Below are 72,089 nucleotides of genomic sequence, written 5' to 3' on the forward strand. Positions count from 1 at the left end.
TCCATGCTTAGACTGTCACCAACAAGCATCAAAGTTTGAACAAGGTTCTCATAGGATTTAGGCAATGAAAGTAACAATATGAGAGCTTGGTCCTCATCCTCAACCTTAACATCAATATCCTTCAAATCTGAGATAGTCCTGTCAGACCTGTTCACATATTCCTGAATAGAAGAACCCTCTTCCATTCTACATGTGAATAATTTGGATTTTAAGTAGACCCGATTTGTTAAAGTTTTCGTCATGAATTTGCTTTCTAGCTTTAACCACACACTCGCCGCCATTGTTTCTCCGTCTACTAGGAACGCCACGCCCCTCTCAAGACACAACATAATGGTTGCCCGTGCTTCGAGATCTAACTCTTCCCAATCCTCATCTGACATATCTCCTGGTTTCTTTCCCGTCAACGTCTTGTGTAATTTCTCCGAGATTAGCAGATTCTTCATCTGCATCTGCCAATAAGAAAATCGTTTTTCCCATTGAACTTCTCTATCTCATATTTCCCTGATTTGACCGTACCACTTCTCGATCAATCTCAACAAGGCTCTGATACCAATTGCTAGTACTAAAAGTCGCGGAAGCTATCGAACCTATCCTAGAAATTGATCCGATTATGAAAATTAACCGAAAAACTAAGCCAAAATCTAAATATGCGAACAGAATTTAACGAGGTTCGGCTTAAAACCTACGTCTTCGGGCGAACAAGAAATCTTTATTGAAGGATAGATGAAAACGACTCACACAACCCGCAAGTTCGTCCCAAGATGGTACCGTATAGAAATTAACCTTCTATACTAGATTTTCGACGACCGAGAAATTAAACAACGCTCAAAACTATGAACAAAATTTCTCTCTCTCTAGCTCTCTCTAAAGAAGAGTTGTTGTTGAGTTGTTGTGTTGATGTTGTTGATACAAAGAACTCAATCCCCTATTTATAGCTTTTATCCACCGACTAAAACAACTTCTAGGCGGTTTAGAAACCAATTCACAATTAGAAACCTCCTCTTGGAATTGCAAACCGCCTCTTCCAACCATTAGAAACCGCCTCTTCTTAGAAACCGCCTCTCACAAAATAGTATCAACTCTTTGCGCTTATCGTGATGGAAGCAAGCCCAATTTTTGTCTTTAATTTATTTTATTCTATACAAGAATGTTATGAGCTATTCTTCAAAGGAACAAAAAATTAGTATTACAGGATTATTTTCATATGAGAAAACAATGAAGTGGTGGTTCTTGTTTAGCTCTTTTCCACAATGTCATCCCTCTGCCTGCACGAAATAGGGTTGGCATCCATCCAAACCCTTTTTAGCCGCGGGTTTTAGCGGTCGGTCATCTACTTTAGCTTTCTTGAATTGTTTGTTATTTGTTAGAAAAGAATGAGATGTATAATTTATAAAGCAATATGATTTTGCAGATGATAATTAACAAATTCTTGGTTGCTAAAGAAGCTTTTGACGTGGGAAAGCATAACTCCGTCCTAGATCTCAAATAAAACATGGAAACAGAATTTAACTGTGATCATTTAAAAGAGAAATTGTTGGAATTGATATTAAATCATTACATGGACAAAATTGGTAAATAAACGGAATTATTTAAACGTGAACAAGTAAGAGATGAAAGTAGTAAACAAGACGAACCTTGAGGATGCAGCCATTCAATATCTAAAGAAATGTACCCTTGTTTGGAAGAACCTTCTTTGTACTATCAGATTGAGGATTCAACCATTCAATATTTACATAACGTAAGCTCTCAAGGTCTTGTAAGTCAATGTCTTGTATATGTGGAAGGAAACCTTGGAAATTTGGACATCCTTGAATTGCCAAATACCTAAGTCTAGGATGTAATATCTGGCGAGGCAGAAACTCAAGTTGTGGAAGATTCTCTAGATCAAGGTATTGAAGAGAAGTCGAGTTGGTGATATTCAATACCTTGGCATTCACTTGTTCAATGGCAAGAAACTCAAGTTGTGGAAGATTCGTTATAGTAAGGTATTGAAGAGAAGCCAAGTTGGTTGGCAATGTAATCAACTTTGGGCAATGGAAAACGGACAAGTCAGAAAGCATGGGAAAATAACAAGAAGAAGAATGTCGGGAAACTCTGGTGGATTCTGCTGCAATACTTGCCTCCTCCTCCTCAACCAATCCTTCTAAATTTTCCATATGAAATAAACCAAGCCACCGCAGCTGAGGAAGTTGACCAAGGCCTTGAAGTTGTTGAATTCCGTTGCACTTACGGAGTTCTAGCATCACCAAATTTGGTAGAGAGAATGAGATATTAGTCATCCATGATGGCAGTTTCAAACCTTTGTAGCCTTCAATTGACAGTCTCTTCAGATTAGAATGAGGTTGAAGGCCCTCCAGTACGTCTTCATCCAAATGTCCGTTTTCGTCAATATCATTAACATCCCTTATTCTCAGGCCTTCCAGAGAAGTGATGTTGTTGATATTCAATAGCTTGGCATTGACTTGTTCAATGTAGAGATCAACAAGACAGGGGAAAATAGTTGATGGGAATGTAATCAACTTTGGGCAATATTTAATATCCAACTCAACAAGCATCGGAAAATAACAAGAAGCTGTCTCCTCCTCAATCCATTCTTCTAAATTTTCCAAATGAACTAAAATAAGCTTTTTCAAGTGAGGAAGTCGACCAAGGCCTCCAAGTTGTTGAATTCCGTTGCACTTGTACAATTGTAGCTCCAACAACTTCGGTAGAGAGAATGAGATATTAGTGATCCATGATGGAAGTTTCAAACCTTTATAGCCATCAATTATCATTGTCTCCAGATTAGGATGAGGTTGAAGGCCCTCCAGTAAGTCTTCATCCAAATGTCTATTTTCATCATCATCATCATCTTCATCATCATTATCATCATCATAAATAGTTGAAGGAGTACCCTGCCAGTTTAGTGTCAAATGGGTAATATATGATTTTTCCCTTAAGTTGGCTCGTTTGGCTTCCTCAATTCCACCACCTCTTACCCTCTTCAAATAATTGATTGTTAACTCACCACCAATGAGGTTTAGACCTCCTAGGTCTCCAATACCACCAACACTAGCAGAACAATCTGATCCACTCACATCATACCTATCTAATGTAAGACTTGTCAGGTTAGTCCAATTTCCTATGTATATGGGAGGCTGACTGATTCCCAGATGTAACTCGGTCAATTCCGTCAACTCAATAATACTGTCAGGCAAATCTCTTATACTTGTCTTAGAAATATTTAGGACACGCAAACGTTTCAAAGCTCCCAACTCTTTCGGTAGCTCACCAAGATGTTTACATCTTTCAACATTCAACACTTCCAAATCATGACAATCATTAACAGAGTCAGGTAATTTCTTTATCTTAATGGACCAAGAGAGATCAAGAGTTCTCAGTTTTTTCAAATTTCCAATGTCACTGGGTAACCCTTCTAATTTAAGACAATGTCGGAGGAACAAAAATTGCAAGTTAGACAGGCTACAAATAGACTTGGGCAATTCTTCAAATTGTGGACACCAAGACAGAGCAAGATGCCGTAGATTTTTTAATGCTCCGATGTCATTAGGGAGACCTCGAAGATTATAACAATCGTCTAATACGAGTGTTTGCAAATTATATAGAGCACCGATAGTCAAAGCATGTACTAGGAGTGAGCATTTTGAGAGGTGAAGGTATCTCAAGTGTTTCAATTTGGCAAAAGAGAGAGGTGAACTCGTAATCGTTGAATGACTCAAGTATAATATGCGTAAGTACTTATTACTAAATACACAATTAGATTCCCATGGATCCTTTGCATTGAAGGTAAGAAAAGTGTGCAGTTTCTTCGGAAATGTTGTTGAAATTTCTTTCTTGTCAAAATCAACCCCTAGACGACGAACTTCTTTGTTAGAAATGGCATCCATTTCGCTCACTTTCACATTTAAGAACTCATTATCCTCGCTAACACTTTGTGCAAGGTCATATATAAGATCATGCATCTCATAACTACCTCCCAACCGTATCATTTTTTGAAATAATGAATTTTTTACCAAAATATCAAAACATTTATTTCCTTCTTCTTCCATTGGTGATGGAACAAACCCTTCTGCTATCCACAACTGGACCATAGTTTCTCTCTTAAACACCCAGCCCCTTGGAAATATAGAACAATAAGAGAAACACTGTTTTAGATGAGGCGACAAATGATCGTAACTCAATTTCAGTATTTCCTTTATTCTACTTTCTTTTTCTGATATTGTCATTATGGGCATGTTTTTTATTTTCAGCCAGTCGCTTTGTTGATTTGTGTTGTGCATAAGGCTTCCTAGTGTTTGTGCTGCAAGAGGAACGCCGCCACATTTACTTGCTATGACTTTTCCAAGATCTATCATATTTGAGCTCTCCTGTGCTCCGCCAGGAGAAAATGCTCGGTGTTTGATAATAGACCAACAACCCTCATCCGAAATATGTTGCAAAGTGTGAGGTAAAATCGCTCCCCCAACGTTTGATGCAACCTCAACGCTTCGTGTAGTTACTAAAATTTTGCTCCCTTGAGCACCGACTACCAACCGTCTTTTAAGACTTACCCATTTTCCAATATTTTTGTCCCAAAAATCGTCGAGGACTAACAAATATTTCTTACCGTTCAACTCTTTACGAAGTCGACGTACCAAGACATCAGTGGTTGGTGTGTCACAAGTAGATCCAGTAACTGTGCCAAGGATATCTTTTGAAACTTTATCCACAACAATATCACGATCAGAGATATATACCCATATTTTTAAGTCGAAGTGTTTGATTACAGTCGGGTGATTATAGACTTTTTGAGCAAGTGTTGTCTTTCCGATCCCTCCCATACCCACAATGGATATGACAGAAATTTTTTCATCATCATGTGATTTAATCAGCAAGTCAACTATGTGGGATATATCATTCTCCCTTTCGACATTAATTTCCGTTTCATCTCCATAGGAGTCAGTGTTGTTTTTGTCGTCCCACTGAAGATGATCACTAGTATTAGTACTAGTACTACCCAGCTGGTTGAATCCATACTTAGCCATATCCTTGGTAATAGCATCTAAGTTTGTGTTAATAGTTTTGATTTTATTAGCCATCTCGTAATCAAATGAGATGTTGTTGATTACTGGTACTGAAAGTAAAATATTGCTTACCATGTCTCGCTCACCACCAAGGTTCATAATGTGATCTCGACGCATTAATTCGTAGGCAAACTCGTCCAGCACGTCGTCAGCATCATAAGCGACGTCTCTGAGGCGTTTCAACCAAAGCTTGACTGAATTCTCATTCACTTGTCGATTTTGGGCATCAGATAGTGCAGCCAAAATCATCTCCAGTGTCTTCTCAAGAGCTTGCAGATCACCTTTGACATTCCAAACAGCACCAATCTGCGGCAACAGTTTCTTCAAGATTTCAGTTACACCTTTAACTATGAGATCTTCAACTATGGTCATTCTCTCTCTCTCTCTCTCTCTCTCTCTCTCTCTCTCTCTCTCTCTCTCTCTCTCTCTTTTTCTTGCTTTCTTTCTCTCTTTCCTCTTAGTAATGAATTAATCCATGACTATACTCTCTTTCTCACCTTCTTATACTCCAACTTAGCACGCCAGCTTTGACTGACCCTCCCAAGGGCCAAACTACTTTAATACTTGTCCACACCAACCATCCATATATATATATAAATAAGAAAAAATAATACTCTCTGATCAGTTAAAGAGAAATTGTTGGAATTCTTATTATTAAATCATCATATGGACATAATTGGTGGATGAAACCTCAAAATGAACAACAGAACTTTGAAACAAACGGAATTCTCTAATAAAATATGAAATTCAATTCTGACATCGATGTTTTTGGCTTTGTGTCATTAGTTGCATATCACCCTCTGCGCCTTAATATGTTAGTTTAGGTGCCTCAACATTGTTATCAAGAGAATTAAGAAAAGAAAATTGTATTGAAAGGAAATTGTATTGATTTGATTTATTTTACAAGGGAATAATAACCTCTATTTATGCTATTGTACAATGGATCTATATAAAGAAGGCAAGTTGTCACTGGTTGTAATTCTTGGATGAAAGGAAACCATATATTTGGTAAAGGAAACCATATATTTGATTCCTTAAATATGATGAGGATAAGAGACAATCTTGGTGATCCATATTCTTTCTTTATTTCAACACTCCCCCTCAAGTTGAATTGTGGGATTTCCAAAATTCAACTTGTCCAGACAATTGTGAAGGATTCTTTCATTAACTGATTTTGTTAAAATATCAGCAAGTTGGTTTTTTTATCGCACAAAGGGTAGGGTAATGATCTTTGCTTCCAGCTTCTCTTTGATGAAGTGTCGATCTACCTCTATGTGCTTCGTTCGATCATGTTGTACTGGGTTCTCTGAAATTTGGATGGCTGCTTCATTATCACTTATAATCTTGCTAGTTTCTTGTGGTGGATATCCTATCTCAGTTAAGAGATTTCGCACCCATAGTACTTCAGTTAACCCCCTTGCTATCCCTCTGAATTCAGCTTCGGCACTTGAAAGAGCCACTACCTTTTGTTTTTTGCTTCTCCAAGTCACGAGATTTCCACCAACCAGGGTAAAGTATCCTGACGTTGACCTTCGATTGCCTTTATCTCCTGCCCAATCTGCATCAGTGTATAATTGAGTTTCTAGATGCCCATTAGGTCTGAACAAGACTCCATAACCAGCTGTTCCTTTGAGATATCTTAGAATTCTTAAGACTGCATCCATATGAGCACTCTGGGGCTGATGCATAAATTGACTTACCACTCCTACAACATATGCTATATCAGGTCGAGTGTGTGAGAGGTATATTAGTTTTCCTACCATTCGTTGGTATCTTTCTTTGTCAGCTAGTTCTGCTTTTTCCTCCATATAGAGCTTTTGGTTCACAATCATAGGAGTATCTACTGGTTTGCAATCGACCATTCCAACTTCTGCTAGTAAATCAAGAACATACTTCTTTTGACATATGAAAATTCCCTGTTTCGATCTTAGAACTTCAATTCCAAGAAAGTATTTAAGTCTCCCTAGGTCTTTCATTTCAAACTCTGTAAACAAGTTTTTCTTTAATCTGGCTATTTCTTCATGATCATTACCTATAATAATCATGTCATCAACATAGATTATTAGACAGGTTACGAGGTTGTTTCTCTGTTTCAAGAACAATGTATGATCAGAGTTACTTTGCTTAAACCCATAGTTCTTCATGGCTAAGGCGAATCTGCCAAACCATGCTCTGGTAGACTGCTTCAAACCGTACAGAGATTTTTTTAGAAGGCATACTTCCCTTTCACCAAAGTTATTTGTGAACCCATGTGGAGCTTCCATATAAACTTCTTCTTTAAGCTCTCCATGAAGGAAAGCATTTTTTACATCCAACTGGTGAAGTGGCCAATCTTTATTTGCTGCTATGGAAAAAAGAACTCTGATTGTATTGATCTTTGCGACTGGAGAGAAAGTTTCCGAGTAATCAATCCCGTACGTTTGAGTGTAGCCTTTAGCTACCAACCTAGCTTTATATCTTTCGATTGTACCGTCGGGTTTGTACTTAATTGTATAGACCCAACGACATCCAACTGTTTTCTTCCCTGATGGCAAGACACATTTTTCCCACGTGTTGTTTTTTCTCAAGGCTCTCATCTCTTCTTCCATTGCATCTTTCCAGTGCTTTGATTTTAAGGCTTGTTCAGTGTTATGAGGAATTTCTTCAGCACACAGAGATGAGGAGAACACCTTGGCTTCCCTGGAAAGATTTCCTTTGGCTATGTTAGCAATAGGGTATCTACATCCCCGAGCCTCCTTTTCTGGAGAATATCTTTTAGGTGGGACTCCCCGATTTGACTTTCTAACTGTCTCTATGTTCCCTCCTTGTCACATAAACTCTTATCAATAAGTCATGTGACAAAAGAGTTAAATTGCTCAGTCCTCATGCAACCTACCTTTTGTATTTTACAGGATATCAGGACGGGAGCGATTATTGGGCGTGGCACTGAAAGACAAGGGTTGAATTTCTTCAGCATACAGAGATGAGGAGAACGCCTTGGCTTCCCTGGAAAGATTTCCTTTGGCTATGTTAGCAATAGGGTATCTACATCCCCGAGCCTCCTTTTCTGGAGAATATCTTTTAGGTGGGACTCCCCGATTTGACCTAGGAGGCAACTCATATCTTCCCCTTGTATCTTGTGTTGGAGAATTTTCCTGTTCCTGTATATTGTCATCTTCTTCTGTAGTTTCATTAGTAATATTCTCAATAGTTTCAACAGGATCAGGTGGAGTAGTGTTACTTACCTCAGGTATCAGGTTGGAAGCAATTTCTTGGGTGACACTGACATTCGGAACTTCTGTATGTGTGGAAGGAGGAGACTCATTTTGGATACTGTGGCTTCTCCCTTCTTCACATGTCACATATCTCAACCAACTCAGTGTGCCAAAAGATTCACTCTCCCCTTGGCTATTGTGTTGGGAGGCAAAATAATACTCGATTTCTAGAAAATCACAGTTCATAGTGGTAAACATATGTCTGGTTTTTGGGTTGTAGCATCGATATCCCTTTTGATCTACTCCATATCCAACAAAGACACATTTTTCAGCACATGGATCGAGTTTAGTTCTGTTTGACTTAGGTATATGGACGAAAACAGTGCATCCAAAAATTCGGGGTTCAAGAGTAAGAATGGGGGGCAGTTTTGTGGTTTCTGAAAGAACTTGTAATGGGGTTTTTGTTTTTAGAATTTGAGTGGGCAGCCGATTAATAAGATAAGTGGCCGTAGCAAGGGCTTCTGGCCAGTAAAGTTTGGGAACCTGTGATTCAATTAGAAGGGCCCTGGTTATTTCTAACAGTATACGATTTTTTCGTTCCGCGACACCATTTTGTTCGGGAGTATGGGTGCAGGTGGTTTGATGAATTACGCCTTTGGTTTGGAAAAATTGTTTCATACTGGTGTTAACAAATTCCCCTCCATTATCTGATCGGAAAATTTGAATGTTTTTTTGAAATTGGGTTTGGATCATGGTGTAAAAAATCTTGAATTTCTCAAGAACTTCAGACTTATTTTTTAATAGATACACCCAAGTCATTCGTGTACAATCATCCACAAATATCACAAAAAAACGAAGATTTTGTCCCCCAATAACTGGAGCTGGACCCCATACGTCCGAGTGGATTAATGAAAAAGGTATATCAACCCTTCTGTTACTTGGTTTAAAGGTTTTTCGATGACTTTTAGCTAAAACACAAGTCTCACAATGTGTCTTATAACTGGAAGGAAATAAATTAGGAAATAAAATATGCAAATAACCCGTGGATGGATGCCCCAATCTTCTATGCCATAACCAGGCTTCACGTTCTGCTGTCCCATGAGAAAGCATTGCAGTACCACTTTGAGTCACCTCATCCACGTAATACAACCCTTGTCTTTCAGTGCCACGCCCAATAATCGCTCCCGTCCTGATATCCTGTAAAATACAAAAGGTAGGTTGCATGAGGACTGAGCAATTTAACTCTTTTGTCACATGACTTATTGATAAGAGTTTATGTGACAAGGAGGGAACATAGGGACAGTTAGAAAGTTTAAGCGTTGGAGAAATTTCAATTGTTCCCCCATTTTTCACATTCATTGTTTCTCCATTCGCTGCTTGTATATATGATTTTGTAGGCTTGGTTGATGTGACAAAATCTGATAACTCGTAACTCATGGTGTCAGTGGCTCCGCAATCAAATATCCATGATTGTTCTTGTCTTCTTCTAATATAACTTTTAGGAGGTAAATTGCAATTAAATAGAGAGTGAGAATGGGTTTTTGAGATGTCTCTCTCAAACCCAATACCTGTAGACATTGAGAACCCCCCATGCTCTTCTTCATCATGCACCATAGCCATTCCCCCAAATCCACTACTGTTCCGATCACTGTTATAGGTGTTGGAGGCTTCATTGTTGCCCACTGCAGAAGAAGCTTTCCCTGTTTCTTGACCATTATTTTTTATTCCTTTTTTGTGACCGTCAGACCACCACTCAGGATATCCGACAAGCTTAAAACATTGCTCTTTGGTATGTTTTGTCATACCACAGTGAGTACACTTAAGGTGAGACTTGTCCTCTTTGGTTGATGGTCCGGGTTTTTTTCCCTCGGATCGACGGTGACCCTTTGTTATGAGCCCTATTCCTGTTTCGGAGGCACTCAAACCAGCTGCTATGTTACCTGCATCAATAGACGTTGCTCCTAGAATGGTCTGGTGAGCAGCCTCTTTACGGACAGCCGCATAGGCTGCTTCTGCAGTTGGGAGAGGTTCTAACCGAAGAATTTCCCTTTTAATGGGGTCATATTTTCGATTTAGGGCATTTAGAAATTGAAAAAGTTTATGTTCTGACCTGATTTTTTAGTAGGTTTGGATGTCTTCTGGACACTTCATGGGATTCGGATCGATTCGGTCAATCTCACCCCAAATACCTTGTAGTGTAATCCAGAAATCTTCAAGGGAACTTTCATTCTGTTTGATGTCATTTTCTTTAACGTGAAGGTTGAACGTCTGCAACTTGTCTCTACCGCTGCTATATGTGACCAACAGAGCATCCCACAACGATTTTGTTGTGGGAAACTCGGTTAGATTGCCCGCAAGTACTGGTTCAATATTCTGTATCAACCATGAAAAAACGACTAAGTCGTCTTGTTCCCATTGTTTGTAAGCTTCATGATTTCGATCTGGTGGGTTTGAAGTTAAATGTTTCAGCAAGTTTTTTGACCTTCCGCCTATGGCAACCCGAATCATCCGGGTCCAGAGCGCATAGTTTTGACTGGTAAGTTTCAGATTGATTTGTAAACTATCGGATAGTTTTGGACTTTTTGGTTGGGAATTTTTTAGAAGATTGGCAAGTTGTAAGGTGAGGTCATTACCCGAGTTATCTTCATTTGACATGGTGACTCGGTAATGACTGGTTGTGGTTTGGGTAGATGATAAGCAGATTAAAAACCATGCTCGGATACCATGTTATCAAGAGAGAATTAAGAAAAGAAAATTGTATTGAAAGGAAATTGTATTGATTTGATTTATTTTACAAGGGAATAATAACCTCTATTTATGCTATTGTACAATGGATCTATATAAAGAAGGCAAGTGGTCACTGGTTGTAATTCTTGGATGAAAGGAAACCATATATTTGGTAAAGGAAACCATATATTTGATTCCTTAAATATGATGAGGATAAGAGACAATCTTGGTGATCCATATTCTTTCTTTATTTCAACAAACATAACCTTCTTTGTAGTATCAGATTGAGGATGCAACCATTCAATCTTTATATTGCATGACCTCTGGAGGGCTTGTAAATCAATGTCTTGTATATGTGGAAGGAAACCTTGGAAATTACGACATTCTCTAATTATCAGATGCCTAAGTCTAGGATGTAATATCTGGCGTGGCAGAAACTCAAGTTGTGGAATATCCACTATTTGAAGGTATTCCAGAGAAGTGAAGTTTGTGATATTCAATATCTTGGAATCGACTTGTTTAATGGTGAGATATTCAAGACAGGGAAAGATAGTAGTTGGGAATGTAATCAACTTTGGGCAAAATTGAATATCCAACTCAACAAGCATGGGAAAATAACAAGAAGCTGTCTCCTCCTCAATCCATTCTTCTACACTTTCCAAATGAACTAAATAAAGCCTTCTCAAGTGAGGAAGTTGACCAAGGCCTTGAAGTTGTTTAATTCCGTTGCAGTTTCGCAGTTCTAGCTTCACCAAATTTGATACAGAAAATGAGATACTATTATTAGTCATCCATGATGGAAGTTTCAAACCTTTATAGCCATCAATTCTCATTTTCTTCAGATTAGAATGAGGTTGATGGCCCTCCGGTACGTCTTCATCTAAATGTCTGTTTTCGCCAATATCACTCATAAACTCCCCTATTTGAAGGTATTGCAGACAAGTGAAGTTGGTGATATTATTCAATAGCTTGGAATCGACTTGTTTAATGGTGAGATCCTCAAGACAGGGAAAGATAGTAGTTGGTAATGTAATTAACTTTGGGCAATATCTAACGAACAAGTTAGCAAGCATGGGAAAATAACAAGAAGAAGAAGAAGAATGTCGCGAAACTCTGGTGGATTCTTCTGCTGCAATAGCTGCCTCCTCCTCCTCAATCCATTCTTCTAAATTTTCCAAATGATCCAAAGTAAGATATTTCAACTGAGGAAGTTGACCAAGGCCTTGAAGTCGTTGAATTCCGTTGCAGTTTCCCAGTTCTAACAAGAACAAATTTGGTAGAGACAATGAGACACTATTATTAGTGATCCATGATGGAAGTTTCAAACCTTTATAGCCTTTAATTATCATTTTCTTCAGATTAGAATGAGGTTGAAGGCCCTCCAGTACGTCTTCATCCAACAAATGTCCATTTTCATCAACATCATTAACAACATCAATATCTGAATCAATAGCTGAATGAGGACCCTGCCAGTTTAGTTCTAAAAGGGTAATGTTTGATTTTCCCCTTAAGTTGGCTCGTTTGGCTTCCTCTATTCCACCACCTCTTACCCTCTTCAAATAATTGATTGTTAACTCACCACCAATGAGGTTTAGACCTCCTAGGTCTCCAATACCACCACAACCACTATTTTCACTCACATCATACCTATCTAATGTAAGACTTGTCAGGTTAGTCCAATTTCCTATGTATTTGGGAGGGTGACAATTCCCCAGATGTAATTCGGTCAATTCCGTCAATTCAATAATACTGTCAGACAAATCTGTTATACTTGTCTCAAAAATATTTAGGATACGTAATCGTTTCAAAGCTCCCAACTCTTTCGGTAGCTCACTAAGATCTTCACAATCTTCGACATTCAACACTTCCAAATCATGACAATCATTAATGGAGTCAGGTAATTTATTCATGCCAGTACTAGAAAGATCAAGTATTCTCAGTCTTTTCAATTTTCCGATGTCACCGGGCAACCCTTCTAATTTAGTACATTTCCGGAGGAACAGATACTGCAAGTTAGACAGGCCACAAATAGACTTGGGTAATTCTTCAACGTCAGAACATCCAGCAAGAGACAGATGCCTTAGATGTTTTAATGCTCCGATGTCATTAGGGAGACCTCGAAGATTAAAACATTTTTCTAAAAGGAGTGTTTCCAAATTATATAGAACACCGATAGTCAAATCATGTACTTGGACTGAGCAGTATTTGAGGTTAAGGTATCTCAAGTGTTTCAATTTGGCCAAAGATAGAGGAGAACTCCTAATATTTGAAATCTCTATTCTTAATATGCGTAAGTACCTATTACTAAAGACACAATTAGATTTCCATGGACCCTCTCTATTGAGTGCAAGAAAAGTGCGCAAATTCTTCGGAAATTTTATTGAAAATTCTTTCTCGTCAAAAACTACCCCTAGACGACGAACTTGTTTGTTAGAAATGGCATCCATTTCGCTCACCTTCACATTTAACAACTCATTATCCTCACTAACACTTCGTGCAAGGTCATGTATAAGATCATGCATCTTGTACTTTTTATCTCTTTTTGGTGATTGAGCTTGGAGTAATGAATTGTTTACCAAAATACTAAAAAAATTATTTCCTTCTTCTTCTGCCTTTGGTGATAGAACAAACCCTTCTGCTATCCACAACTGGACCATAGTTTTTCTCTTAAACACCCAGCCCCTTGGAAATATAGAACAATAAGAGAAACATTGTTTTAGATTAGGCAACAAATGATCGTAACTCAATTTCAATATTTCCTTTATTCTACTTTCATTTTCTAAGATTTTCATTACTGGATTGTCTTTTATTTCCAGCCAATCTCGTTGTTGATTTTTGTTGTGCATAACACCTCCTAGTATTTGTGCTGCGAGGGGAACACCGCCACATTTACTTGCCATGCCTTTTCCAATGTCTATCATATTTGAGCTCTCCTGTGCTCCGCCAGGAGAAAATGCTCGGTGTTTGATAATAGACCAACAACCCTCATCCGAAATCTGTTGCAAAATGTAAGGAGAAACCGCTCCCCTAACGTTTGATGCAACCTCAACGCTTCGTGTAGTTACTAAAATTTTGCTCCCTTGAGCACCGACTACCAAACGACTTTTAAGACTTGCCCATTTTCCAATATCTTTGTCCCAAAAATCGTCAAGGACTAACAAATATTTTTTGTCGTTCAACTCTTCACGAAGTCGACCTACCAACACATCAGTAGTTGGCGTGTCACAAGTGGATTTCTTAATTGACTCAAGGATATCTTTTGAAACTTTATCGACAACAATATCACGATCAGAGACATACACCCATATTTTTAAGCCAAAGTGTTGGGCTATAGTTTCGTGATTATAGACTTTTTGAGCAAGTGTTGTCTTTCCAATCCCTCCCATACCCACAATGGATATGACAGAAATTTTTTCATCATCATGTGATTTAATGAGGAAGTCAACTATCTGGGATATGTCATTCTCCCTCTCGACATTAATTTCGGAGTCGTCTCCATAGGAGGCAGTGCTGTTTCGACCATCCCATTGAAGATGATCACTAGTATTACTAGTACTACTACTACGCAGCTGGTTGAATCCAAAGCTAGCCATATCTTTGGCAAGAGCATCTAAGTTTGTGTTGATAGTTTTGATATGTTTTTGGGTACTGAAAGTAAATAATTGTTTACCTTGTCTCGCTTACGACCACTGTTCATAATGTGGCCTTGACGCCTTAATTCGTAGGCAAACTCGTCGAGCACGTCGTCAGCATCGTAAGCCACATCTCTGAGCCCTTTCAACCAAAGCTTGACTAAATTGTCATTAACTTGTCGATTTTCGGCATCAGATATTACAGCCAAAATCATCTCCAGTGTTTTCTCAAGAGTTTTCAGATCACTTCTCATGTTCCAAAGAGGACTAATCTCATTTGAGATCACATCCACCAGTTTCTTTAAGATTTCTGTTACACCATTAACTAGGAGACCTTCAACTGTTGCCATTATTCTCTCTCTCTTTTTCTCTATCTCTCTCTCAGTAAGGATGGGGTCTCATTTGCTCAATTGTTCTCTTTTTATTATGTTTACTCTCTCTCTCTCTCTCAATTATTATTTTTAAAGATAGTGTTGTCTGTGATTTTTCTTGTGGACAAGATGGTTTTCACTCCACATGTCCCCTAGACTTTTCATTTTTTTTTTGAAAGATATTGTTGTGGGTGAATTTGATCAATTATTCTCTTTATGCAGAGCTCTCTCTCAATTATTATTATTTTCGAAGATATTGTTGTGTTTGATTTTTTTTTTTGTGGACAAGATGATTCTCACCAGACATGTAGGCTATAGCCAAGACTTTTAGTTTTTTGAAGATGTTGTTGTGTGTCAATTTTCTTGTGGAGAAGATGGTTCCTTGAATCTTCTGTGGACCACACAAGTCGCCTAGACTATTAGGTTTTTGAAGATATTGTTGGGCCAAAGCTTGGATAAGATGGTTCCTTCAACCATCTCTAGTTCTTTTTTAGAGTTTTCAATTGGGCCAAAGCTTACTCAATCTTCTTTAAATTTGCAGAATTTAATTAAGATTTTTATCGGTTAATTGAGTTCAAATTGCTTGAATTCGGCGATTTTAGATGATTATGGATGATGGATAACTAGATTTCTCAAATCAAGTACTGAGCATGGATAATCAGATACTGAGCACGAGAAGCTGTCCTTAAGTATCGCGAAAAAAAAAAAAAAAAAAAGTCCGGGCAGCTTCGTTGGAGGATGAACTGATGAAGTTTTCAGATCAAGAACCATTAATCAGCAGTTGATGAAAAAGTTACATAGTCAAGCTGCTCTTGAGGCCGAGGGGGAAGGTAGCAAGATTGAAGTGTTTGCTTGTGGACATTAGGGGAAGAACTGAAGGGGAAATTGGATCTTTTCCTTATCAAAAGCTCACGAAGGGTATTGATGGGATTTCGAATTTGCATCCTCAATCCAACTTGGTAGGAGCTTATGCTCTAAACGTATGTGATCCTCGATGTGACGATCAAGTTTTTTGCATGCATCCTGGGTTAGATAATAAGGGGGTTGGTGAAACTGGTGGTGGATTTAATACTGGTGGTGGATTTAATACTGCTGAAGGATATGGGGCTTGTGGTGCTGGTTATTTAGCGTGTTCTGGGACTGCTAATCCGACATAAGGAGCATCCAGGATGCAGACAACCAAATAATTTGAGTAATATTTTGGGAGTAGTATTTGAATGTTTTGCTTATATTGCCCTGTTGTTTTTCGCTTGTATTGCTTCTTCAAGTATTACGTTAAGCTATTTGTTGTTGGTTGAGTGGTAGTAGGGAGTCTAACCTATTGTGTTCCTTCTCCATTAGGATCATTTCGCAAGTGTTTGTATGGTTTTGGGATTGAATTGGTAGAGTAAATGGAATCATTTTGTTCAGGGTGGTGTTTGTGATAGTACCACCTTCTAGGTATCTCCATGGATTGCTTTCTCTCTCCGTGCGCGTGATATTTGTTGTTTGTTGTTCTTTGTTCGTTGTATCTGTCATTTCATTATGGACCCTCTGTATGAGTCTCTTGCTCCTTAATCTGTGCCGCCACTCCCTTATGGATCAAGAATTCCATCAGTTACACAGCTTCTCATAGAAAACCAAACCGAATATGGTATATCGAGGCCAATGTTTTTTATTGGCTTGGTGATGGACTAAATTTTTCGTTTTTCATTTGGAAATCATTAGGTAAACAAATTATGGAAGCGCAGAGAAACTGAACTTTGTTGTGTAGTATAGTGCTTAGTTTTAATGTTGATTGTCGGAAAAACAGCATTAGAAGTACACAATGAATAACCTACAGCAGTTTTTAGTTTACTTGGTTTTCATTGATGATATTTGTCTCGGTATGTTTTCTGCTGCTTTACGGCTGCTGGCCAGTGAATGGGATACTGATGATAATTATTTTCTTGATCAGGAGTAGGAGCTCGTTGATCGACTACTTGTTGAAGAACTACTAACTGGGTGAAAATGGCTTAAAAGGACGATGGAGTCGATCCTCAAGCTTCGATTAGCTTTCTATACCCCATCTGATAAAGCTTTCATTTGTTGCTGATTCGACGAAAGACATGGCAATCAACATGAACAAAGTAGTGCAGTGGCGTCCCTAGTTGTGGAAGATGGCTCTCTATCTTGTAAGTAACTGTGAAGCAACCGTCTTCTCTAATAAGATCAATTGTCTAGTAATGTATGTGTGTCTCGAACCCCAGACTTGGAAAGTGGAAAACAACTTGATCCCCGCTCTCTTTCTCATTTTCCTATCAGAACATAAGTGGAGTCACACAAAATGTATAATGACTGACCTAATGAAATTTTTGACATGGGAAAACATAATTGGTAGATGAAATTGAACTGTGATCAGTTAAAGAGAAATGGTTGGAATTCTTATTAAATCATTAGATGGACATAATTGGTAGATGAAACCTCAAAATGAATAACAGAACTTTTAGATAAACACAATTGATCATTAACTCACCACGAATGAGGTTTAGCATTTTCATCTTCTTTAGCAGTCCAAGTCAAGGCATGCCTGTCTTCAAGTAAAAAGCATTTTTATCTTGTTTAGCATCCCAACCTCTTCTTAATCCACCTCCCAATCCTCTTGAACTACCAGAGTAAATGAATGAGTTCGTCTTTGTGGAATTGATCCATTAGGTTCAGCAACTGACTCAAACTCCTCAGTGGAGAAAATGGGGAATCAAAAGCATCTGTTAATTCACAAAATCGATTTAGAAACAAAAACGGAAATTATAACTGTGTTGTGAAAACCAACATGAACAACTAAAAGCATGTCATGTGTCTTTGTTTTCTTCAGTTTGGGTTAATTTGTGTCATTGGATGCCTCAGTTAGTTGCATATCACTGATGCTGCCTCAATCTACTAACTAGTATCTATAGGAGGAGGACGAGTATTAATTAAACGTAAACAAGTAAGAGATGCATTAAGTAGTAAATAAGACGAACCTTGAGGATGCAGCCCTTCAATATTTGAAAAATGTAACCTTTTCCGAAAGAACCTTCTTTGTACTATCAGATTGAGGATGCAACCAGTCAATATTTACAAAGCATAACCTATCAATGGCTTGTAAGTCAACGTCTTGTATATGTGGAAGGAAACCTTGGAAATTAGGACATTTTTCAATCGTCAGATACCTAAGTCTAGGATTTAATACCTGGCGAGGCAGAAACTCAAGTTGTGGAACACCCCTTATAATGAGGCCTTTCAGAGAAGTGATGTTGGTGATATTCAATACCTTGCCATTCACTTGTTCAATGTAGAGCCCCTCAAGACAGGGAAAATTAGTTGGTGATTTAATCAACTTTGGGCAAAATTTAATGAACAACTCAACAAGCATCGGAAAATAACAAGAAGAAGAATGTCGTGAAATTCCGGTGGATTCTGCTGCAATAGTTACCTCCTCCTCCTCCTCCTCCTCAATCCATTCTTCTAAATTTTCCATATGATCTAAAGTAAGATTTTTCAAGTGAGGAAGTTGACCAAGGCCTTGAAGTTGCTGAATTCCGTTGCAGTTTCGCAGTTTTAGCTTCACCAAATTTGGTAGAGACAACGAGATATTAGTAGTCATCCATGATGGAAGTTTCAAACCTTTATAGCCATTAATTTTCATTTTCTTCAGATTAGGATGAGGTTGAAGACCCTCCGGTACATCTTCATCCAAATGCCCGTTTTCGCCAATATCATTGACATCCCCTATTCGAAGGTGTTCCAGAGAAGTGATGTTGTTGAGATTCAATAGCTTGCCATGGACTTGTTCAATGATGAGCTCCATAAGACAGGGAAAAATAGTTGGGAATGTAATCAACTTTGGACAAAATCTAATGACCAACTCAACAAGCATCGGAAAATAACAAGAACCTGTCTCCTCCACCTCCTCAATCCATTCTTCTAAATTTTCCAAATGAACTAAACTAAGGCAATTCAACTGAGGAAGCTGACCAAGGCCTCCAAGTTGTTGAATTCTGTCGCAGTCATACAGTTCTAGCTTCACCAAATTTGGTAGAGAGAATGACAAATTAGTCATCCATGATGGAAGTTTCAAACCTTTATAGCCTTTGATACTTATTACCTTCAGATTAGAATGAGGTTGAAGGCCCTCCAGTACGTCTTCATCCAAATATCCGTTTTCGTCAACATCAATATCTGAAGGATGACCCCAGTTTAGTATCAAAGAGGTAATATTTGCTTTTTTCCTTAAATTTGCTCGTTTGGCTTCCTCTACTCCACCACCTCTTACCCTCTTCAAATAATTGATCATTAACTCACCACCAATGAGGTTTAGACCTCCCAGGTCTCCAATACCACCACCACCAGCAGCACAATGTGATCCACTATTTTCACTCACATCATACCTATCTAATCTTTCAAGATGAGTTAGGCTATCCATTCCTGACATTGTTCCTATGGTGTCGTAGGACCATGTAAGACTTCTCATGTTAGTCCAATTTCCTATGTATTTGGGAGGTTGGCAGTTCCCCAGATGTAATTCGGTCAATTCCGTCAATTCAATAATACTTTCAAGCAAATCTCTTATACTTGTTGAAGAAATATTTAGGACACGTAAACGTTTCAAAGCTCCCAACTCTTTCGGTAGCTCACCAAGATTTTTACATCTTTCAACATTCAACACTTCCAAATCATGACAATCATTAACAGAGTCAGGTAATCTCTTTATCTCAGAACCAGTGAGATTAAGAATTTTCAATTTTTTCAAATTTCCAATGTCACTGGGTAACCCTTCTAATTTAAGACAATGCCGGAGGAACAAAAACTGCAAGTTAGACAGGCTACAAATAGACTTGGGCAATTCTTCAAATTGTGGACACCAAGACAGAGCAAGATGCCTTAGATTTTTTAATGCTCCGATGTCATTAGGGAGACCTCGAAGATTATAACAATCGTCTAATACGAGTGTTTGCAAATTATATAGAGCACCGATAGTCAAAGCATGTACTAGGAGTGAGCATTTTGAGAGGTGAAGGTATCTCAAGTGTTTCAATTTGGCAAAAGAGAGAGGTGAACTCGTAATCGTTGAATGACTCAAGTATAATATGCGTAAGTACTTATTACTAAATACACAATTAGATTCCCACGTACCCTCTTCGTTGAAAGTAAGAAAAGTGTGCAATTTCTTTGGAAATGTTGTTGGAATTTCTTTCTTGTCAAAAAACACACCTAGCCGACGAACTTCTTTGTTAGAAATGGTATTCATTTCGCTCACCTTCACATTTAAGAACTCATTATCCTCACTAACACTTTGTGCAAGGTCATGTATAAGATCATGCATCTTGTACTCTTTACCTAGTATTCCTGAATGAGTTTGGAGTAATGAATTGTTTACCAAAATATCAAAACATTTATTTCCTTCTTCTTCCACTGGTGATAGAACAAACCCTTCTGCTATCCACAACTGGACCAGAGTTTTTCTCTTATATATCCAGCCCCTTGGAAATATAGAACAATAAGAGAAACACTGTTTTAAATTAGGCGACAAATTATCGTAACTCAATTTCAGTATTTCCTTTATTCTACTTTCATTTAAGCTTTTCATTACGGGATTGTCTTTTATTTTCAGCCAGTCGATTTGTTGATTTTTGTTGTGCATAAGACCTCCTAGTATTTGTGCTGCAAGGGGAACACCCCCACATTTACTTGCTATGTATTTTCCAAGATTTATCATATTTGAGCTCTCATGTGCTCCGCCAGGAGAAAATGCTCGGTGTTTGATAATAGACCAACAACCCTCATCCGAAATCTGTTGCAAATTGTAAGGAGAAACCGCTCCCCTAACGTTTGATGCAACCTCAACGCTTCGTGTAGTTACTAAAATTTTGCTCCCTTGAGCACCAACTACCAAACGACTTTTAAGACTTGCCCATTTTCCAATTTCTTTGTCCCAAAAATCGTCAAGGACTAACAAATATTTTTTGCCGTTCAACTCTTCACGAAGTCGACCTACCAACACATCAGTAGTTGGTGTGTCACAAGTGGATTTAGTAATTGACTCGAGGATATCTTTTGAAACTTTATCGACAATAATATCACGATCAGAGACATACACCCATATTTTTAAGCCAAAGTGTTGTGCTATAGTCTCGTGATTGTAGACTTGTCGAGCAAGTGTTGTCTTTCCAATCCCTCCCATACCCACAATGGATATGACAGAAATTTTTTCACCATCATGGGAGTTAATTAGTAAGCCAACTATGTTGGATATATCATTCTCCCTTTCGACATTAATTTCCGAATCATCTAGGTAGGAGTCAGTGTTGTTACGGCCGTCCCATTGAAGATAATCACTAGTACTACTGCCTAGTTTGAATCCAAAGCTAGCCATATCTTTGGCAAGAGCATCTAAGTTTGTGTTGATAGTTTTGATTTTAGTAGCCATCTTGGAATCAAATGAGATGTTTTTGGACACTACTGAAAGTAAATAATTGCGTACCTTGTCTCGCTTACGACCAGGGTTCATAATTGCGTCTCGACGCATTAATTCGTATGCAAACTCGTCGAGCACGTCGTCAGCATCATAAGCGACGTCTCTGAGTCGTTTCAACCAAAGCTTGACTGAATTATCATTCACTTGTCGATTTTCGGCATCAGAAATTACAGCCAAAATCATCTCCAGTGTCTTCTCAAGAGTTTTGAGATCACTTCTCATGTTCCAAAGAGGACTAATCTCATTTGAGATGACACCCACCAGTTTCTTCAAAATTTCAGTTACACCGTTAACTAGGAGACCTTCAACTGTTGCCATTCCCTCTATCTCTTTCTTTCTTTGATTCTTTCTCTCTCTCAGTAAGGATGAGTCTCATTCGCTCAATTATTCCCTCTTTATGGAGTTCTCTCTCTCTCTCTCCACTCATGGAGTTATTTCTTTTAATGGTTTACAATTGTCTGTGGATAAGAAGTTTGGCCGCCCATGGGTCATCAATTTCCTTTTATGAAAATTTAAAAAAATTAGAGTTTTAAAAGTTTTGTTGTGATCTATTCTTGTCCCCACCAACCATCCATATATATATATATATATATATATATATATATATATAATATAATAGAGAGAGAGTGTAATAGTCTCACATTGCTCACAAGAGTGTCCAGAGACTGGGCTATATGTGTAAGCTCAAGCTTAGTAAGTACCGAGGCCTTTTGGGTGGGCTTGTGGTGCCTTCGCCAAGGACAATACCCCGTACATGCACCCAAAAGAAAATGAAGGAGGAGCCTAGAAAGCAAAAAGTAGAAATATCGACTAGGCCATCTTATTCATCACTTCTTTTTCTTCTTATAAAAACTTGAGTTTAGGTTGTCTTGATCTTTGGTTACTGTCAATATTTACAATAACTTGTTTCATTAACTCATAGCAACTTATGATTCTATTCTCCAAAATTTTGTTGTGTACACAAGTTGGCACCATTTGTGAATACCATATCTAAAGTTGACTTTAGTTGAAAAGTAATAGTATGTCTTTCTACTTGAAATAACAAAATTTCGAATATACTAATTTAACAAATTAGAATAAGAAAACTTATTTTGCTTAGTTCATGACACCATCCAACTGCAGTTCTAGGAATAACAAAAGACTGGTTTGGGTTTTCATTAGTTGCACAAGCTATTGATGCTACAGCTATTGGTTGCAGGGCAAAAATCAATATCTGCATTACAATTAGAACATCTACATATGGCATAGAAGCATATATAAGAAATAGGTGATATTTAAAAAAAAAAAAAATCACTTTTTCTAGTCATGTCATGTTGTTAGCAAATGACATCATGAAACACCTCAAAAACTAATATTCCCATGACAGATAGAACATCTAAAACCATTTTTGATAGACATACCAATATCAATATGACATTGGCATGGAAGGTGATGTAAATAGGTAATAATGTTGTTAATAACTCACATTTACTTGCTTGTACCCACATCAAGTTGTGTGTGATCAGTAAATGTGATCTGTTCATAAACTCAAATCAAAGAACATGGAATGAAATAAATTGTGTTTCATGTATTGAGTTGTGAGACATTGAAAGAAGAGATTGAAAAAGAAGATGATGAGAGAATAACCAAAAAGAAAATAGAATTGGCATATATATATATATATATATATATATATATATATATACTCCCTTTTCATCATTAAGAAATGCACACAAGTATATACTTATTATATATGAACATACCTTTCTTGAATTGTTTGTTACTCCTTATTAGTAGAAAACAATGAGATGTATTAAGCGATGTGATTTTCTAGATGATAATTTACCTTCAAATGTATCCACTAAGGTCGGTCGGTCATCTACTTTAGCTCAATGTTTTAGACTTTTAGTGATCGCTACTAAGAAAATCCTTGGCGAGTATTAGTTAAAGTTTAATATAGAAAGTGTAATAAGACTATATCATCTACTTTAGCTCAATGGTTTAGTGGTCGATACTAAGAAAATTCTTGGATGTTAAATCGTCTTTCTCTCATGTGGGACTATGCTCGCGTTCATAAAACAAGTTTTTACTGAACAAATAGATGGTGATGTTTACGGAAACTTATCAGCAAGCTACGAGAAGCCAAAAAAAAAACTATATTGTTTGACATCATCAATACCAGATGCTATGGCTTATAACAAAAAAAAATTTCAAAAGGAGTGGCATCCATAGCCTCTTTCTGCTCACTGGTCTAGTAGATGAATAGATCCACTGGCAAATTCAGTGTCCACTTGAATTGGTTCAGGTTTCGGCCTACCCGGGTTTTATTTCCTGTTCTCCTTCCACAACCAGTATTTCCTGATCCTCGGATTTTTTTCTTTCATTTTCCAACAGAAAAAATAATAAAATATATAGTCGAATGTTATCATCGAATGTAATGTTATCTTTCATTTTCTAAAATTACTAAAATTACATATAGGGTTTGATTTAAATTTGTATATTTTTTTTGAGAGGGACATGTAAGATGATAATTTAACTAACCACATTATTTTAAGTTTCAAATTTAATTCAGTCTCTCATTTTCCTATCTTCGAATGTAATGTTATCTTACTATTTCAGGTTATTTGATTAGAGTTGCACATTTTTAGAGACATAAAAAAAATTAATTGTTTTCTTAGTCGATTGTTATCATCTTTCATTATGAAGACATCAAAGAAAAAATTATTCCATCACACTAAAAATTATTGTGTGGCTTTCAGGAATAAATTTGTGTGTGAATGATCTCATAGTCTTGCAACTTTTTGAAGGGGGTTTGAGAAAGTAAACAAACAAACAATATTATATCTTCTTTAAGGGCGTTTGAGAAAGTAAACAAACGAACAATATTAAATCTTCTTTCTTCAACTAGGTGTCCACCGCGCCCTACGGGCGCGGTAGATCCCTTTTGGCTAACGCCTTCGAAATATAAATTTGCGGTTAACTACGTTTTAGTGGTGCACGTATATGGGACGACATATCCCGAGACGCTTATACGTCACAAAATTCATTTCCAGACCATTTAGGATTAGACCGAGACTTGTGATTCGCATAGCAAATGCGAATTACAGATCCCTGTATAATGTTGGATTGGTCTAGAAATGAATTTTGCGACGTATAAGCGTCTCGGGATATGTCGTCCCATATACGTGCACCACTAAAACGTAGTTAACCGCAAATTTATATTTCGAAGGCGTTAGCCAAAAAGGATCTACCGCGTCCCGACACCTAGTATATATATATATATATGGAAAATAGTGAATTAGGTTCGTGATGATAAAAAATAGAAGTTTTGTTAAAAATAGAAAGTTGTTGACTTGAGTGTTTTCACTTAATGGGAGGATAACTGCCTTGACTTCCAAGCATTAAATAATAATAATAATTTCAAAAGACAAAAAGTGTTAGAGTAGTGCGACCTAATAAGACAAAAAGTGTTAAGAGTACGACCTAATAAGACAATTAGAAACTTTCTATAATTTTGTCTATTTGAGGAATTGTCTCTAACTACCTGATTTCATGATTACCAATCTAATTACAAGCCCACCTGACCACTATATATAACCTTCAAGATCAACCAAGAGAAAGAAAGAATCAAGTGAAGAAAAATAAAATTAAAATTTCATTAGCAAGTTCGAGGAAGAAGAAGAAGAACAATGGAAGTGGAAGGAATACTACTTAAAGGGTGTAGATTTTGCCCAACTGATGGAGAACTCATCGAAGACTATCTAAAGAAGAAGGTATTGGGAGAAAATTTATTACCTTTTACTGAATTTTTTATCCATGACAGAGATGTTTATGTTACCGAACCTTGGCACATATTTGACAAGTTAACTCAAGATGGCCACATAAACTATAATCTAGATACTAGCAAATACGGTCAGGGTAATCATACTGATGAAAACTATGGCGAGGTTCGGTATTTCTTTACAAAGCTTAAGAAGATATCCAATAAGTCTGTCAGATCATCAAGAACCGTCGGTACATGTACATGGAAAGGCCAGAGTAAAGGTAAATTGATTTTCAACGATAAAAATATGGAAATCGGTATCAAGAAGAGCTTCTCACTTGAAGAGACAAATAAAAATTCATCATCATCACAACCTGACTCCAAAAGAAGAAGAACAAATATTAGATGGATTATGCATGAGTACACATTGCCTGATACATTCCCCAACAACAATGGCTATGTATTGTGTAAAATCCGAAAGAAAGTTAGCGATGGTGGTATTAGTAGTAGCAGCAGCAACACTGCAAGAGGAGAAACAGAGTTGACGATATCACCGGTAGAAGTAGTATTGAGTGCATATCAGCAGCCTATTCAAGAGAACCAAGTCGGCTCAACAGATGCACCAGGATTAGTAATCCAGGACATGACAACATCACCGGTAGAAGAAGTAATAAGTGCATATCAGCAGCCTATTCAAGATAACCAAGTCGACTTAATAGATGCAGCGGGAATAGTAATCGAGGACGTGACTAACACTGGTTATGAAATGATCCCCATGGACTTTGACTACTTGGACAATACTAATGTAGTAGTAGCACAAGAACAAGCTGATGATGTATATAATGAAGTTGGTAATTATCGGTCTTTTTGGGAATGTATTGGTGTTGATTTTGAAACGGCCCCCATGGACTTCACCGACGTGAACAACAATAATAATGTAGTAGCACAAGAATCAGATGATGAATTTATGAATGGATTGTTGAGCATTGAACAAAATCAGTACATGAACAATAATGGAGTACAATCAGAAGAGCTGCTCAGACCTCATGAGGATGGATTGCAAGAAGAAGCCCAGCAGCAGCAGCTACCACATCAAGATGGATTGCCAGAAGAACCGCATCAGCAGTACTTGAACAATGATGGAGTACAATCAGAGGAGCTGCTCAGACCTCATGAGGATGGATTGCAAGAAGAAGCCCAGCAGCAGCTACAACATCAAGATGGATTGCCAGAAGAACACCAGCAGCAGTACTTGAACAATAATGAAGATAACCAAGTTGGCTTAACATATGCAACAGCAATAGTAATTGAGGACATGACGGACACTGCTTACGAAATCCCCATGGACTATGACTACTTGAACAATACTAATGTAGTAGCACAAGAACCCGCTGATGATGTAAATAATGAAGTTGGTAATGATCCGTATTTCTGGGAAGGTATGGTTTCTGATTATCAAACGATCCCCATGGACTTCGCCGACTTGAAGAACAAGAATGATATAGAATCAGTTGATGAATTAATGAAAGAATTGTCATCATTGTTGGGCATTGAACACAATGACTCCTTGAACAATAACAGAGTACAACCAGGGTGTTGGAGATTAGAGGTATAGATACTTCAATACACTCAAATAAACTCAAAAGATTCACATCAACATACTTTCATATAATAAAGCTTCTTTAGATCTACACAATCTCATAAAACAAGAGACATAAAGTTTTGTCACAATTTAAACTAGATATTGAAGTTAGTTCTTACCTTAAACACAACATTCATACTAGATCTATGTCTTCTTCTTCAAGTTTCTTGTATACTATACTCCTTTTACTTTCTCTCTCTAGATTGTTCTTGAACTTGACTAAGAAAAGAACTCTCTACACCCTTTTAATTAATTTCATGAGGCATTTACTTTTTTACCCCTTCTAGTTTGGTAAACCATTTACTCAAACCCACACTTTTATATTGGGCCCAAACCCAAATTTGGTTTAAAAGCCCCCTTTTCAACATCTCCCCTTAAACCAAATTTATATAGCTTCTCATACCTAACATCCACTTCAATCTCTCAAAGACATCATGCTTCAACGGCTTCGTAAATATATCCGCTATTTGATCTTGAGACTTGCAATACATCACTTCAATATCACCTTCCTTAACATGTTCACGAATAAAATGGTAGCGTGTATCAATGTGCTTGCTTCTTTCATGACAAACGGGATTCTTGGCTAAAGCAATAGCCGATTTGTTATCAAGGAACACTTCGGTTGGACCAACTTGAGGGCATTGAAGATGCTTCAACATATTTCTTAACCAAATTGCATGACAAACCATGGAGCTAGCGGCTACATATTCCGCCTCACAAGTAGATAAAGTCACAATGGGTTGTTTTTTAGAAGACCAAGTAAATGCCGTGTAACCCATAAAAAATACAAACCCCGATGTACTCTTTCTTTCATCTAAGTCTCTACCCCAATCACTATCGGAATAACCGATAAGCTTAAAATCTTGTTCACAAGAGAAAAATAAACCATCATTGAGCGTACCTTTAATATATCGAAGGAGCCTCTTTGCAACATTAAGATGAGATTCATCCGGTGTCTCCATGTACCTACTCACTAGCCCAACTCCATAAAGAATATCCGGTCTTGTACATGTAAGATAACGTAGACTTCCAATCAAACTTTTGAAATATGTAGGATCGACATCACTTCTTCTTGAGCATTTTCTCAACTCCACTCCACTTTCAAGAGGGGTGTTTACCGGATTACATGACTCCATTTTAAACCTTTTAAGAACTTCCTTAGCATATCCACTTTGAGAAATAAATATGCCATTTTCCATTTGCTTTACTTCAATACCAAGGAAATGACCCATCAACCCAATATCGGTCATATCAAATTCCTTAATCATGCTCTTCTTGAACTCATCAAATAGTCTTGAATCATTACCGGTGAATATCAAATCATCAACATAGAGACAAACAAATAACATACCTCCACCTTCTTTCACTTTCATATATAAAGTGTGCTCATGAGGACACTTTTCAAATCCATTTTCTTGAAAATACTTATCAATTCTTGCATTCCATGCACGTGGAGCTTGCTTTAACCCATAAAGGGCCTTCTTCAACTTATAAACTTTATCTTCTTTGCCCTTTCTAACATACCCTAAAGGTTGTTCAACATATATCTCCTCCTCAAGGATACCATTCAAGAATGCCGACTTGACATCAAGTTGATAAATTTTCCATGAATATTGAGCCGCTATAGAGATTAACAATCTAATTGTTTCCATACGAGCAACGGGAGCAAATACCTCACTATAATCAATGCCGGCTCTTTGCTTGTAACCTTTAGCTACAAGTCTTGCTTTGTATCTTTGGACTTCTCCACTTGCATTCTTCTTTGTCTTATACACCCACTTCACACCAATAGGTTTGTATCCTTTTGGCAAATTTGTCAACTCCCAAGTATCATTTTTTTCAATTGCATTAATTTCTTCATTCATAGCATTTTCCCATTTTTCTTCTTGGATGGCTTCTTCATAACTAATAGGATCACAATCCATGAGAAAACAACACAAGTTTAATTCTTCTTCATTATCCACAACTTCATATATCTCTCTCAAACTTCTTGTTTTCATTGGCCCTTCATTAGAACTTCCCCCCGATGATGAGGATGATGGAGATGAGGACGATGGTGTTTGTGGGTCTCTTTGAAATTCTCTTGGTGGCACATCTTCTTCTTCTTCTCCTTCAATTCTAAGTTCAACTTGAACAATTTCTTTTCCTTTCCATTCCCATGCCAAATCTTCTTCAAATACCACATCCCTACTAAATAGAACTTTATTGACAATTGGATTAAACAACTTGTAACATTTCATTTGCTCATTATACCCAAGAAAGATACATTTCTCACCTTTGTCATCAAGTTTTGTTCTTCTTGCTTCCGGTATCTTTGCATAAGCAATACATCCAAATATCTTTAAATGAGATACACTAGGCTTGTAATAACCCCATGCCTCTTGTGGGGTCTTCATATAGACACTTTTAGTGGGACATCTATTTAACAAGTATACGGCACATGCAACGGCTTCACCCCAAAATTCTCTAGGCAAACTTTTTTCTTTTAACATGCTTCTTGCCATGTCTAATATGGTGCGATTTTTCCTTTCGGCAACTCCATTTAGTTGTGGTGTGTATGACGGAGTAAGTTCATGAACAATCCCATGTTCTCTACAAAACATATCAAATGCTCTTGAGGTATATTCTCCACCTCTATCGGACCTTAGTTTCTTTATCATAAAACCACTTTGTTTCTCAACCATGTTCTTGAACTCTTTGAATGCCTCAAATACTTCGGATTTATTTTTTAAGAAATAAACCCATGTTTTTCTACTAAAATCATCAATAAAAGTGAGAAAGTAATTGTTACCTCCATTTGTCATTGGCTTCAATGGACCACAAACATCGGTATGCACAAGCTCCAATATATTAGATGCTCTCCACCTCCCTTCTTTAGAAAAACTTGTGCGATGATGCTTGCCAAAGATACACCCTTCACACACTTTGTTTGGGTGATCAATACATGGTAAACCCCTTACCATATTCTTGCTTGCCAAGGTCTTCATCCCATCAAAGTTTAGATGCCCAAGTCTCAAGTGCCACAACCAAGATTCATCTTTCACAATAGAGTTTAAGCATTTTGCATCACCATGTTGAATGTTCAAGGGAAATAATCTATTCTTTGTCATCTTTACCTTAGCAATTAGAGTTCCACTTCTATCTCTTAATGTGAGATGAAGATCCTTCAATCTTATATCATAACCTTTTTCTAAAAGTTGTCCCAAACTCAAAATATTATTTTTCATTGCGGGAACATAATAGACATCGGAAATATAGTTATGTTTTCCATTTTTTAGTTGAATGAGGATATTACCTTTCCCTAGCACCGGTATCTTTGAGGAGTCACCGAACTTTACACACCCTTTCACACTTTCATTCACTTCAACAAACAATTCTCTTTTTCCACAAATATGATTACTTGCACCGGTGTCGAAATACCAAGTGTTTGTTTGTGATTCGTCAAGACCATCACAAGAAAATAACAATGTAGGATCAACATTAATTTCTACTTCATCTTCAACAAGGTTTGATTCTTCCTTAACTTCATTTTTATACCAACATTCAGTACTATAATGCCCGAGCTTGTGACAATTATAGCATTCAATATCCCTTTTGTCTCTACCTTGGCTATTATAAGGTCTAGTAAAGTTTCCTCTACCTCTTCCTCTTGGTTCATTTGTTCTTCCTCTATTAAAAAAATTTCTTCCTCTTTGGTTTCCAAAGCCTCTTCTACCATTATCATAACCTCTACCATAACTCTCATAGTCTCTTTCTTTTTGGGGTGTATATTGTTTTTCTTCAAAAGTGAGTTTTGCTTGAAGTACTTGATCAACCGAACAATTTGAAGAGGTTGCGACATTTCTATTCACCCTTTGTTCATGGATTTGCAATGTTCCCATCAATTCATCTACCGTCATGGATTCCAAATCTTTTGATTCTTCAACGACAATAACCACACTATCAAATTTAGGTGTCAAAGACCGTAAAATCTTCTACATCACCCGAACATCATCACATTTTTCACCACACCTTTTCATTTCGTTAACATTAGACAATACTCTTGAAACATAATCGGAGACAAGTTCTCCTTCATTCATACTCAATCTTTCAAATTCACCACGCAAAATTTGGAGACGAACCTTTACCACTTTATCAACTCCTCTAAATGAATTCTTGAGAATATTCCAAGCCTCTTTCGATGATTTTGCTTCGGACACTTTTTCAAATGTGGGACCATCAATTCCTTGATAGATAAGAAATAAGGCTTTTTTATCCATCTTTCTTGAGTCTTTAAGAACACACTTTTGTACATCATTCATAAAACTCTCTTCTTCTTGAGTTGGTTCTACATAACCATTTTGAACAATATCCCACAAATCTTGAGATCCCAATAATACACTCATTTGAATACACCAATGTTCATAGTTCTCTTTAGTTAACCTAGGTATTTGAGGTTGTATCATATTTGACATTTTCTTAAAAGATCCCCAAAAATTTCACAAACCCTAGATCTCAAAAATGTTGAAAAAGCTTAAATTGATAAATTAATATGGCTCTGATACCAATTTGTTGGAGATTAGAGGTATAGATACTTCAATACACTCAAATAAACTCAAAAGATTCACATCAACATACTTTCATATAATAAAGCTTCTTTAGATCTACACAATCTCATAAAACAAGAGACATAAAGTTTTGTCACAATTTAAACTAGATATTGAAGTTAGTTCTTACCTTAAACACAACATTCATACTAGATCTATGTCTTCTTCTTCAAGTTTCTTGTATACTATACTCCTTTTACTTTCTCTCTCTAGATTGTTCTTGAACTTGACTAAGAAAAGAACTCTCTACACCCTTTTAATTAATTTCATGAGGCATTTACTTTTTTACCCCTTCTAGTTTGGTAAACCATTTACTCAAACCCACACTTTTATATTGGGCCCAAACCCAAATTTGGTTTAAAAGCCCCCTTTTCAACACAGGGGAGCTGTCCAAACCTCATCAGGAGGGATTGCAAGAAGAACCACAGCAGCAGCAGCATAATCAGGATTCAGGATATGAGTTTATGAAGGGAAGTAACATTAATGGGTAATAAAGGGACGAGAGAGAACTACGTGAAGGCTTGATCCTTTGAATTAGAGGATTTCATGTTCTAATTCATTGGTACGTAGGCAGCCCCTCGCCCATTTTGGGGGTTCAGCTTGTTTATTTTTTGAAAAAATAATCCTCCAACTGGTCGGATTGGCTAAAAAAAATGATGCATAGTTCACTTTGGATATATTGGCTGAAAAAAGGCACGTCGTAAATTTGTTTGCTTTCTTGGATAATGAATACGTTGTTTATTTTGTTCTACCAAAGTATTATTTTGTTTTTTGGTGAACGTTACTTCAGACAAGGTGATCTTAGACGGAAAACTTCCTTGCAGTGAACAAGCACCACTTTGAGTATCTTATCAATTTGATAGACTTTCATTCTTATTGCTCAAAGAACAATGACTTCCTATCGCGACACATACACGTCTAGGTTATGCATGACCCCAATATACACGCACCACTAAGACATATTCAACACAATCGATGAACAGGAAGGTTACATGTTTTAGGTTGGTTCATACATGAAGGCGTTAGCCAAAAGGGATCTACCGCGTCCGTAGGACGCGGTGGACACCTAGTATGTATATATATATATATATATATTATATAAAACAGAAGGGAAAACGATGACTGGGACAAACATCCTTATTTAATTATTCATATTGTCTAGAAGCCCTTCTCAAAATTTAAAATATAATCCTTCGTAGAAATAAAGTTACCTATTTAAAAAATAATAATCCTTTCCTTCTTAGAAATAAAATAACTAATTTAAGAAAAAAAAAGAAACAAAATAAATTTCGAGGGTTAAAGAAAGAAATTAAAATCTCTCTCTGTCAATAAAATAATAACTAATTTAAGAGAAAAGAAACAAAAAAATAATACCAAAAAATAATAACTAACAAAAATCTCTCTCTCTCAATAAAATATAAAATAAATTTTGTAACATCTGATTGATATAAGTGTCCGTGTCCTAGGGCACGGGATATACCCTAGTATATATATAGAGAGAGAGAGAGATGCGAAATCGGGATCATATATATATATAAGAGAGAGAAGGATATAAGAAGATAACTCCTCAAAAAAAAAAAGATAAGATAAACAATTTTATTTTCTTGATGGTCGCCATCCGACCATCCGCCAACGACTATTTTCCGGCAAAGAAAGTGAATAAAGGCAAAGAGGTTATTTGTTTTAAATAGAAGGGTAAAAAAAGAAAAAGCAAGACTGGTGTTAAAGTTGACTGATGATGAGACATGAAAATGTTCCATCTGAATCTCTTAACTAGGGTTAGTTAGTCCAGTTCGAGCGGTTACTCTGATGATTTGTTTGATTTTCTTTCTCAGGTCTCATTTACGGAGTTCGATGCGGAAACATCGTGATAAGGACGTATTTGAGGGGCATTTTGGTCATTTTAATGACAAGGGTATTATGGTCAATATTAGTGCTCATGTGAAAGTAGAGTTCAATACGAATCCATCGGCGAAAGCGGAACTTAAATCGGAGTCTCGAGCGAAAAGTTAGCTTAAGTCAAAATTTGGGTTCAAATTTGTTGACCAAAGGTCAACACGAATTTCCCAAGGACGCGTGGCGCAAACAGAATGGCGAGATGAGGATTTTCGGTATACTGGTGGGCTTAGCAGGAAGGCAGTCAGGATTTTTCTAAGGGTTATTGATCCCGTACACCCGGGTACAAGTTATAAGCAAATACGTGCGGGTGCGTCTAAGAGATCTAATGGTTGGTGTTGTTACATTGAATTAGGCCTCATCCCAGCACCTGTCCCAACATATTACGTTACTCTGCGAAGTACTCAATCATTTCAAAACTAGTAATCCACCCGTGACCTAGCTGCTGTACGTGTTTCCCTGTCTCTCTCTCTTATCTTTTACTACTGTATTAAGGAAACAATAAAATATTCTATTGTATGATCATAGAATAACGGCTTGACAAAAAGGGAAGAAGATATCTCTCTTACCTTACAATAAAATCGAGCTGCTTTGGAAGGGATTGAAAAGAAGATTTTAAGAAATCTAGAGAGAGAAATGGAAAGAAGATTTACAACAAGAAGGAAAGAGAGATATATGTGCTGTTAGAGATAACAAGATTTTCAGAGAAATTGCTTGAATGGGGGGAAGATATTCTTCTCTATATCTTCTCTTGACTCAAACCGAACCAGAAAGAGAGAGAGAGAGAAGGAGAGTGTGAGCTGTTCTAAATTACAGAGATGGAAAGTGGGATAACATCAAGATGGAAGAAGAAACCGTGGACAGCAAGGGAGAGATTGATTGGAAATTTTTATAGAGATAGAAATTGAAGATATGATTTAGAAAGAAGATTCAATTGCTTGAAAGATGGATGGAGCAAAATTGAGATTATTTACAGAGAGGATCCTAGATTGAGGAATATAATTCCTAGAGAGAGAGAGAATCATATGGAAGATCAAAAATAGATATTTCAGAGATCTCTTAGCTTCTAATATGAGAGAGAGACCGAATGGTTTTGGGTTATTTTGAGAAGGAGAGCTTGATTAATAGGCAGATTTGATCAGAGGGGATATACTTACAATAAGAAGAGATTGATGGGATCAAGTTCTCTGTTTTTATCATCTCTTTTGAAATGAGAAGATAACCGAGATATTTTCTAAAGGGGGATTCTGGATTTTCATCTCTTATAAAAGAGAAGGGACAGAAGCTTAATTATTAGAGGATCTTATCTTTGGGACAAAAGCAGGGAGTGGAACTCCTCTAGCCTTCTTCCTCCTCTCAAAACTTACATGACATAATTTTCAGAGAGAGAGAGAGAAGAAGGAAGGGGCTTCAACATCAATTCTCATCACCATCTCATCTTTAGACAGGAGACACCATCATTATCTATAATCTTTTCTTTCTTTTCTTTGTGAGAGAGTGAAGAGAGAAAACAGAGAAAGAAGTGATTGTTGTGTAGAGAGAGAGAGAGAGAGAGAGAGAGAGGGTTTGTGAGAGACTTTCTTTTATCTCTTCTTCCATTAACAGAGAGAGGTGTGTAAAGAAAAAGAGAGAGAGAATTTCAGAAAAGAGAAAGGTTCTTATCTATTTATCAACATCATCAAAGAGTTTAATATTGGGTGACTTTCTTCCCTTTATTTTTTGTTATACAATGATAATATTTTCTATAATCTTGATGATGCAAATGCCTAATATGAGTTGCTAATTTTTGTATCTAGAGTGAAGATGAAACTTCAAGCATGAATAACTTATTCTCTTTGTTTTCATGATTCTTATGATGTGCGACTATGTTTTAATCAATTCCTTCGAATTATATTAGAACTTCATCGTTTATGCTTATATCTTGATAGGTCATGCTTAGAAATAAACTTCTTTGATGGTTTATACTTGTCGTTTGATAGACGATAGTTGGGACATGATTATGTAGGATTTGGGATTAACATAATACATCTTGAATAACCTTGTTTCAACGTTTGATTTTCCGATATCTAGATAAGGCTATTTTTCTAGATATTGAGTTATAAAAATTATAGAATCATTTTAGAAAAGAGTTAAATCATTTACGATAGTTTGAGGTGGATTCCGATCTCTAGACTTCTCCCCCCATTTGAGTTCATCTTTTTATTTGTTTTAATATTTTATTTATTTTAATTTATTACCAAAACCTCATCAAAACCAAAAACCGAGTTACTTCCAAGTCTTAGAATAGGTTTCACTTAGTCTCTGAGGAACGAACCGGTCTTACCGGAATTATCACTTGACGCCCGTATACTTGCGGGTGATAACCTATTTAGGGTAACCTTTTAGGCCCATCAACTGACGAAAATATAAAAAAGGGAGCCAAATTATATGCTGGTCATCTTTAGGGGGCCATTTTGGTCAGTTGGTCATCCTTAGGGGGCCAAAATGGAACCCTTTTTTATAGTACTTGTCGGATATACGGACCGGATATTGGCGTATCCGCATTCGATATCTGTCATCTGATAAGCAGTTATCGATAAGGAATATCCGTATCCGATATCCAAATTTTCGAATATTTTCTTACAACTCGAATACAGTTACGGATCGGATGTCAAATATTCAGATATCCATTGACAGACTTATGCAAAAGTATCCATCAGTTCGATTTAACTACTAACAGTAAAAAAAAAAATTAACTTTTTCGAAAAATTCTCTTATGGGCCAAAACAGAATTAATTTTTTAAAAAATTTAAAAACATTAAAGACCACCTCATCTCCTCTTGTTTCTCCACTTCATCACATCTCATATCTATCTCATCTCCCCCTCACACCACCTCACCCATCTTCTAAATAAGCACCCAGTCCATACTTTTTTTTTTTTTTGTTGAAAAAACCCAGTCCATTCTGAGTGTTAGTAAGCCCTTGGGGCGGATAACAATTCCACTGGTAAGTGCAAAATTCAAACACCCCTCAAATGGAATCTCAAGAAAATGGACAAATGGTCATTGAGGCTTTCTAAAAAAAAAACAAAAAGCAAGTGTACTTATATCTTTTTCCAATGGGTGGAAGAGAACATCTCATTCTCATTTATTTCAATTTTTTAATTGCCAAAGCCTCCTGACAAAGAAAGAGGACAACTGTTAGAAAAAGACCCAAGAAATACCAAACCCTAGAAATACTTGATCCAAACAAGAAGAAGAAGAAGAAGATCTGAAGAGATCGAGACCCGACATTTTACCCTAACTTGCATTCCAAAAGATTTCGACCAAAACTTCATTCTTCACCGGTAAGAACCTGTTTCCATTTCAATTGTCTACTTCCATGATTTTCCTTTCCTTTTAGGGTTTCAATTGTATGTTTTCTACTTTTCTGCTTCAGCTCCCATTAAATTACATTATTGAATTCAGTTAACTAAATGCTTCTATAATCCGTAATTCACTTAAAAATTATTACTTTTAATCTGGGTTGCTTCCAGAATCCCCAAATTGTCACTAATTCTTGAGTAATTTAGGGTGTTGGTACATTAGGTGAAGCTTTACTCAAACTTCCTTAAACTTGCAGAATTTGATTAAGATAATGGTTTTTACTAGTTAATTCAGTTCAAATTGCTTGAATTGGGTGAATTGTTCGATGATTATCGATGATGAAGAACTTGGTTTCTCGACTGAAGAATTAAACATGGATAATCAGCTTGCGAGCAGTTGCCCGATGGATAGTATTTTCGACGAAATCCTGAGAGATAGTCATGCTTGTACTCATACCCATACATGTAACCCTCCTGGACCAGATTTATCTCATTCCCATACTTGTTTCCATGTTCATACCAAAATCCTTCCTACCCCAAGTGAAGATAAGGTTACTACAGATGATACATCTGAATCTGTCGAAACAAATCCTAAAAAACGTACTGCGGGTAATCGAGAAGCTGTTCGGAAGTATCGCGAAAAGAAGAAAGTCCGGGCAGCTTCGTTGGAGGATGAAGTTTTCAGATTAAGAACCATTAATCAGCAGTTGATGAGAAAGTTACACAATCAAGCTGCTCTTGAGGCGGAGGTAGCAAGATTGAAGTGTTTGCTTGTGGACATTAGGGGAAGAATTGAAGGGGAAATAGGATCTTTTCCTTACCAAAAAGCCACCAAGTGTATTGATGGGATTTCGAATTTGCATCCTCAATCCAACTTGATGGGAGCTTATGCTGTAAATGAATGTGATCTTCGATGTGACGATCAAATGTTCTGCTTGCATCCTGGGTTAGATAATAAGGGGGTTGGCGAAACTGGTGGTGAATTTAGTACTGGTGAAGGATTTGAGGCTTGTGATGCTGGTTATATAGTGTGTTCTGGGACTGCTAATCCAACATACACGGAGCATCCAGGATGCGGACAACCAAATATGGGGTCAACTGCTAAACCGAATCCTTCTGCTGCGAAAAAGGGACGAGGTTAGACCTTACATTGCTTCTTTCCTTTTCCGTGTTAAATCGTTAATTTTCTTTTGAGTAGTATTTTGGGGGTAGTAGTTGAATGTTTTGCTTATACTGCCCTATTTGGTTTGCGCTTGTATTGCTTCTTTAAGTTTTGCCGTTAGGCTATTTGCTGTTGGTTGAGTAGTAGTAAGGAGTTTTGTATCGCTTCTTCATTAGGAACATTTTGTAAGTGTTTGTATCGTTTTGGGATTGAATTGGTAGAGTAGATGGATAATGGAATCATTTTGTTCACTGGTGTTTGTGGTAGTACCACCTTCTAGCTATATCAAGGCCGATGTTTTTTATTTGTTTGGTGATGGATTAAAGTGTTTCATATTTCATCTGGAAGTCATTAGGTAAACAAATTATGGAAGCGCGGAGAAACCAAACTTTGTCGGGTAGTATAGTGCTTAGTTTAAAGTTGATTGTCGTGAAAACGACATTACAAGTACACAGTGAAAAACTGAAAGTAGTATTTAGATTGCTTGGTTTTCATTAATGATCTTTTTCTTGGTACGTTTTCTTCTGCTTTACCGCTGCTGGCTGATGAATGAGATACTGATGATAATTATGATATTATTTTCTTAATCAGGAGGAGCTCGTTGACCGACTACTTATTGAAGAACTGGGTGAAAATGGATGGCTTAAAAGAGGGTAAAAAAGTTCACTTCAAATCATTTTAATAGAAGAACTGCACTCTATCCTCACCTTCAAAGTTTCTTTAAAGTAGAAATTGGTAGATCCCCTCATGTTTTGATTAATTGATTCTTTCAATACCAACCAGAGGTCATCATGTAAAGTTGGAATCAAAATGCTTTGTTCTTGGAGTTTGTGTTGTTAAAATTGATCATTCAATAAGAATAATATGTTGATGGTTAGCATTTAATTTTGACTATTTTATGAAGATTATATATATTGAAGTCGCCTTAAAAGTAGAAATTGGTAGATCTACCTAGTAGGAATTGTGTGGTCAAAATTGATCTTCAATGAGAATAATAATTTGATGGCTGCATTAATTGTGACTCTTTTATAAAGATTATACATAATCAAGTTGCCTTAAAATATCTCTTTTTTTTTGTTGCAAGGCCTTAAAGACCTCTCTCCCTCCTCTTTGTGTTAAGATAATTTAGTGAATTCTCTCACTAGAGCCTTTAGGAGAAGAAGGCCAATAGGAAAATGAATCTGATATAATGGCATGCAAGCTTTGGTAAAAATTGTTTCCATATCAAGGTGGTTCTCGTACTTCCCAGGAGATGTACTTCGATCTCTCTTTGGTCATCAATCGGTTAGGTCAATAAGTCAAGGAAATACCAAATACTTAATAGGTCAGCCCGTGTTAAGTCGCTAGGGAGGTGATCTGAAAGAGTTTTGTTACTTAAGTCCCGAACTATGGGGTCGGGACGAGTGTCTTAGGCGCCTAAGCGTTGCTCTGGCTCTAGTCTCTAGATACAATCACATATACATGTGATTCTGGAGAAGTAAAGGATGTATGCTAAAGTGACACTGGTACCTTAATCCCGAAATATGGGGGTAGAAGCGTGCCTATTACTTTCCCAACTTGAGCCTGAATCTGATCCAAAATCTCAAACAAAAGATATTATAAGTGTTTAAATAACTTGAGACGGAAAGAAACTTTCCCATAAAAATATACAAGATCGACAACACAATCTACCCAAAATACAAAATATCTTTGAACAATGAAACTTGATATTATTACAACATATCAAAGTTACGGGAGTAACCCAAATAAGGAAGTTAAATCTCCTACGAGTCTACGACTACAAAATAGTAGTTTTCAGGCGACGGATGTACAGTGTTTCATCACAACTGCTTATCAACAGTGGGTTAACGAGCCTATATAAAGCAACAGACTCGCCTTGAACATAGAAGAAGATGAATCTCAAGCTAATACAACAAGAAGGTCCAATTCCTAAATTCGAAATTCGTACTCAATTAACTGCAAGAACGTCTTACTGACTTGAGCTTCAAAGCAGTTTCTTTATCCTGAATGATAACCTAAAACCAAATTTAGACATCATCAACGGTTGTGGTGGAACTTGGGAGGGAAGAGAGAAGAAGAGAAGTCAATTGAAACTACATTTGAAGTTGATCATTGCTAACAGATGCCCGATCAACTATCTGTCGGCGTCTTTTCTCGACGAGAGGAGAGACAGAGGACAGAGAGAGACCTTTCGAAACAAAGAGCGTCAATGAAAAAAATATTGATTAAGTAGTGGAATAGTCTGGTGGGCCAAACTAGAATAGGGGACAAATATAGGGGCCAAAACAAATTGAGTGTGAAATTAGAATTAACTCAAATATTTCCTTTTTTCACATGGGAAAGTGGTTTTCACAGTCGTTTAGTCCAACCAAACAGTAGAAATTCCATTTTCCTGGGAAAACGACTTTCCCAAGCCTATTTTCACACCAATCAAACAGACCCTAGAATTAACTCAAATATTTCCTTATCCGTAAAGCCCATAAAGTTTAAAACAATAACGTGAGTTTCTTTCTTCTTCCATCTTTTCCTGTCTAGGGTTTCGAAAAAAGGGTTTCTCCCTTTTCCCCTTCCTTGCATTTCAAAGGTTTAACCCAAAGCCTCGATCCTTCACCGGTAAGAATCCATTCCATACTGTTCTTGATATATTATACTTAATTGTATTTACTGAATTTGCTTTTTAGGTTTTCAATTATTCGTTCTGTATTCAGCTCGTATGGAATTACATTTTCGAATTCAATTAACTAAATGGTTCGTTACTCCTAAAAATCGTTACTTTTAATCTGGGTTTCTATTAGTATCCCAAAATTCTCACTAATTTTCTAGTTTCTTAGGGTTTTATTTGGGCAAAGCTTGCTTACTCATCTTTCTTCAAATTTGCAGAGTTTAAAAGAATATCGTTTTTGTTAGTTGATTGAGTTCAAATTGCTTGAATTGGGCAATTTTTTTGTGATTATGGATGATGGGGAACTTGATTTCTCGAATCAAATATTGAACATGGATAATCAGCTACCGAGCAGTTGCTCAATGGATAGTTTTTTCGACGAAATCCTCAGAGATACCCATGCTTGTACTCATACCCACACTTGCAACCCTCCTGGTCCAGATTTATCTCACACCCATACCTGTTTTCATGTTCATACCAAAATCCTTCCTGCCCTAAGTGATGATAAGGTAGGTACAGATGATACAGCTGAATCTGTTGAAACAAAACCTAAAAAACGTCCGGCGGGTAACCGAGAAGCTGTTCGGAAGTATCGCGAGAAAAAGAAAGCTCGGGCAGCTTCTTTAGAGGATGAAGTTTTCAGATTAAGAACCATTAATCAGCAGTTGATGAAAAAGTTGCATAGTCAAGCCGCTCTCGAGGCAGAGGTAGCACGTTTGAAGTGTTTGCTTGTGGACATTCGGGGAAGAATTGAAGGGGAGATTGGATCTTTTCCTTATCAAAAACCCACAAAGGGTATCGATGGGATTTCAAATTTGCATCCTCAGTCTAATTTGATGGGGTCTTATGCTGTAAATACATGTGATCTTCGATGTGACGATCAAGTTTTTTGCATGCATCCTGGGTTAGATAATAAGGGGCTTGGGGAAACTGGCCGGGGATTTAGTACCGGTGAAGGATTTGAGGCTTGCGATGCTGGTTATATACCGTGTTCTGGGACTGCCAATCCAACTAACAAGGAGCTTCCAGGATGTGGACAACCAAATATGGGGCCAACTGTTAATCTGAATCCATCTACTGCAAAGAAGGGACGAGGTGAGATCTTACATTGTTTCTTTCTCTATTCGTATTAAACTCGCTAATTACCTAATATGTAGTACTTTAGGGATAGTAGCTGAATGTTTTGCTGGAGACCTATTTTATACTTCCTTGGTGTGTTTAGCTTGTATTACTTCTGCAAATTTTAGTATTGGACCTGATTCCTGATCAAGGATTGCCTACGTTTTGGAGTACTTGTTGTGAGTAGAGTGATTGTGTTCCTTCTTCATTAGATTCGTTTCGTAAACTTTGTGTTGCTTTGGGATTGAATTGGCCGTGTAGAGGAGTACTAGGGTCAATTGTTTGTCGATGGTGTTTTTTGATACTACATTCTAGGCTTCCCCATTGATTGCATTCTCAATGAATAAAACACATAGTGATGAAGCTACTATCTTGTTTTTGACCCACCTGCTTGTGGGTTGTGGACTTGTGGGTAATATCTGCCTTTTCATATGGCTCCTATATATCATACTTTTGTTCTTTAGTACACGTAAATGCTCCATCAAGAAACAGGTCTTTCGTGCAGCTTCTTATTAGAAGAACCCAATCCTGTAAGGTATATTTAGGCTAAGTTTGTGAGTACTTGCTTATTTCCATAACCATTAATATTAAAATGTCTTGTATTTTTTTTCACAAGAAACTGTTTTTACTCGAGAAAGCAACTCGAGTGGTGTTTCTGAAAAAACTGCTTCATATCAAAGATGATCAGCAGCAAACAGCAATCATAAGATCTGCCTGTTTCCTCCTTGGTTGTCTAGCGATTGATGATCTTTTTCCTGGTCTGTTTACTTCTGCTTTACCACTCCTTGGCAATGAATGCGATACTAATTATGATACTATTATTTTCTTGATCAGGAGGAACTCGTCGACTTACTACTTCTTGAAGGACTAACTGAGCGAAAGTGGCTCAAAGAGGGTTAATATGTACTAAAATTTTACTTGAAGAACTGCACCCTATCTCTACCCTCAGGTCTTACATTTTTGTTTCACCTTGATTCCATTGGATGGAGTCATATATTTCCTGGTCTGAAGAACTGCAACGTATCTCTACCCTCAAGTTTGATTATTCCAATACAAAACCGTATATCATTTGGTAAAATTGGGGTATAATGCTTAATCCTTAGAGTTTGTCAGGTCAATATTGATCTTTTAATGAGAATAATATGTTGATGATTGCTTTTAATATCAACTGTTTTGTGATTTACATAGTTACTTACTATTTGGAGGTTGTGGATAGTATAATCAGGATCAAATTAGAAACCCTAGGACCATCTTGATCATGGTATGTGGTGCTTTCCTGTCATAAACACCATGGACATGGGTGGTCCGTCTCCTTTTATAAGTACGAAGTCCGCCTTCCTCTTCTTCCTCCGCGAACGGTTAAAAGGTGATAATTTTAAATAGAAGGGCAAAACAGAGGAAAGAAAGGGCTAAAAAATGAATAAGGGGGTTAAACAGAAGCTAGTCATCTATGGGCGGCTATTTTGATAAATCAGCCATCTTTAGGGGGCCAAAGTGAAATTAACCCTAAGAAAACGATATATGATGCTTTAGTGATGGTCTGATGGGGCATAAATAAAAGCGTACAATGAAGACATAAAGACTTTTTTTTTTTGTTAGAAATTTCCTTTTAGAAATTTGTTTTTAAAAATAATTTATTATAATTTATTATGATAGTTATAAATTCCGAATGTTGGTTCATTCTGAACCCAAGTTATTTTCTTCTAAGTTTTTTCTTGTAAGTTTTCTCTGCATCTTTGTAAGCATCTTGGATTAATAAAGCTCTCCCATCTTTGTAAGTTATCTCTTTATAATAAGTCTGGTGCTCTCCCATCTTTGTAAGTTTGTTCTTTCTCTCTATCTCTTATATTAAACGATCCTTCTGTAATTGGTATCAGAGCCATGATAGCTTAAATCCGAATTAGGGGAGAATATGTAGATGTAGACTAAATTCAAATTATGATAGTTAGAAATTTCCTTTTAGAAATTTGTTTTTAAAAATAATTTATTATAATTCTTGAATTATGGTACGTCACCCAAGTCGCGTATGGGTTTAGATCCGTTGTTGCCGGGTAGGCGTTGAGGATCGTTTGATACCCTTTAAACCGTTGACAGACGTGTAATTTAATGATTATATATAAATATTTTTAAGAATATAATTTTAAAGGAAATTACTAAAAATCATAATCTGCTATTTATGCTAAGTCTATATGATTTCCTCTAATTTAATTCAATGAATCAATTAGATTCTCGAGACTTAACTGAAAGTTCTATAAAGAACTCAGTAATTGAAGAGTTTGACCAAACTCAACAATTAAATCAATGGACCATACCCGCAATAAAATCAAATAAAATCTATAAAAAAGGATTTTTTGATTTCATTAGTCAAAATAATATCAAGACTCTTGAACAGTCAATCGGACTTGACCAAGAAGTCAAAACCCTTAGACTTTTGAGTCTTAAAGATATTGAAAAGTATTTAAAATCTAAATACAACTACCTGCACGTTGGATGCATTCAAATAGCATTCAAACCTTTGACTTTGGCCGGATTAAATGCCAGTATCTTATCCTATTTGCGAGATGCTAGGTGTTTGGATTTCTTACCATCTTTAATGGGAATAATCCAAACTAGTTTATGCCATGGACCGGTTTATTTTAATGTTTACCCGAATTTGACCTTATCTTTGACAGATAGAAATCTGTTTGAGGCCGTGTCCCTGCATATTCAAACACAGGGATATAATTATCTCCCTGGATCTGAGACAATATCGGTAATATATAGGATTCATTATAAGGTAATGAATACCTTGACTCCTAACGCAATACTGCGTAGTGAACCAGGCAAGACTATAGTAATAGATAGTAATTGCTTGACTACTAATATTGCAATTCCGAAGTTAATTAAATGGGAAGAAATTGATTTTCCACATGAATGGGTTGTACAGGATGCTGTACCACCTGTCAATATTATGAACAGGAATTTAAATCAAATAACCCAAACACCTGAGGGAGATGTTGAAATAACATTTGCCCCTAATAAAATCAGTAAACTAAGCTTAACTAAAAGCTCTTCTGCCAAAAGGATAGAAGACTATAAAGTCTCATATCCTAGTAGTTTATCTAGATACTCTGTATCAAATGATGAACTTAAAGAGCAGATCATCCGAGGATTAAAAATTTCTGATCAACAAATTCCACATGGAGTCTATGTTGAACAGACAACTGAACAGGAGAAAGAGCAAAGGACTTCTCCGACTCAATCTGAAATGAGTTTCCATTTATAAAATTTTATGGATTATAGTCCAGGATCAATACCCAGACAGTGGCTTAATCAGGAGCTCATGATGACAAAACATGAAGCTTTCCGAAATTGGTTTTTTGAAGCCTTTAATAGTAGGACTCTTGAAAATATTAAAAATATTTATTATCAAGAGTTAGAAAGGGATCAAAAAATGACAACCTTTACTATTTGGTTTCATAATTGGTACCCTAATCAGAAAACTATCCATGTTTTAGAAGATTATACAAAAATGTGGACTAAGAGTGATGGAACTAAGATTAATTCTATTCATCCTCCACCTGAAGCCTTGACTCTTAAAAATGACAATGAAAGTAAAGCACTAGAAGCAGTTCCATATGCTATACCTAGTGAATCAGTAACTACCGTCATAAAACAGCACAATCATACCAATCTAAGTCTTCAGACTATTGGTAGTCAATTAATCAGAATTGAAGATACTATTCATAATCAATTGAGTAGTATTGAAGAAAAACTTAAGGATATACCTAAAGTTTTATCTACCAAGGTTGAATCCACTTCAAAAAATAAAGACAAAGAAATTGTTGAAGTAGATGTTAAACCTAGCCCAGAAATCAAAGACTTTAAACTGTCTGATAAACAGGATGTAGACTTTGCTAATTTAATCATTGAAAGAATGAAAAATTTAAAGATTAATATTATTAGCCAAGATTCTAGTACTGAAAACTCTGATCTTGAGTCTGGACCAGATATCAGTAAAATTCAAACCATGTTATATAAACTTGGTAATGAACCTAATACAGGTTTTAAGACCTATTATAAGAGACCTACTCCTCAAGATCTCCTCTTTGAGGAAGACTTTTATCAAAATCAGAATTCTTATAATGGTCGTTCCATTTATGAATGGAATATTGATGGTCTTTCAGAATATCAAATTTATGAAGTTGTTCATAAAATGTTAATGTATGCCAGCATTTGTAAAGCTAGTGGTAATGATGATTCGGCTGTGGCTAAATTCATTGTTACTGGTTTTGTTGGTGCCTTAAAAGGATGGTGGGATAATGTTCTCACTGTTGCCCAGCAGACTGAAATTTTCACAGCTACAAAACCTGAACCTAATACTGCACAAGTTAAACCTGATGCAGTTTATACTTTACTTCAGACTATTCTTTTGCATTTTGTGGGAAGTCATCCTCAAAGGCAAGAGAAAAGTCGAGAACTTTTACAGAACCTTAGATGTCCATCTTTAACCCATTTTAGATGGTATAAAGATGTCTTTATCTGTAAAGTTATGCAACGCAATGATGCTAATTCTGAATATTGGAAGGCTAAGTTCATTGATGGACTTCCTCCTCTTTTTGCTGAAAAAGTTAGACAAAGACTAAGAGATCAAAATAATGAAAACATCATCTCTTATAGTTATCTAACTTATGGACATATAATTACTACTTGTGTTCAAACTGGATTAGAAATTTGTAATGATATGAAATTACAATACCAATTGAAAAAACAGAATTTGCATGGGAAAAAAGAAATTGGTGAATTCTGTAGTCAATTTGCATATGATATGAAAATTGATTATCCAAAATCTCATAAAAGAAATTCTAGAGATTCGAAAGAGTATTCTCGAAAATCTTATTATAAGAAAAGAAGAAAATACAAACAGAATAAAGAAATTTATTATCAGAAGCCTCGACATAAGAAAAGATTTAAAGGAAATTATATTCCTAATAAATATGAAACAAAATCAGGACAAAAAACAAGTAATAAAACTTGTTTTAAATGCGGAAAAATAGGGCATTATGCTAATAAATGTTCTACAAAAAGAAAACTGAATGAATTAAAAATTGATGACAATCTAAAAGCTGAATTAAGTAAAGTTTTCCTGACCTCTACTACTGAAGAAGAATCTTCATCTTCTAGTGACTCTGAGGATGTCAATGAAATTGACTTTCTATCTTCTAGCCAATCAGAAGATATATCTGAAAAGGAACCTTGTTCAGGACAATGTTCTAAAAACCAAGACTATTGGAAAGCCATTGTAGAGATGAATGGCTTGAGTATTAATGTTTTAACGGATACTCAATCAGAAATAATATCTATGATAGATAAAATAACAGACCCTCTGCTAAAAAGTAAAATATTACAATTTTGCTTAGAACAGACAAAAAACTCTCCTAGTTCCTTTGAGAAACCGAATATTACTAAACATTACAGTATGAAAGAAGTACTTCAAAGACTTGAAGGAAAACCAGAAACTTCTTTAAAACCTTCTACTTCTCAAGATTTAAGAAGTGAGGTAAATATAGTTAAATCTGAAATAAAACTCATCAGAGAAGAGTTAGATAACCAGAATATCAGACTTATTCAATTAGAAAGTCTAGCTGAAAAACATCAATCAAAAGATAAATCGATTGCTATTCTAAACACAGAACCATCTAGTATTTTAGATAATAATCTTATCTTTTTAAATACTATGCAGAAAATTACCTATCAGAAATGGTATATAAGTATTAATATTGTTATCAACAAAGAATATACCATTACTAATGCAGTAGCATTGGTGGATAGCGGAGCTGACATGAACTGTATTAGAGAAGGTTTAGTTCCGACTAAATACTTCGAAAAAACCGTACAATCTCTACATTCTGCAAGTGGAGATAGAATGCCAATTAATTATAAGCTACCTGAAGCTTATATTTGTAATAAAGGAATCTGTATTCCACAAACCTTTATTTTAATCAGAAATTTATCTCAAGAAGTTATTCTGGGAACTCCATTTATTAATTTATTTTTCCCTTATAACAAGATAGATGAAACCGGATTATATGCTAGTTTTCAGAATCATAAAATACATTTTGAATTTATTACTAGCCCTGAAACCAGGACTTTAAATGAGTTAGAATATTTAATTAATTCTAAAACTGCTCATTTAAACTTCTTACAAGAAGAAATACATAATTTGAATATTTCCGAGAAATTGAACTCCCCAGGAATAAAACTAAAAATCAAAGAAATTGAAAATCAATTTCTAACCGAAGTTTGTAGCAATATTCCCAATGCTTTTTGGGAAAGGAAAAAATATATTGTATCTTTACCTTATAAACCTGAATTTGATGAGAAAACTCAGATTCCGACTAAGGCTCGTCCTAGTCAAATGAATGCTGAATATCTTGAACTTTGTAAGAAAGAAATTCAAGATTTATTAGAAAAGAAGCTTATCAGAAAAAGTTATTCACCATGGAGTTGTACCGCTTTCTATGTGAATAAAGCAGCTGAAAAGGAAAGAGGTGTTCCAAGGCTTGTAGTAAATTACAAACCTTTGAATGATGCTCTGAAATGGATTAGATATCCTATTCCAAACAAAAAAGATCTTTTAGATAGATTGCATTCTGCAAAAATATTTTCTAAATTTGATCTTAAATCTGGATACTATCAGATTCAACTAACTGAAGAAGATAGATATAAAACTGCATTTACTGTACCCTTTGGGCATTATGAATGGAATGTCATGCCATTCGGTTTAAAAAATGCCCCTTCAGAATTTCAAAATATTATGAACGATATTTTTATTCCGTATTCAAATTTTACTATTGTCTATATAGATGATATATTAGTATTTTCATCTAATATAGATCAACATTTTAGACATCTTAGAATTACAAAAGATGTTATCAGAAAAAATGGTTTAGTCATATCTGCACCTAAAATGAAACTCTTTCAAACTGAAGTTAGATTTCTAGGACAGAATATTAGTCAAGGGACAATAATCCCTATTGACAGAAGCATTGAATTTGCCTCTAAATTTCCTGATGAAATTAGAGACAAAAATCAATTGCAAAGATTTTTAGGAAGTCTTAATTATATAGCAGACTACTACCAGAATATAGCAATGGATAGTGCTATTTTATATGATAGGCTTAAAAAGAATCCATTACCTTGGGATGATCAGCATACCCAAGCAGTCCGAAAAATCAAACTTAGAGTAAAACAATTACCATGTCTAGGGTTAGCAAACCCTCAATGGTTCAAAATTGTTGAAACGGATGCCTCTGATATTGGTTATGGAGGTATTCTAAAACAGAAAAACCCTTCTACTAATAAAGAAGAATTACTTAGATTTGCATCTGGAATGTGGAAGAATGCTCAGAAAAACTATTCCACCATCAAAAAAGAAATGTTATCAATAGTTAAATGCATTTCTAAATTTCAAGATGATTTATTAAATCAATCTTTTCTACTCCGTATTGACTGTAGTGCTGCAAAAGATATTTTGCAAAAGGATGTTAAAAATTTAGTTTCTAAACAAATTTTTGCAAGATGGCAATCTGAATTATCTGCATTCGATTTTAAAATTGAATATATTAAAGGAAATCAGAACTCTCTTCCTGATTTTTTAACCCGTGAATTTTTGCAGGATAAAGATGGAACCACCTGATAAAGGAGCAGGAGGATCTAGATATCCGAAGAAAGTAAATCAGAAAAAAGGGAAGTTTTCTTCTCTATCAGAATTCCCTGTAGTAGGATCATCCTCTCAGGATAAACCCAATCCGAAACTAACTGCTAAAGATATCCTAAAAAAGGAGATCATTTATGCTAAAAAGTTAATAACTGAAAAAATTCTATCTGTATCCTTAGAAGATGTCCAGTGGAGACATGATCCATGGCACATCAAAGAACGGTATTTAGGAGTACAAAACTATCCTATCCAGGATGGCAAGCATAGATATATCTATGAAGCCATTTTGAATGAAACAGAATCTGTACAAATGGTACACCACCATTTGAATCTGAAAGACAGTAAGTCTCCTATAACACATTCTAAGTGTTATATAGTAAAAGTCTTGCATATAACGGAATGGGCTCTTGACCCCTCAAGACCCAGAAGCCTGAAATTGAATGGTCAAAACTATAATTATTGGGATTATGTTTTAGCATGGTCATTCATGTTCTATTATCAGAATCCGATCAAAAAACACTCCTGGTTTATCAGTATTAACCCTGAAATTGTTAAAGGAAAAGGTTTCCCTCTCTGGTTTCTGCATTGGTGGGAGAAATTCGGTCCAGAACTGAGTTTCTTACCAGATACACTGAAAGACCCTTGGCTAAAATGGTATGAGTATCATCCAAAGCTCAAGGGAAAAACTGCAGAAAAAACCCCAAAAGGGTTATCAGCACTCTGTTATATGGCAGAGTTCAAAATACCATGGATATGGAGATGGGATCTAGAATTTCACTTTGATGATCTCTTAATTCCATGTATTAGCAGAACTTTTCATTACAAATGGTGGGATGGATTTCCTATTACAGATACCCATAAACTCATTTGTCAAACTGTAATTGAGTATGAAAATGCCTATAAGGCTACTCAAAAATCCGTATCTATTTCACCTTCTGATAATATTTTCCAATTTTTATTGGATGATATTCAGAAAAAATATCCGAACCTTTCATATGTAGATCAACAGATTAAAGCTATGGAAATAATTAAAAATCAATTCCTAGCTCATCATCAGAAGCAAGATATAGAGACTGAAATTCTAGATGACTCATCATCTCAAGAAAATAAGTATGCGGTATTGGCTGGAGAAAGCCAAGATCCGAATGAGGATTTCGATGACTCAAAATCAGCAAAATCGGATACCTCAATGGCAGATTACTGGGATGCTATCATCGAAGTGCATTCTCAGAAGTTACTAAAATCTGCAAAAGGCAAACAAAAAGATCAGTAGTTTGCTACAGTTACTGTACAGTAAATCCGTATTTCAGTATTATTCGACAGTATCAGCATCTAGAAGACACTATTCAAAATAGTGATTGTCAGCTTAAATAGTAAAGGTCAAGACTGTTTCGACAGGAAGAGTCAAGAACTTAAATAGTAAAGGTCAAGACTGTTTCGACAGGAAGAGTCAAGAACTATTCTCAACAATAGAAGGCGGCTTACTGTGCCAACAGTAGATGGCGGCTTACTGTGACAAATAGTAAAAGGCAAATAGTAAAAAGTCAATTTTACTATTCACTATTCATCAGAAGACGACGAAGTAGACCTGGAAACCGGAACTGTTCCGGTCATCTAAAAATTTTTATAAATTCCGAATGTTGGTTCATTCTGAACCCAAGTTATTTTCTTCTAAGTTTTTTCTTGTAAGTTTTCTCTGCATCTTTGTAAGCATCTTGGATTAATAAAGCTCTCCCATCTTTGTAAGTTATCTCTTTATAATAAGTCTGGTGCTCTCCCATCTTTGTAAGTTTGTTCTTTCTCTCTATCTCTTATATTAAACGATCCTTCTGTAATTGGTATCAGAGCCATGATAGCTTAAATCCGAATTAGGGGAGAATATGTAGATGTAGACTAAATTCAAATTATGATAGTTAGAAATTTCCTTTTAGAAATTTGTTTTTAAAAATAATTTATTATAATTCTTGAATTATGGTACGTCACCCAAGTCGCGTATGGGTTTAGATCCGTTGTTGCCGGGTAGGCGTTGAGGATCGTTTGATACCCTTTAAACCGTTGACAGACGTGTAATTTAATGATTATATATAAATATTTTTAAGAATATAATTTTAAAGGAAATTACTAAAAATCATAATCTGCTATTTATGCTAAGTCTATATGATTTCCTCTAATTTAATTCAATGAATCAATTAGATTCTCGAGACTTAACTGAAAGTTCTATAAAGAACTCAGTAATTGAAGAGTTTGACCAAACTCAACAATTAAATCAATGGACCATACCCGCAATAAAATCAAATAAAATCTATAAAAAAGGATTTTTTGATTTCATTAGTCAAAATAATATCAAGACTCTTGAACAGTCAATCGGACTTGACCAAGAAGTCAAAACCCTTAGACTTTTGAGTCTTAAAGATATTGAAAAGTATTTAAAATCTAAATACAACTACCTGCACGTTGGATGCATTCAAATAGCATTCAAACCTTTGACTTTGGCCGGATTAAATGCCAGTATCTTATCCTATTTGCGAGATGCTAGGTGTTTGGATTTCTTACCATCTTTAATGGGAATAATCCAAACTAGTTTATGCCATGGACCGGTTTATTTTAATGTTTACCCGAATTTGACCTTATCTTTGACAGATAGAAATCTGTTTGAGGCCGTGTCCCTGCATATTCAAACACAGGGATATAATTATCTCCCTGGATCTGAGACAATATCGGTAATATATAGGATTCATTATAAGGTAATGAATACCTTGACTCCTAACGCAATACTGCGTAGTGAACCAGGCAAGACTATAGTAATAGATAGTAATTGCTTGACTACTAATATTGCAATTCCGAAGTTAATTAAATGGGAAGAAATTGATTTTCCACATGAATGGGTTGTACAGGATGCTGTACCACCTGTCAATATTATGAACAGGAATTTAAATCAAATAACCCAAACACCTGAGGGAGATGTTGAAATAACATTTGCCCCTAATAAAATCAGTAAACTAAGCTTAACTAAAAGCTCTTCTGCCAAAAGGATAGAAGACTATAAAGTCTCATATCCTAGTAGTTTATCTAGATACTCTGTATCAAATGATGAACTTAAAGAGCAGATCATCCGAGGATTAAAAATTTCTGATCAACAAATTCCACATGGAGTCTATGTTGAACAGACAACTGAACAGGAGAAAGAGCAAAGGACTTCTCCGACTCAATCTGAAATGAGTTTCCATTTATAAAATTTTATGGATTATAGTCCAGGATCAATACCCAGACAGTGGCTTAATCAGGAGCTCATGATGACAAAACATGAAGCTTTCCGAAATTGGTTTTTTGAAGCCTTTAATAGTAGGACTCTTGAAAATATTAAAAATATTTATTATCAAGAGTTAGAAAGGGATCAAAAAATGACAACCTTTACTATTTGGTTTCATAATTGGTACCCTAATCAGAAAACTATCCATGTTTTAGAAGATTATACAAAAATGTGGACTAAGAGTGATGGAACTAAGATTAATTCTATTCATCCTCCACCTGAAGCTTTGACTCTTAAAAATGACAATGAAAGTAAAGCACTAGAAGCAGTTCCATATGCTATACCTAGTGAATCAGTAACTACCGTCATAAAACAGCACAATCATACCAATCTAAGTCTTCAGACTATTGGTAGTCAATTAATCAGAATTGAAGATACTATTCATAATCAATTGAGTAGTATTGAAGAAAAACTTAAGGATATACCTAAAGTTTTATCTACCAAGGTTGAATCCACTTCAAAAAATAAAGACAAAGAAATTGTTGAAGTAGATGTTAAACCTAGCCCAGAAATCAAAGACTTTAAACTGTCTGATAAACAGGATGTAGACTTTGCTAATTTAATCATTGAAAGAATGAAAAATTTAAAGATTAATATTATTAGCCAAGATTCTAGTACTGAAAACTCTGATCTTGAGTCTGGACCAGATATCAGTAAAATTCAAACCATGTTATATAAACTTGGTAATGAACCTAATACAGGTTTTAAGACCTATTATAAGAGACCTACTCCTCAAGATCTCCTCTTTGAGGAAGACTTTTATCAAAATCAGAATTCTTATAATGGTCGTTCCATTTATGAATGGAATATTGATGGTCTTTCAGAATATCAAATTTATGAAGTTGTTCATAAAATGTTAATGTATGCCAGCATTTGTAAAGCTAGTGGTAATGATGATTCGGCTGTGGCTAAATTCATTGTTACTGGTTTTGTTGGTGCCTTAAAAGGATGGTGGGATAATGTTCTCACTGTTGCCCAGCAGACTGAAATTTTCACAGCTACAAAACCTGAACCTAATACTGCACAAGTTAAACCTGATGCAGTTTATACTTTACTTCAGACTATTCTTTTGCATTTTGTGGGAAGTCATCCTCAAAGGCAAGAGAAAAGTCGAGAACTTTTACAGAACCTTAGATGTCCATCTTTAACCCATTTTAGATGGTATAAAGATGTCTTTATCTGTAAAGTTATGCAACGCAATGATGCTAATTCTGAATATTGGAAGGCTAAGTTCATTGATGGACTTCCTCCTCTTTTTGCTGAAAAAGTTAGACAAAGACTAAGAGATCAAAATAATGAAAACATCATCTCTTATAGTTATCTAACTTATGGACATATAATTACTACTTGTGTTCAAACTGGATTAGAAATTTGTAATGATATGAAATTACAATACCAATTGAAAAAACAGAATTTGCATGGGAAAAAGAAATTGGTGAATTCTGTAGTCAATTTGCATATGATATGAAAATTGATTATCCAAAATCTCATAAAAGAAATTCTAGAGATTCGAAAGAGTATTCTCGAAAATCTTATTATAAGAAAAGAAGAAAATACAAACAGAATAAAGAAATTTATTATCAGAAGCCTCGACATAAGAAAAGATTTAAAGGAAATTATATTCCTAATAAATATGAAACAAAATCAGGACAAAAAACAAGTAATAAAACTTGTTTTAAATGCGGAAAAATAGGGCATTATGCTAATAAATGTTCTACAAAAAGAAAACTGAATGAATTAAAAATTGATGACAATCTAAAAGCTGAATTAAGTAAAGTTTTCCTGACCTCTACTACTGAAGAAGAATCTTCATCTTCTAGTGACTCTGAGGATGTCAATGAAATTGACTTTCTATCTTCTAGCCAATCAGAAGATATATCTGAAAAGGAACCTTGTTCAGGACAATGTTCTAAAAACCAAGACTATTGGAAAGCCATTGTAGAGATGAATGGCTTGAGTATTAATGTTTTAACGGATACTCAATCAGAAATAATATCTATGATAGATAAAATAACAGACCCTCTGCTAAAAAGTAAAATATTACAATTTTGCTTAGAACAGACAAAAAACTCTCCTAGTTCCTTTGAGAAACCGAATATTACTAAACATTACAGTATGAAAGAAGTACTTCAAAGACTTGAAGGAAAACCAGAAACTTCTTTAAAACCTTCTACTTCTCAAGATTTAAGAAGTGAGGTAAATATAGTTAAATCTGAAATAAAACTCATCAGAGAAGAGTTAGATAACCAGAATATCAGACTTATTCAATTAGAAAGTCTAGCTGAAAAACATCAATCAAAAGATAAATCGATTGCTATTCTAAACACAGAACCATCTAGTATTTTAGATAATAATCTTATCTTTTTAAATACTATGCAGAAAATTACCTATCAGAAATGGTATATAAGTATTAATATTGTTATCAACAAAGAATATACCATTACTAATGCAGTAGCATTGGTGGATAGCGGAGCTGACATGAACTGTATTAGAGAAGGTTTAGTTCCGACTAAATACTTCGAAAAAACCGTACAATCTCTACATTCTGCAAGTGGAGATAGAATGCCAATTAATTATAAGCTACCTGAAGCTTATATTTGTAATAAAGGAATCTGTATTCCACAAACCTTTATTTTAATCAGAAATTTATCTCAAGAAGTTATTCTGGGAACTCCATTTATTAATTTATTTTTCCCTTATAACAAGATAGATGAAACCGGATTATATGCTAGTTTTCAGAATCATAAAATACATTTTGAATTTATTACTAGCCCTGAAACCAGGACTTTAAATGAGTTAGAATATTTAATTAATTCTAAAACTGCTCATTTAAACTTCTTACAAGAAGAAATACATAATTTGAATATTTCCGAGAAATTGAACTCCCCAGGAATAAAACTAAAAATCAAAGAAATTGAAAATCAATTTCTAACCGAAGTTTGTAGCAATATTCCCAATGCTTTTTGGGAAAGGAAAAAATATATTGTATCTTTACCTTATAAACCTGAATTTGATGAGAAAACTCAGATTCCGACTAAGGCTCGTCCTAGTCAAATGAATGCTGAATATCTTGAACTTTGTAAGAAAGAAATTCAAGATTTATTAGAAAAGAAGCTTATCAGAAAAAGTTATTCACCATGGAGTTGTACCGCTTTCTATGTGAATAAAGCAGCTGAAAAGGAAAGAGGTGTTCCAAGGCTTGTAGTAAATTACAAACCTTTGAATGATGCTCTGAAATGGATTAGATATCCTATTCCAAACAAAAAAGATCTTTTAGATAGATTGCATTCTGCAAAAATATTTTCTAAATTTGATCTTAAATCTGGATACTATCAGATTCAACTAACTGAAGAAGATAGATATAAAACTGCATTTACTGTACCCTTTGGGCATTATGAATGGAATGTCATGCCATTCGGTTTAAAAAATGCCCCTTCAGAATTTCAAAATATTATGAACGATATTTTTATTCCGTATTCAAATTTTACTATTGTCTATATAGATGATATATTAGTATTTTCATCTAATATAGATCAACATTTTAGACATCTTAGAATTACAAAAGATGTTATCAGAAAAAATGGTTTAGTCATATCTGCACCTAAAATGAAACTCTTTCAAACTGAAGTTAGATTTCTAGGACAGAATATTAGTCAAGGGACAATAATCCCTATTGACAGAAGCATTGAATTTGCCTCTAAATTTCCTGATGAAATTAGAGACAAAAATCAATTGCAAAGATTTTTAGGAAGTCTTAATTATATAGCAGACTACTACCAGAATATAGCAATGGATAGTGCTATTTTATATGATAGGCTTAAAAAGAATCCATTACCTTGGGATGATCAGCATACCCAAGCAGTCCGAAAAATCAAACTTAGAGTAAAACAATTACCATGTCTAGGGTTAGCAAACCCTCAATGGTTCAAAATTGTTGAAACGGATGCCTCTGATATTGGTTATGGAGGTATTCTAAAACAGAAAAACCCTTCTACTAATAAAGAAGAATTACTTAGATTTGCATCTGGAATGTGGAAGAATGCTCAGAAAAACTATTCCACCATCAAAAAAGAAATGTTATCAATAGTTAAATGCATTTCTAAATTTCAAGATGATTTATTAAATCAATCTTTTCTACTCCGTATTGACTGTAGTGCTGCAAAAGATATTTTGCAAAAGGATGTTAAAAATTTAGTTTCTAAACAAATTTTTGCAAGATGGCAATCTGAATTATCTGCATTCGATTTTAAAATTGAATATATTAAAGGAAATCAGAACTCTCTTCCTGATTTTTTAACCCGTGAATTTTTGCAGGATAAAGATGGAACCACCTGATAAAGGAGCAGGAGGATCTAGATATCCGAAGAAAGTAAATCAGAAAAAAGGGAAGTTTTCTTCTCTATCAGAATTCCCTGTAGTAGGATCATCCTCTCAGGATAAACCCAATCCGAAACTAACTGCTAAAGATATCCTAAAAAAGGAGATCATTTATGCTAAAAAGTTAATAACTGAAAAAATTCTATCTGTATCCTTAGAAGATGTCCAGTGGAGACATGATCCATGGCACATCAAAGAACGGTATTTAGGAGTACAAAACTATCCTATCCAGGATGGCAAGCATAGATATATCTATGAAGCCATTTTGAATGAAACAGAATCTGTACAAATGGTACACCACCATTTGAATCTGAAAGACAGTAAGTCTCCTATAACACATTCTAAGTGTTATATAGTAAAAGTCTTGCATATAACGGAATGGGCTCTTGACCCCTCAAGACCCAGAAGCCTGAAATTGAATGGTCAAAACTATAATTATTGGGATTATGTTTTAGCATGGTCATTCATGTTCTATTATCAGAATCCGATCAAAAAACACTCCTGGTTTATCAGTATTAACCCTGAAATTGTTAAAGGAAAAGGTTTCCCTCTCTGGTTTCTGCATTGGTGGGAGAAATTCGGTCCAGAACTGAGTTTCTTACCAGATACACTGAAAGACCCTTGGCTAAAATGGTATGAGTATCATCCAAAGCTCAAGGGAAAAACTGCAGAAAAAACCCCAAAAGGGTTATCAGCACTCTGTTATATGGCAGAGTTCAAAATACCATGGATATGGAGATGGGATCTAGAATTTCACTTTGATGATCTCTTAATTCCATGTATTAGCAGAACTTTTCATTACAAATGGTGGGATGGATTTCCTATTACAGATACCCATAAACTCATTTGTCAAACTGTAATTGAGTATGAAAATGCCTATAAGGCTACTCAAAAATCCGTATCTATTTCACCTTCTGATAATATTTTCCAATTTTTATTGGATGATATTCAGAAAAAATATCCGAACCTTTCATATGTAGATCAACAGATTAAAGCTATGGAAATAATTAAAAATCAATTCCTAGCTCATCATCAGAAGCAAGATATAGAGACTGAAATTCTAGATGACTCATCATCTCAAGAAAATAAGTATGCGGTATTGGCTGGAGAAAGCCAAGATCCGAATGAGGATTTCGATGACTCAAAATCAGCAAAATCGGATACCTCAATGGCAGATTACTGGGATGCTATCATCGAAGTGCATTCTCAGAAGTTACTAAAATCTGCAAAAGGCAAACAAAAAGATCAGTAGTTTGCTACAGTTACTGTACAGTAAATCCGTATTTCAGTATTATTCGACAGTATCAGCATCTAGAAGACACTATTCAAAATAGTGATTGTCAGCTTAAATAGTAAAGGTCAAGACTGTTTCGACAGGAAGAGTCAAGAACTTAAATAGTAAAGGTCAAGACTGTTTCGACAGGAAGAGTCAAGAACTATTCTCAACAATAGAAGGCGGCTTACTGTGCCAACAGTAGATGGCGGCTTACTGTGACAAATAGTAAAAGGCAAATAGTAAAAAGTCAATTTTACTATTCACTATTCATCAGAAGACGACGAAGTAGACCTGGAAACCGGAACTGTTCCGGTCATCTAAAAATTTTTATAAATTCCGAATGTTGGTTCATTCTGAACCCAAGTTATTTTCTTCTAAGTTTTTTCTTGTAAGTTTTCTCTGCATCTTTGTAAGCATCTTGGATTAATAAAGCTCTCCCATCTTTGTAAGTTATCTCTTTATAATAAGTCTGGTGCTCTCCCATCTTTGTAAGTTTGTTCTTTCTCTCTATCTCTTATATTAAACGATCCTTCTGTAATTGGTATCAGAGCCATGATAGCTTAAATCCGAATTAGGGGAGAATATGTAGATGTAGACTAAATTCAAATTATGATAGTTAGAAATTTCCTTTTAGAAATTTGTTTTTAAAAATAATTTATTATAATTCTTGAATTATGGTACGTCACCCAAGTCGCGTATGGGTTTAGATCCGTTGTTGCCGGGTAGGCGTTGAGGATCGTTTGATACCCTTTAAACCGTTGACAGACGTGTAATTTAATGATTATATATAAATATTTTTAAGAATATAATTTTAAAGGAAATTACTAAAAATCATAATCTGCTATTTATGCTAAGTCTATATGATTTCCTCTAATTTAATTCAATGAATCAATTAGATTCTCGAGACTTAACTGAAAGTTCTATAAAGAACTCAGTAATTGAAGAGTTTGACCAAACTCAACAATTAAATCAATGGACCATACCCGCAATAAAATCAAATAAAATCTATAAAAAAGGATTTTTTGATTTCATTAGTCAAAATAATATCAAGACTCTTGAACAGTCAATCGGACTTGACCAAGAAGTCAAAACCCTTAGACTTTTGAGTCTTAAAGATATTGAAAAGTATTTAAAATCTAAATACAACTACCTGCACGTTGGATGCATTCAAATAGCATTCAAACCTTTGACTTTGGCCGGATTAAATGCCAGTATCTTATCCTATTTGCGAGATGCTAGGTGTTTGGATTTCTTACCATCTTTAATGGGAATAATCCAAACTAGTTTATGCCATGGACCGGTTTATTTTAATGTTTACCCGAATTTGACCTTATCTTTGACAGATAGAAATCTGTTTGAGGCCGTGTCCCTGCATATTCAAACACAGGGATATAATTATCTCCCTGGATCTGAGACAATATCGGTAATATATAGGATTCATTATAAGGTAATGAATACCTTGACTCCTAACGCAATACTGCGTAGTGAACCAGGCAAGACTATAGTAATAGATAGTAATTGCTTGACTACTAATATTGCAATTCCGAAGTTAATTAAATGGGAAGAAATTGATTTTCCACATGAATGGGTTGTACAGGATGCTGTACCACCTGTCAATATTATGAACAGGAATTTAAATCAAATAACCCAAACACCTGAGGGAGATGTTGAAATAACATTTGCCCCTAATAAAATCAGTAAACTAAGCTTAACTAAAAGCTCTTCTGCCAAAAGGATAGAAGACTATAAAGTCTCATATCCTAGTAGTTTATCTAGATACTCTGTATCAAATGATGAACTTAAAGAGCAGATCATCCGAGGATTAAAAATTTCTGATCAACAAATTCCACATGGAGTCTATGTTGAACAGACAACTGAACAGGAGAAAGAGCAAAGGACTTCTCCGACTCAATCTGAAATGAGTTTCCATTTATAAAATTTTATGGATTATAGTCCAGGATCAATACCCAGACAGTGGCTTAATCAGGAGCTCATGATGACAAAACATGAAGCTTTCCGAAATTGGTTTTTTGAAGCCTTTAATAGTAGGACTCTTGAAAATATTAAAAATATTTATTATCAAGAGTTAGAAAGGGATCAAAAAATGACAACCTTTACTATTTGGTTTCATAATTGGTACCCTAATCAGAAAACTATCCATGTTTTAGAAGATTATACAAAAATGTGGACTAAGAGTGATGGAACTAAGATTAATTCTATTCATCCTCCACCTGAAGCCTTGACTCTTAAAAATGACAATGAAAGTAAAGCACTAGAAGCAGTTCCATATGCTATACCTAGTGAATCAGTAACTACCGTCATAAAACAGCACAATCATACCAATCTAAGTCTTCAGACTATTGGTAGTCAATTAATCAGAATTGAAGATACTATTCATAATCAATTGAGTAGTATTGAAGAAAAACTTAAGGATATACCTAAAGTTTTATCTACCAAGGTTGAATCCACTTCAAAAAATAAAGACAAAGAAATTGTTGAAGTAGATGTTAAACCTAGCCCAGAAATCAAAGACTTTAAACTGTCTGATAAACAGGATGTAGACTTTGCTAATTTAATCATTGAAAGAATGAAAAATTTAAAGATTAATATTATTAGCCAAGATTCTAGTACTGAAAACTCTGATCTTGAGTCTGGACCAGATATCAGTAAAATTCAAACCATGTTATATAAACTTGGTAATGAACCTAATACAGGTTTTAAGACCTATTATAAGAGACCTACTCCTCAAGATCTCCTCTTTGAGGAAGACTTTTATCAAAATCAGAATTCTTATAATGGTCGTTCCATTTATGAATGGAATATTGATGGTCTTTCAGAATATCAAATTTATGAAGTTGTTCATAAAATGTTAATGTATGCCAGCATTTGTAAAGCTAGTGGTAATGATGATTCGGCTGTGGCTAAATTCATTGTTACTGGTTTTGTTGGTGCCTTAAAAGGATGGTGGGATAATGTTCTCACTGTTGCCCAGCAGACTGAAATTTTCACAGCTACAAAACCTGAACCTAATACTGCACAAGTTAAACCTGATGCAGTTTATACTTTACTTCAGACTATTCTTTTGCATTTTGTGGGAAGTCATCCTCAAAGGCAAGAGAAAAGTCGAGAACTTTTACAGAACCTTAGATGTCCATCTTTAACCCATTTTAGATGGTATAAAGATGTCTTTATCTGTAAAGTTATGCAACGCAATGATGCTAATTCTGAATATTGGAAGGCTAAGTTCATTGATGGACTTCCTCCTCTTTTTGCTGAAAAAGTTAGACAAAGACTAAGAGATCAAAATAATGAAAACATCATCTCTTATAGTTATCTAACTTATGGACATATAATTACTACTTGTGTTCAAACTGGATTAGAAATTTGTAATGATATGAAATTACAATACCAATTGAAAAAACAGAATTTGCATGGGAAAAAAGAAATTGGTGAATTCTGTAGTCAATTTGCATATGATATGAAAATTGATTATCCAAAATCTCATAAAAGAAATTCTAGAGATTCGAAAGAGTATTCTCGAAAATCTTATTATAAGAAAAGAAGAAAATACAAACAGAATAAAGAAATTTATTATCAGAAGCCTCGACATAAGAAAAGATTTAAAGGAAATTATATTCCTAATAAATATGAAACAAAATCAGGACAAAAAACAAGTAATAAAACTTGTTTTAAATGCGGAAAAATAGGGCATTATGCTAATAAATGTTCTACAAAAAGAAAACTGAATGAATTAAAAATTGATGACAATCTAAAAGCTGAATTAAGTAAAGTTTTCCTGACCTCTACTACTGAAGAAGAATCTTCATCTTCTAGTGACTCTGAGGATGTCAATGAAATTGACTTTCTATCTTCTAGCCAATCAGAAGATATATCTGAAAAGGAACCTTGTTCAGGACAATGTTCTAAAAACCAAGACTATTGGAAAGCCATTGTAGAGATGAATGGCTTGAGTATTAATGTTTTAACGGATACTCAATCAGAAATAATATCTATGATAGATAAAATAACAGACCCTCTGCTAAAAAGTAAAATATTACAATTTTGCTTAGAACAGACAAAAAACTCTCCTAGTTCCTTTGAGAAACCGAATATTACTAAACATTACAGTATGAAAGAAGTACTTCAAAGACTTGAAGGAAAACCAGAAACCTCTTTAAAACCTTCTACTTCTCAAGATTTAAGAAGTGAGGTAAATATAGTTAAATCTGAAATAAAACTCATCAGAGAAGAGTTAGATAACCAGAATATCAGACTTATTCAATTAGAAAGTCTAGCTGAAAAACATCAATCAAAAGATAAATCGATTGCTATTCTAAACACAGAACCATCTAGTATTTTAGATAATAATCTTATCTTTTTAAATACTATGCAGAAAATTACCTATCAGAAATGGTATATAAGTATTAATATTGTTATCAACAAAGAATATACCATTACTAATGCAGTAGCATTGGTGGATAGCGGAGCTGACATGAACTGTATTAGAGAAGGTTTAGTTCCGACTAAATACTTCGAAAAAACCGTACAATCTCTACATTCTGCAAGTGGAGATAGAATGCCAATTAATTATAAGCTACCTGAAGCTTATATTTGTAATAAAGGAATCTGTATTCCACAAACCTTTATTTTAATCAGAAATTTATCTCAAGAAGTTATTCTGGGAACTCCATTTATTAATTTATTTTTCCCTTATAACAAGATAGATGAAACCGGATTATATGCTAGTTTTCAGAATCATAAAATACATTTTGAATTTATTACTAGCCCTGAAACCAGGACTTTAAATGAGTTAGAATATTTAATTAATTCTAAAACTGCTCATTTAAACTTCTTACAAGAAGAAATACATAATTTGAATATTTCCGAGAAATTGAACTCCCCAGGAATAAAACTAAAAATCAAAGAAATTGAAAATCAATTTCTAACCGAAGTTTGTAGCAATATTCCCAATGCTTTTTGGGAAAGGAAAAAATATATTGTATCTTTACCTTATAAACCTGAATTTGATGAGAAAACTCAGATTCCGACTAAGGCTCGTCCTAGTCAAATGAATGCTGAATATCTTGAACTTTGTAAGAAAGAAATTCAAGATTTATTAGAAAAGAAGCTTATCAGAAAAAGTTATTCACCATGGAGTTGTACCGCTTTCTATGTGAATAAAGCAGCTGAAAAGGAAAGAGGTGTTCCAAGGCTTGTAGTAAATTACAAACCTTTGAATGATGCTCTGAAATGGATTAGATATCCTATTCCAAACAAAAAAGATCTTTTAGATAGATTGCATTCTGCAAAAATATTTTCTAAATTTGATCTTAAATCTGGATACTATCAGATTCAACTAACTGAAGAAGATAGATATAAAACTGCATTTACTGTACCCTTTGGGCATTATGAATGGAATGTCATGCCATTCGGTTTAAAAAATGCCCCTTCAGAATTTCAAAATATTATGAACGATATTTTTATTCCGTATTCAAATTTTACTATTGTCTATATAGATGATATATTAGTATTTTCATCTAATATAGATCAACATTTTAGACATCTTAGAATTACAAAAGATGTTATCAGAAAAAATGGTTTAGTCATATCTGCACCTAAAATGAAACTCTTTCAAACTGAAGTTAGATTTCTAGGACAGAATATTAGTCAAGGGACAATAATCCCTATTGACAGAAGCATTGAATTTGCCTCTAAATTTCCTGATGAAATTAGAGACAAAAATCAATTGCAAAGATTTTTAGGAAGTCTTAATTATATAGCAGACTACTACCAGAATATAGCAATGGATAGTGCTATTTTATATGATAGGCTTAAAAAGAATCCATTACCTTGGGATGATCAGCATACCCAAGCAGTCCGAAAAATCAAACTTAGAGTAAAACAATTACCATGTCTAGGGTTAGCAAACCCTCAATGGTTCAAAATTGTTGAAACGGATGCCTCTGATATTGGTTATGGAGGTATTCTAAAACAGAAAAACCCTTCTACTAATAAAGAAGAATTACTTAGATTTGCATCTGGAATGTGGAAGAATGCTCAGAAAAACTATTCCACCATCAAAAAAGAAATGTTATCAATAGTTAAATGCATTTCTAAATTTCAAGATGATTTATTAAATCAATCTTTTCTACTCCGTATTGACTGTAGTGCTGCAAAAGATATTTTGCAAAAGGATGTTAAAAATTTAGTTTCTAAACAAATTTTTGCAAGATGGCAATCTGAATTATCTGCATTCGATTTTAAAATTGAATATATTAAAGGAAATCAGAACTCTCTTCCTGATTTTTTAACCCGTGAATTTTTGCAGGATAAAGATGGAACCACCTGATAAAGGAGCAGGAGGATCTAGATATCCGAAGAAAGTAAATCAGAAAAAAGGGAAGTTTTCTTCTCTATCAGAATTCCCTGTAGTAGGATCATCCTCTCAGGATAAACCCAATCCGAAACTAACTGCTAAAGATATCCTAAAAAAGGAGATCATTTATGCTAAAAAGTTAATAACTGAAAAAATTCTATCTGTATCCTTAGAAGATGTCCAGTGGAGACATGATCCATGGCACATCAAAGAACGGTATTTAGGAGTACAAAACTATCCTATCCAGGATGGCAAGCATAGATATATCTATGAAGCCATTTTGAATGAAACAGAATCTGTACAAATGGTACACCACCATTTGAATCTGAAAGACAGTAAGTCTCCTATAACACATTCTAAGTGTTATATAGTAAAAGTCTTGCATATAACGGAATGGGCTCTTGACCCCTCAAGACCCAGAAGCCTGAAATTGAATGGTCAAAACTATAATTATTGGGATTATGTTTTAGCATGGTCATTCATGTTCTATTATCAGAATCCGATCAAAAAACACTCCTGGTTTATCAGTATTAACCCTGAAATTGTTAAAGGAAAAGGTTTCCCTCTCTGGTTTCTGCATTGGTGGGAGAAATTCGGTCCAGAACTGAGTTTCTTACCAGATACACTGAAAGACCCTTGGCTAAAATGGTATGAGTATCATCCAAAGCTCAAGGGAAAAACTGCAGAAAAAACCCCAAAAGGGTTATCAGCACTCTGTTATATGGCAGAGTTCAAAATACCATGGATATGGAGATGGGATCTAGAATTTCACTTTGATGATCTCTTAATTCCATGTATTAGCAGAACTTTTCATTACAAATGGTGGGATGGATTTCCTATTACAGATACCCATAAACTCATTTGTCAAACTGTAATTGAGTATGAAAATGCCTATAAGGCTACTCAAAAATCCGTATCTATTTCACCTTCTGATAATATTTTCCAATTTTTATTGGATGATATTCAGAAAAAATATCCGAACCTTTCATATGTAGATCAACAGATTAAAGCTATGGAAATAATTAAAAATCAATTCCTAGCTCATCATCAGAAGCAAGATATAGAGACTGAAATTCTAGATGACTCATCATCTCAAGAAAATAAGTATGCGGTATTGGCTGGAGAAAGCCAAGATCCGAATGAGGATTTCGATGACTCAAAATCAGCAAAATCGGATACCTCAATGGCAGATTACTGGGATGCTATCATCGAAGTGCATTCTCAGAAGTTACTAAAATCTGCAAAAGGCAAACAAAAAGATCAGTAGTTTGCTACAGTTACTGTACAGTAAATCCGTATTTCAGTATTATTCGACAGTATCAGCATCTAGATGACACTATTCAAAATAGTGATTGTCAGCTTAAATAGTAAAGGTCAAGACTGTTTCGACAGGAAGAGTCAAGAACTTAAATAGTAAAGGTCAAGACTGTTTCGACAGGAAGAGTCAAGAACTATTCTCAACAATAGAAGGCGGCTTACTGTGCCAACAGTAGATGGCGGCTTACTGTGACAAATAGTAAAAGGCAAATAGTAAAAAGTCAATTTTACTATTCACTATTCATCAGAAGACGACGAAGTAGACCTGGAAACCGGAACTGTTCCGGTCATCTAAAAATTTTTATAAATTCCGAATGTTGGTTCATTCTGAACCCAAGTTATTTTCTTCTAAGTTTTTTCTTGTAAGTTTTCTCTGCATCTTTGTAAGCATCTTGGATTAATAAAGCTCTCCCATCTTTGTAAGTTATCTCTTTATAATAAGTCTGGTGCTCTCCCATCTTTGTAAGTTTGTTCTTTCTCTCTATCTCTTATATTAAACGATCCTTCTGTAATTGGTATCATTAGGAATATAATTTCCTTTAAATCTTTTCTTATGTCGAGGCTTCTGATAATAAATTTCTTTATTCTGTTTGTATTTTCTTCTTTTCTTATAATAAGATTTTCGAGAATACTCTTTCGAATCTCTAGAATTTCTTTTATGAGATTTTGGATAATCAATTTTCATATCATATGCAAATTGACTACAGAATTCACCAATTTCTTTTTTCCCATGCAAATTCTGTTTTTTCAATTGGTATTGTAATTTCATATCATTACAAATTTCTAATCCAGTTTGAACACAAGTAGTAATTATATGTCCATAAGTTAGATAACTATAAGAGATGATGTTTTCATTATTTTGATCTCTTAGTCTTTGTCTAACTTTTTCAGCAAAAAGAGGAGGAAGTCCATCAATGAACTTAGCCTTCCAATATTCAGAATTAGCATCATTGCGTTGCATAACTTTACAGATAAAGACATCTTTATACCATCTAAAATGGGTTAAAGATGGACATCTAAGGTTCTGTAAAAGTTCTCGACTTTTCTCTTGCCTTTGAGGATGACTTCCCACAAAATGCAAAAGAATAGTCTGAAGTAAAGTATAAACTGCATCAGGTTTAACTTGTGCAGTATTAGGTTCAGGTTTTGTAGCTGTGAAAATTTCAGTCTGCTGGGCAACAGTGAGAACATTATCCCACCATCCTTTTAAGGCACCAACAAAACCAGTAACAATGAATTTAGCCACAGCCGAATCATCATTACCACTAGCTTTACAAATGCTGGCATACATTAACATTTTATGAACAACTTCATAAATTTGATATTCTGAAAGACCATCAATATTCCATTCATAAATGGAACGACCATTATAAGAATTCTGATTTTGATAAAAGTCTTCCTCAAAGAGGAGATCTTGAGGAGTAGGTCTCTTATAATAGGTCTTAAAACCTGTATTAGGTTCATTACCAAGTTTATATAACATGGTTTGAATTTTACTGATATCTGGTCCAGACTCAAGATCAGAGTTTTCAGTACTAGAATCTTGGCTAATAATATTAATCTTTAAATTTTTCATTCTTTCAATGATTAAATTAGCAAAGTCTACATCCTGTTTATCAGACAGTTTAAAGTCTTTGATTTCTGGGCTAGGTTTAACATCTACTTCAACAATTTCTTTGTCTTTATTTTTTGAAGTGGATTCAACCTTGGTAGATAAAACTTTAGGTATATCCTTAAGTTTTTCTTCAATACTACTCAATTGATTATGAATAGTATCTTCAATTCTGATTAATTGACTACCAATAGTCTGAAGACTTAGATTGGTATGATTGTGCTGTTTTATGACGGTAGTTACTGATTCACTAGGTATAGCATATGGAACTGCTTCTAGTGCTTTACTTTCATTGTCATTTTTAAGAGTCAAGGCTTCAGGTGGAGGATGAATAGAATTAATCTTAGTTCCATCACTCTTAGTCCACATTTTTGTATAATCTTCTAAAACATGGATAGTTTTCTGATTAGGGTACCAATTATGAAACCAAATAGTAAAGGTTGTCATTTTTTGATCCCTTTCTAACTCTTGATAATAAATATTTTTAATATTTTCAAGAGTCCTACTATTAAAGGCTTCAAAAAACCAATTTCGGAAAGCTTCATGTTTTGTCATCATGAGCTCCTGATTAAGCCACTGTCTGGGTATTGATCCTGGACTATAATCCATAAAATTTTATAAATGGAAACTCATTTCAGATTGAGTCGGAGAAGTCCTTTGCTCTTTCTCCTGTTCAGTTGTCTGTTCAACATAGACTCCATGTGGAATTTGTTGATCAGAAATTTTTAATCCTCGGATGATCTGCTCTTTAAGTTCATCATTTGATACAGAGTATCTAGATAAACTACTAGGATATGAGACTTTATAGTCTTCTATCCTTTTGGCAGAAGAGCTTTTAGTTAAGCTTAGTTTACTGATTTTATTAGGGGCAAATGTTATTTCAACATCTCCCTCAGGTGTTTGGGTTATTTGATTTAAATTCCTGTTCATAATATTGACAGGTGGTACAGCATCCTGTACAACCCATTCATGTGGAAAATCAATTTCTTCCCATTTAATTAACTTCGGAATTGCAATATTAGTAGTCAAGCAATTACTATCTATTACTATAGTCTTGCCTGGTTCACTACGCAGTATTGCGTTAGGAGTCAAGGTATTCATTACCTTATAATGAATCCTATATATTACCGATATTGTCTCAGATCCAGGGAGATAATTATATCCCTGTGTTTGAATATGCAGGGACACGGCCTCAAACAGATTTCTATCTGTCAAAGATAAGGTCAAATTCGGGTAAACATTAAAATAAACCGGTCCATGGCATAAACTAGTTTGGATTATTCCCATTAAAGATGGTAAGAAATCCAAACACCTAGCATCTCGCAAATAGGATAAGATACTGGCATTTAATCCGGCCAAAGTCAAAGGTTTGAATGCTATTTGAATGCATCCAACGTGCAGGTAGTTGTATTTAGATTTTAAATACTTTTCAATATCTTTAAGACTCAAAAGTCTAAGGGTTTTGACTTCTTGGTCAAGTCCGATTGACTGTTCAAGAGTCTTGATATTATTTTGACTAATGAAATCAAAAAATCCTTTTTTATAGATTTTATTTGATTTTATTGCGGGTATGGTCCATTGATTTAATTGTTGAGTTTGGTCAAACTCTTCAATTACTGAGTTCTTTATAGAACTTTCAGTTAAGTCTCGAGAATCTAATTGATTCATTGAATTAAATTAGAGGAAATCATATAGACTTAGCATAAATAGCAGATTATGATTTTTAGTAATTTCCTTTAAAATTATATTCTTAAAAATATTTATATATAATCATTAAATTACACGTCTGTCAACGGTTTAAAGGGTATCAAACGATCCTCAACGCCTACCCGGCAACAACGGATCTAAACCCATACGCGACTTGGGTGACGTACCATAATTCAAGAATTATAATAAATTATTTTTAAAAACAAATTTCTAAAAGGAAATTTCTAACTATCATAATTTGAATTTAGTCTACATCTACATATTCTCCCCTAATTCGGATTTAAGCTATCATGGCTCTGATACCAATTACAGAAGGATCGTTTAATATAAGAGATAGAGAGAAAGAACAAACTTACAAAGATGGGAGAGCACCAGACTTATTATAAAGAGATAACTTACAAAGATGGGAGAGCTTTATTAATCCAAGATGCTTACAAAGATGCAGAGAAAACTTACAAGAAAAAACTTACCGCTTTCTATGTGAATAAAGCAGCTGAAAAGGAAAGAGGTGTTCCAAGGCTTGTAGTAAATTACAAACCTTTGAATGATGCTCTGAAATGGATTAGATATCCTATTCCAAACAAAAAAGATCTTTTAGATAGATTGCATTCTGCAAAAATATTTTCTAAATTTGATCTTAAATCTGGATACTATCAGATTCAACTAACTGAAGAAGATAGATATAAAACTGCATTTACTGTACCCTTTGGGCATTATGAATGGAATGTCATGCCATTCGGTTTAAAAAATGCCCCTTCAGAATTTCAAAATATTATGAACGATATTTTTATTCCGTATTCAAATTTTACTATTGTCTATATAGATGATATATTAGTATTTTCATCTAATATAGATCAACATTTTAGACATCTTAGAATTACAAAAGATGTTATCAGAAAAAATGGTTTAGTCATATCTGCACCTAAAATGAAACTCTTTCAAACTGAAGTTAGATTTCTAGGACAGAATATTAGTCAAGGGACAATAATCCCTATTGACAGAAGCATTGAATTTGCCTCTAAATTTCCTGATGAAATTAGAGACAAAAATCAATTGCAAAGATTTTTAGGAAGTCTTAATTATATAGCAGACTACTACCAGAATATAGCAATGGATAGTGCTATTTTATATGATAGGCTTAAAAAGAATCCATTACCTTGGGATGATCAGCATACCCAAGCAGTCCGAAAAATCAAACTTAGAGTAAAACAATTACCATGTCTAGGGTTAGCAAACCCTCAATGGTTCAAAATTGTTGAAACGGATGCCTCTGATATTGGTTATGGAGGTATTCTAAAACAGAAAAACCCTTCTACTAATAAAGAAGAATTACTTAGATTTGCATCTGGAATGTGGAAGAATGCTCAGAAAAACTATTCCACCATCAAAAAAGAAATGTTATCAATAGTTAAATGCATTTCTAAATTTCAAGATGATTTATTAAATCAATCTTTTCTACTCCGTATTGACTGTAGTGCTGCAAAAGATATTTTGCAAAAGGATGTTAAAAATTTAGTTTCTAAACAAATTTTTGCAAGATGGCAATCTGAATTATCTGCATTCGATTTTAAAATTGAATATATTAAAGGAAATCAGAACTCTCTTCCTGATTTTTTAACCCGTGAATTTTTGCAGGATAAAGATGGAACCACCTGATAAAGGAGCAGGAGGATCTAGATATCCGAAGAAAGTAAATCAGAAAAAAGGGAAGTTTTCTTCTCTATCAGAATTCCCTGTAGTAGGATCATCCTCTCAGGATAAACCCAATCCGAAACTAACTGCTAAAGATATCCTAAAAAAGGAGATCATTTATGCTAAAAAGTTAATAACTGAAAAAATTCTATCTGTATCCTTAGAAGATGTCCAGTGGAGACATGATCCATGGCACATCAAAGAACGGTATTTAGGAGTACAAAACTATCCTATCCAGGATGGCAAGCATAGATATATCTATGAAGCCATTTTGAATGAAACAGAATCTGTACAAATGGTACACCACCATTTGAATCTGAAAGACAGTAAGTCTCCTATAACACATTCTAAGTGTTATATAGTAAAAGTCTTGCATATAACGGAATGGGCTCTTGACCCCTCAAGACCCAGAAGCCTGAAATTGAATGGTCAAAACTATAATTATTGGGATTATGTTTTAGCATGGTCATTCATGTTCTATTATCAGAATCCGATCAAAAAACACTCCTGGTTTATCAGTATTAACCCTGAAATTGTTAAAGGAAAAGGTTTCCCTCTCTGGTTTCTGCATTGGTGGGAGAAATTCGGTCCAGAACTGAGTTTCTTACCAGATACACTGAAAGACCCTTGGCTAAAATGGTATGAGTATCATCCAAAGCTCAAGGGAAAAACTGCAGAAAAAACCCCAAAAGGGTTATCAGCACTCTGTTATATGGCAGAGTTCAAAATACCATGGATATGGAGATGGGATCTAGAATTTCACTTTGATGATCTCTTAATTCCATGTATTAGCAGAACTTTTCATTACAAATGGTGGGATGGATTTCCTATTACAGATACCCATAAACTCATTTGTCAAACTGTAATTGAGTATGAAAATGCCTATAAGGCTACTCAAAAATCCGTATCTATTTCACCTTCTGATAATATTTTCCAATTTTTATTGGATGATATTCAGAAAAAATATCCGAACCTTTCATATGTAGATCAACAGATTAAAGCTATGGAAATAATTAAAAATCAATTCCTAGCTCATCATCAGAAGCAAGATATAGAGACTGAAATTCTAGATGACTCATCATCTCAAGAAAATAAGTATGCGGTATTGG

At 35.1% G+C, this 72,089-nt stretch overlaps 5 protein-coding genes and 1 long non-coding RNA gene across 8 annotated transcripts; 4 read left to right on the forward strand and 2 right to left on the reverse strand.

The window, feature by feature from the left end:
• Positions 1–1,501: 1,501 nt before the first annotated feature.
• Positions 1,502–5,435, reverse strand: LOC147570700 (putative disease resistance protein RGA4). The gene has a single exon (XM_086657218.1). The coding sequence runs from the start codon at positions 5,433–5,435 to the stop codon at positions 1,659–1,661; it is 3,777 nt and encodes a 1,258-aa protein (XP_086513344.1). The 3' UTR covers positions 1,502–1,658.
• An 830-nt stretch (positions 5,436–6,265) lies between these two features.
• Positions 6,266–21,962, reverse strand: LOC147570701 (uncharacterized). Its single transcript, XM_086664674.1, has 9 exons — positions 17,988–21,962; positions 17,617–17,713; positions 17,482–17,535; positions 14,716–14,862; positions 11,251–14,632; positions 10,447–10,630; positions 7,953–10,287; positions 7,139–7,742; positions 6,266–6,979 (listed from the first exon to the last, which is right to left on the reverse strand). The coding sequence occupies exons 1-9, from the start codon at positions 21,778–21,780 to the stop codon at positions 6,266–6,268; spliced, it is 11,310 nt and encodes a 3,769-aa protein (XP_086520800.1). The 5' UTR covers positions 21,781–21,962.
• On the forward strand, positions 15,334–17,378 carry LOC147570702 (uncharacterized). Its single transcript, XR_015231494.1, has 2 exons — positions 15,334–16,179; positions 16,924–17,378. It is a non-coding gene; the product is annotated as an uncharacterized LOC147570702 (long non-coding RNA).
• A 3,099-nt stretch (positions 21,963–25,061) lies between the features above and the next one.
• LOC147570703 (uncharacterized) lies at positions 25,062–32,056 on the forward strand. Its single transcript, XM_086657239.1, has 2 exons — positions 25,062–26,797; positions 31,814–32,056. The coding sequence occupies exons 1-2, from the start codon at positions 25,131–25,133 to the stop codon at positions 31,872–31,874; spliced, it is 1,728 nt and encodes a 575-aa protein (XP_086513365.1). The 5' UTR covers positions 25,062–25,130; the 3' UTR covers positions 31,875–32,056.
• Positions 32,057–36,395: 4,339 nt separating this feature from the next.
• Positions 36,396–38,764, forward strand: LOC147570704 (basic leucine zipper 23-like). 3 transcript variants are annotated; one of them, XM_086657242.1, is made up of 3 exons: positions 36,396–36,653; positions 36,967–37,808; positions 38,425–38,764. In XM_086657242.1, exons 2-3 carry the CDS (start codon positions 36,998–37,000, stop codon positions 38,436–38,438), a joined length of 825 nt encoding a protein of 274 aa, XP_086513368.1. In that variant the 5' UTR covers positions 36,396–36,653; positions 36,967–36,997; the 3' UTR covers positions 38,439–38,764. The 3 variants fall into 3 exon arrangements, with proteins under 3 accessions (XP_086513368.1, XP_086513367.1, XP_086513366.1); XM_086657241.1 differs by having other exon boundaries at positions 36,428–36,653; positions 36,958–37,808; XM_086657240.1 differs by having other exon boundaries at positions 36,438–36,653; positions 36,929–37,808.
• Positions 38,765–40,184: 1,420 nt separating this feature from the next.
• Positions 40,185–42,797, forward strand: LOC147570705 (basic leucine zipper 23-like). The gene is made up of 3 exons (XM_086657243.1): positions 40,185–40,446; positions 40,714–41,590; positions 42,449–42,797. Exons 2-3 carry the CDS (start codon positions 40,786–40,788, stop codon positions 42,475–42,477), a joined length of 834 nt encoding a protein of 277 aa, XP_086513369.1. The 5' UTR covers positions 40,185–40,446; positions 40,714–40,785; the 3' UTR covers positions 42,478–42,797.
• Positions 42,798–72,089: the final 29,292 nt, after the last annotated feature.

This window comes from Eschscholzia californica, unplaced genomic scaffold, assembly GCF_041429995.1.
Source record: "Eschscholzia californica isolate CP2 unplaced genomic scaffold, dmEscCali1.0.p SCAF_1, whole genome shotgun sequence".
In the NCBI taxonomy this organism is placed as follows: Eukaryota; Viridiplantae; Streptophyta; class Magnoliopsida; order Ranunculales; family Papaveraceae; genus Eschscholzia; species Eschscholzia californica.

Excerpts from the sequence above, each read along its gene's own strand:
- LOC147570700 (XM_086657218.1), bottom strand. The coding sequence starts at position 5,435 with ATGACCATAGTTGAAGATCTCATAGTTAAAGGTGTAACTGAAATCTTG.
- LOC147570701 (XM_086664674.1), bottom strand. The coding sequence starts at position 21,780 with ATGGCAACAGTTGAAGGTCTCCTAGTTAACGGTGTAACTGAAATTTTG. Across the intron at positions 10,288-10,446 it reads TTTCTGGATTACACTACAAG|AACCTCTCCCAACTGCAGAA; the intron begins GTATTTGGGGTG and ends TTCTTCGGTTAG. Across the intron at positions 6,980-7,138 it reads TGAAACAGAGAAACAACCTC|GGAATTTTCATATGTCAAAA; the intron begins GTAACCTGTCTA and ends AGATCGAAACAG.
- LOC147570703 (XM_086657239.1), top strand. The coding sequence starts at position 25,131 with ATGGAAGTGGAAGGAATACTACTTAAAGGGTGTAGATTTTGCCCAACT. Across the intron at positions 26,798-31,813 it reads AATAACAGAGTACAACCAGG|GGGAGCTGTCCAAACCTCAT; the intron begins GTGTTGGAGATT and ends TTTTCAACACAG.
- LOC147570704 (XM_086657242.1), top strand. The coding sequence starts at position 36,998 with ATGATTATCGATGATGAAGAACTTGGTTTCTCGACTGAAGAATTAAAC.
- LOC147570705 (XM_086657243.1), top strand. The coding sequence starts at position 40,786 with ATGGATGATGGGGAACTTGATTTCTCGAATCAAATATTGAACATGGAT. Across the intron at positions 41,591-42,448 it reads TACTGCAAAGAAGGGACGAG|GAGGAACTCGTCGACTTACT; the intron begins GTGAGATCTTAC and ends TTTCTTGATCAG.